Source organism: Ricinus communis, chromosome 3 (assembly GCF_019578655.1).
Source record: "Ricinus communis isolate WT05 ecotype wild-type chromosome 3, ASM1957865v1, whole genome shotgun sequence".
In the NCBI taxonomy this organism is placed as follows: domain Eukaryota; kingdom Viridiplantae; phylum Streptophyta; class Magnoliopsida; order Malpighiales; family Euphorbiaceae; genus Ricinus; species Ricinus communis.
This window is the reverse complement of record NC_063258.1, coordinates 5,189,782-5,261,870: the sequence shown is the minus strand read 5'-3', so window position 1 is coordinate 5,261,870 and position 72,089 is coordinate 5,189,782. Positions and strand designations below refer to the sequence as shown.

The 72,089-nt window shown below is 30.5% G+C and overlaps 6 protein-coding genes and 1 non-coding gene across 8 annotated transcripts; 3 read left to right on the top strand and 4 right to left on the bottom strand.

Annotated features, from left to right (window-relative positions):
- Window positions 1–1,395: 1,395 nt before the first annotated feature.
- On the bottom strand, window positions 1,396–1,499 carry LOC125369648. Its single transcript, XR_007215325.1, has one exon. It is a non-coding gene; the product is annotated as a small nucleolar RNA R71 (small nucleolar RNA).
- A 9,831-nt stretch (window positions 1,500–11,330) lies between these two features.
- Window positions 11,331–13,114, bottom strand: LOC8261778 (alkane hydroxylase MAH1). Its single transcript, XM_002534209.4, has one exon. It carries the CDS (start codon window positions 13,000–13,002, stop codon window positions 11,479–11,481), a length of 1,524 nt encoding a protein of 507 aa, XP_002534255.3. The 5' UTR covers window positions 13,003–13,114; the 3' UTR covers window positions 11,331–11,478.
- A 14,830-nt stretch (window positions 13,115–27,944) lies between these two features.
- LOC107262423 (NF-X1-type zinc finger protein NFXL1) lies at window positions 27,945–32,300 on the top strand. 2 transcript variants are annotated; one of them, XM_015728160.3, is made up of 2 exons: window positions 27,945–28,301; window positions 28,642–32,300. In XM_015728160.3, exon 2 carries the CDS (start codon window positions 28,689–28,691, stop codon window positions 32,001–32,003), a length of 3,315 nt encoding a protein of 1,104 aa, XP_015583646.2. In that variant the 5' UTR covers window positions 27,945–28,301; window positions 28,642–28,688; the 3' UTR covers window positions 32,004–32,300. The 2 variants fall into 2 exon arrangements, with proteins under 2 accessions (XP_015583646.2, XP_048228174.1); XM_048372217.1 differs by having other exon boundaries at window positions 27,946–28,301; window positions 28,593–32,300.
- Window positions 32,301–32,448: 148 nt separating this feature from the next.
- Window positions 32,449–38,503, top strand: LOC8284767 (potassium transporter 10). Its single transcript, XM_015728162.3, has 11 exons — window positions 32,449–33,030; window positions 33,134–33,267; window positions 34,135–34,360; window positions 34,450–34,692; window positions 34,812–34,859; window positions 34,969–35,019; window positions 35,922–36,182; window positions 36,289–36,341; window positions 36,432–36,552; window positions 36,638–36,892; window positions 37,271–38,503. Exons 2-11 carry the CDS (start codon window positions 33,223–33,225, stop codon window positions 38,323–38,325), a joined length of 2,358 nt encoding a protein of 785 aa, XP_015583648.1. The 5' UTR covers window positions 32,449–33,030; window positions 33,134–33,222; the 3' UTR covers window positions 38,326–38,503.
- Window positions 38,504–43,793: 5,290 nt separating this feature from the next.
- LOC8284765 (homeobox protein knotted-1-like 12) lies at window positions 43,794–48,398 on the top strand. The gene is made up of 4 exons (XM_002533804.4): window positions 43,794–44,204; window positions 44,852–44,959; window positions 47,209–47,359; window positions 47,706–48,398. Exons 1-4 carry the CDS (start codon window positions 44,088–44,090, stop codon window positions 47,726–47,728), a joined length of 399 nt encoding a protein of 132 aa, XP_002533850.2. The 5' UTR covers window positions 43,794–44,087; the 3' UTR covers window positions 47,729–48,398.
- Window positions 48,399–50,019: 1,621 nt separating this feature from the next.
- LOC125369512 (uncharacterized mitochondrial protein AtMg00820-like) lies at window positions 50,020–50,679 on the bottom strand. Its single transcript, XM_048372280.1, has 2 exons — window positions 50,415–50,679; window positions 50,020–50,117 (listed from the first exon to the last, which is right to left on the bottom strand). The coding sequence occupies exons 1-2, from the start codon at window positions 50,677–50,679 to the stop codon at window positions 50,020–50,022; spliced, it is 363 nt and encodes a 120-aa protein (XP_048228237.1).
- Window positions 50,680–59,335: 8,656 nt separating this feature from the next.
- Window positions 59,336–67,978, bottom strand: LOC8284766 (dihydropyrimidine dehydrogenase (NADP(+)), chloroplastic). Its single transcript, XM_002533805.4, has 7 exons — window positions 67,413–67,978; window positions 66,094–66,357; window positions 65,829–65,999; window positions 61,757–61,869; window positions 61,486–61,672; window positions 59,835–59,944; window positions 59,336–59,728 (listed from the first exon to the last, which is right to left on the bottom strand). Exons 1-7 carry the CDS (start codon window positions 67,698–67,700, stop codon window positions 59,572–59,574), a joined length of 1,290 nt encoding a protein of 429 aa, XP_002533851.1. The 5' UTR covers window positions 67,701–67,978; the 3' UTR covers window positions 59,336–59,571.
- Window positions 67,979–72,089: the final 4,111 nt, after the last annotated feature.

Genomic DNA, 72,089 nt, shown 5'->3' with positions numbered 1-72,089 from the left:
TATAACTGTGGTTAACAATTAAAGTTGATAGTTTAAGATTGCTTTTACTTCATCCAATCTAAACTAGCCATTCAGATACATGTGAGATTAATGAGAGTGTGTGAAAGATAATGTGTCAGACTAGATGATAGATGGGTACCTTTACGATATCAAATGGATATCTGATCCAAAACAGATTTCTCAGAAATGTATTATCAAAGAAATAAATTATTTAGCTTTCTAACTTATTTTGAGAAAATCAAAGTTCATCTTTCCATGATAGAAATCAAAGATAGGTTTGGAATTTTATGATGTGCAAAACTACTTATGTCCTTAAAAAAGCTATATGATCCATTTAACAAGATATCTAAAACATGTATATTCCTAAATGGAGATTACTTGTTGTTCTTTAGTGTATCATTGTTTCTCCTTAGCTATGATATATGTCTGATGGAGCTCTTCTATTCTGCCAATGATTTGATTTGATTAATATGCACTATCAAATATCTATATGCAGTATAAAAATGTAAATATATATATATGGTTTTGTTATCATCAAAATCTAGATCACTAGCTTCTTGGGGCTAATACAATTATTTAGCTTTTATTTTTAAATTATCTTTAAACTCATTTTAATTATTTTAATTTAATTAGTATAAAGCTATAATAAACTTTTGTATTAAGTACAACAGATCCTAATGGGACGATAAGAACTTATCCATATATTGCTTCTATGATGATTGTACACTCACATGATTTATCATAATAAATTATTAGCCTCGTTGCCAAGGTTTTATCTTAGTATTTTCATCAATTAAAATTATAATTTATATTCCTTGATTCTGTCCTTTTATTTATTGAATTATTTTTAATTTTCTTTGTGTAGGTACTTTTTTTCTAGTGCACTCAAAGTGATAAAGCAAAATCATTATTGGAATTCGATCCTGAACTTGAGAGGACTGTAAAGAAAATAAGAAAAGAGCAAGAAAGATGGCTGATAATAATGGAAAGAATATGGGGAATAATGCCAATTATGATCCCTTAGAAATTTTGCAAATTCAAGGATAGCAAGCCAACCCACCTATACATTTGGCTCTAAGGTAATATTATACGTCCTCTCATAAATAAAAACAACTTTGAGATCAAACCGACAATAATTCAAATACTTCAACAAAAGCAATTTGATAGGAGACTTGTTGAAGATCCAATCATACACATCAATATTTCTTAGAAAAGTATAAGATTATAAAAATCAGTGGCGCAAGAAATGATACCATAAGAGTTAGAGTATTCCCTTTCACTCTCACAAGCATTGATAAGTCTTGATTAACATTTAGTGTTACTAATACATTCACCATATAGGATGAGTTATCTCAAGCTTTCCATATAAGATATTTTCCTCCTGGTAAAACAATAAAGATTAGACACTAAACTGATAGCTTTTACCAAAAAGATGATGAATCATTTTATGAAGCTTGGGAAAGGCTCAAGAAGCTGCAAAGGTGTCCTCATCGTGGTTTTATTGATTGGATGTTGGTCCGAACTTTTTACAATGGAGTATTACAAATAGTAAGGATTACATTAGATGTAGTTGCAAGAGGTGATTTGCTAACCAAGACCATTAATGATGCCTTACAATTGATTGAGATGATGGCATCTAATAACCATCAACAAAACAATGAGAGAGAAAAATGAAGAAAGGTTGTAGGGTTCATGATATAAATGAGATTGATATGTTGAATACTAAACTTGATACATTGACGAAAAGGACGGATAAGATGAAAGTTATATTGCTTCTACCAAAGTTGTAAGTAGTGAACTTTATGAAGGAAGTTATTCCTATATAAAGTGTCAATTAGGATGAGCTACAATTCAAGAGCAAGTAAAGTATATGGACAACTTTCAAAGGCCAATCAATTCACAATGTAACCTATACTCTAACATTTACAATCTGGCATGGAAAGACCACCCAAATTTTTCTTGGAATGATCAAAGTAACAATGCAAAGCCAACTTTTTCACTAGGCTTTTGAGATAGACAATAAGGCTTTGTACCTTAACAAAGACCTAAAGAGAATTAGCAATCTTTAAAAGACATAGTTGCTAATCTTGCTAAGACCACTCAAGATGTCATGATGGAAACCAGAACTCAATTTGATAAATAACAAACTTCATTAAGCATCTAGAGATGAAAGTAGGACATTGGCAAGCATGATAGGTGTTAGACAACCCGGAGCTTTTCCAAGTAATGCGGAGGTTAATTCAATAGAGCAATGAAAGGTGGTTATTTTGATGAATGGGACAATGATTGATGCTGGAATAGGTGATCATTTGCCACTTAAGAAAGATGACAATCAAGTGATGGTTGAAAATCGACAACCAATACTAAATGTAGAAATAGAAAGTTGCACTTAAGAAAAGCGAGAGAAACCCAACACCAACAATGAATCCTCACGTGCTACTAGCACCATCACAAGAGAAGCCATCCTCCAAGGATACTTTTGGCCGGCCATATATAAGAATGCAAATAAGCTCATACAGACTTTCATAAAATGTCAAGAGCATCAGAATATCAACTTGATGCACTGTAGTGTCCAATCATTAGTCTATGGCTTTTTGTAGATAGGAGCATGGACATCCTCTGGCATTTCTCGCCTGCAGCAGATCTGAAGCTCCTACTTGTAGCCATTAACTACTTCATAAAATTGGTTGAGGCAGAAGCTGTAGCGACCATTATAGAAAATTATAGAAAAGAGAACAACTAACTTTTTCTAGAGAGAAATCATGTATAGATACGACATTCCTCATACTGTTGTGACTAATAATATAAAGCAATTTGATAACAAAGAGTTTAAAGGGTTTTGTACTTATATGAAAATCAACCTTAGGTTTACCTTTGTAGTTCATCCTCAGTCCAATGGACTAACAGAGGTCACAAACCGAACAATTCTTTAAAAGCTGAAAAGGAGGCTAGATAAAGAAAAGACAGATAGGTTGATGAGCTTCATAGTATTTTTTGGTCAATACAAAACAATACCAAGGATAGAAACTAGTGAGATACCTTTTAAGTTGGCTTATAGCATAAAAGTAATAAAACCAGTTGAAATGGGAATGCCATGAAAAGAAAAATGATGATTACATGAGATTATTTCTAGATTTGCTTGAAGAGTCAAGAGCAGAAGCCAATATAAGGAATGAAGTTTAAAAATAAAAAATGCCCAAGTACTATATTCAGAAAGTTTGACCTAGGTCATTCTTAAAAGGCAAACTAGTAATGAGAAAAGCTAACATTTGCAAAGGAGGAGCTAGTGTTGGTAAGCTACAGCCTAATTGAAAAGGCCGTTACAAGGTCGTCAAAGTACTCAAAAGGAGTTGCATATAGAATAGCCGACATGGCAGGCAGAGAGCTTCCTTGGTCATGAAATATCCAAGTACTTAAAGAAGTACTATCAATAGACACCCGAGAAATACCTAGTCAGAGGCATATTAAAGTGTAAATTTTTTACTTTCTTATTTCATTGTTTACTTTTTCGTTAATAAGGTATCTTCTATAGATCACATTATTATCAATGCATTATCTTAAAGATGCAAATGTAGGGGCAGTGAGCTCATCTTAAAGCATTTAGCACATTGTTAGTGAATTATCTTAAAGACGTCAACCTAGGTGCACCGAGCTCATCATAGAGCACTTAGCACACTATTAATGCATTGAATTAAAGACGCCAATCTAAGCGCACCGAGTACATCTTAGAGCACTTAGCACTTTATCAGTGCATTGTCTTAAAGACATCGATATAGGCACACAGAGCTCATCTAAGAGCACTTAGCACACTGTCAATGCATAATCTTAAAAATAATAATTTATGCACACCAAGCCCAGTTTTATCAGCTTACCGAGTTACTACAATTGAATGAAAAGAAAGGTATACTTTAAGTTTTACCGAGTAATTATACTTAGCAAAATGTTATATAAAAGATGGTAAGGAGCGTACGAGCTTCAATACTTGAACAAATAACTAAAACAGAAAATTAGACAAGGAAGATCAGATCATATGAAAGAAGATTTATAAATTTTAAGCTCAAGACTCATTGTTAACTATGTCTTGAGCTTCAATGAGGTCATTCTATATATTTAGATCATCTCTTGAAGAAGGACTTATATTAGCAACCTCATCACCGACCACCGCCGCTTGCTCCCCACCCTTAGCCTATTGAGCAGCTTTCTTCTGAGCTTTATTGTTAATCTTCTCGATATCCAACTCTTCAAGAAAGCTCATATTAACGTCAGAAAACTTATTCTTAACAGAGTCCTTCATCGCCTCCTTATAACTATTAAGAAGAAAAGATAGCTCAAAATAAAAACCTTCTTTCTCGGCCTCCACGGTCTTGATAGTAGAGGACTTATCAGCAAGCTTCGAGGAGAAAGAAGCATACTCTAGCTCTAAATCAACAACTCTCTAGTCAGATGTCCTCTTCTTTGATAAGGCTTGGTTGAGCTAGGTAGCTACATTCTGGGCCTGAAGTTGAGCTGCCTAAAGATTGCCCTCTAGTTTTTTCTATTTGGCAAAGAAGTCTTCAACTTGCTTCTAGAGCACAAACTCAGCAGTTTCAGCATGCGTTCGATCATGCAAAGTTTGCTCACTTAGCCTCCTTTTATAATTTTTGTGGGCATTGCATAGAGTTACAGCCTACCAAAAAAAGAAGCGATCAATGAAAAAAAATGATAATGATAATGAAAAAAGAAGAAAAGGTAGAAGATTAATATACCTAAAGGATGAAGGACATCTGTTGTGCATGAAGGTCGCCTGGGTGAATGTTCTCTAGCTCTCTTATGTCGACTGGTAAGTTGATCAGATCGATAAGCTCCTTAGCTAAAGGAGGTGTTTGTACGGTATCTGCCATCCTATACTTCTTTTTAAGGTATAGCCAAGGATCGGGGCACTTGGTGGAAGAATGAGCGAACTTAACCTCGATACAATCATCCTCATCAATAAGATAAGACGTTTCCGTATACTTGAAGAATAAGGGACATCTATTGTGCATGAAGGTCGCCTGGGTGAATATTCTCTAGCTCTCTTATGTCGATTGGGAAGTTGATCAGACCGACAAGTTCCTTAGCTAAAGGAGGTGTTTGTACGATATCTGCCATCTTATACTTCTTTTCAAGGTATGGCCAAGGATCGGGGCACTTAGTGAAAGGACAAGCGAACTTAACATCGATAAAATCATCCTTGTCAATAAGATAAGGATGTTTCCCTATAGATGAAAATGGAGGCGAAGTGGGCGTACTGACCTCTTGATCAGCATGTGATGACGTGATTATCAGTTAACTAGGATTATCGTTTGAAGTGCCATCCTCGGCAGCGGACTTTAGAGGAGCAGAGGATGAGGCAGCTACCTTATTGCTTTCGATGAGTTTCGCTCTCTTCAACATCAAGTCAATAACTGCAAAAAAACATATACATATTAAAAACATTCAAATGAATGATTGGGCTACCAGACGAGGAAACCTGAGTAGGTATACTGACGAGCTAGCACTAAGCGCAGCTCCTTGTTTGGGAGTTTGCAACTCATCCAAAAATTGAAAAATTAAAGGAGATATAGGAAGAGGAAACCATTTTTTCATCACACTCATTAGAGTTCGCCTATTCAAATTATCCTCTTTTGAGGTGAGTTTGGTCTATTTTTTAATAGGGGGGACATGCCATCTCCTCAGGAGGTTAGAGAATTCAAAAGACTGGGTGACAAGAAAAAACTATTTGCGCTAGTTATGAACGGAGAAAATGAATCAATCAAAGATCTTACATCTAAACTGAGCTCTAAGGTAAATAAAAGAATACTCGAAGGTCCGAGCAATAAGGTAAAAATGAGAAAAGAAATAAAGAGAAAGTACGACCTTAAAGTTCTTACACTGTTGTCTAAATGCCACTAATATATGTATAGAATTGGAATGAAGCTGACCAATTTTATTAATGGATCTAAGGAGAGCCAAAAACCCGCTTTAAGATGATCTTTAAAAAGGACAATATGTCTAGCATCAAGGGTACACCTAGGAAGTCTTTTAGGCATTCTTTCAAGGTATAAATCGTAGGGCTTTTGTACCTAGTTTGAACAAGGGAAAGGTGACTCTGGTTCATTTTTTATGGATAGAGGTAATGGTCATTTTGGTTATCAGCCTCATTATCTACTGCTTCAGGATGAGAAGCAAGTTCCTCCTCATTTACAAGCTCAACTGGGGGGCTTTGAGAAAAAGACATGGATGAATACATGGTAAAATAAAGAAAAATTAGAAGAATAAAAGTAAGGGATACTTACTATTGAATTTTACAAGAAAAAAAAAAAGGAGAAAAACTTGATGATACTCAGATGGAGAGAGAAACAATAGGAGAAGAAAAAACAAGAACATAATGACAGAAATGGCAAAAAGTGTTTGATAGAGGAAAAGACAAAATTTATAGGAAATTACAGATACCAAAAATGTCTTCCAAGATTAGAGAAGGAACATTTTAGAGACTAGGGATAGAATGACAATCAAATAAAGCATGAGATTGACTGAGTTCACATCCAACTATAACTAGGAGTCTTAGAGACAATGTCATGTTTGGACTCTACTTGAAGAGTCTGACCCGACCTAGGACTTTGTTATACAAATAAGAAGACTAGTTCTAGTATAATTAGGATGTCCTACATCCACAAGTCCTACTCCTTATAGGACAGGGAGATCTTCATCTCTATATAAGGAACCACGATATAATATACCAGACTCAATATACTTTAAGCTACCCTTATACAAATTAGTAACTTTATCATCAAAGTGAGTGGTCGAACAACCTCATCTGACACTTTCTAACCATTATTGTAGGTACTCTAGAGATCAAGTTAGCCCATAAGACTGTGTTGATAGCTCACATCTTTGACCAAGTTATCAATACTTATTTTTACCTATAGAAAATTGTCTTTTATATTTTGAAAATTGAGAAAGAAAATAAGACTATCTGAAGTGGAACAAAGCCTTTGTGGATATATGTTTTAGGTTGTTTTTATAATCCTATTGATTCTTGATGATTATGTTATAGGCAGTTTGAGTTGTAAAATTTGAAATAGACAGTGTAAATGCTTGTAAAAATTTTGAGGTTTACTGTACATATTATTTATTTGATTTTTAATTTCTTCTCAAAACATATTGAATTGTGTTTTATCCTCTTTCTTGACAAGCAAATTACTACCTATTTTTTAGACTAATGGTTGCGATATATATTGTTGCTAATATTTATTTTTCTTGGTTGTTAAGGGTTTTGATAGACCAAGTTAACAAAATTTAGGGCCTTTTCTTTAAATTTTATTTTTAAGAAAAAACCATGGTATATAATAAATAGAGTAAAGTTCAAAAAACTACCATATATGGTTTAGCTCTTTTATACTTGAAGGATATAGGTATTTTTTATATTAAATAAGTAACATGTAGTTTAATATTTTAGTATTTTTTAGGTACATTTATTAAAACATATACTTTGTTATTTTAATCAAACTTAAGGAATTATTTTTTAAAAATAAAATTTTAATATATGTATGATTCTATGATTCATTGTCAGATGCTACATTGCTTATAAAATAATAATTTAGTAATGGTTTATATCAAATATATTCAAAACTATGTAAAAATATAATAAAAATATAAATATGTATCTAAAAAATGGTAAAAAAATAAAACACGTGATACTCCTTTGATATAGAAAATTTATCCGTCCCTCAAATAAAAAAGCGTCGAACAACAGAGTAATTTTTTAAACTTTATCCTAATAAATACACATATTTATTTTTTAAAATATAATTATTCGTTGTATAAATAGTTATATAATAATTAATTTAGTAAATTACAGTATTATTTTAGTCACTTTCACTTCTATTTTATAAATATTTAATTAATTATTTCAAACATTATTTATATAATAATTAATTATTTTTATATTTTATTCTTTTATATAAAGTGGTCATGCCACTAGATTATCTCCTAATATACATCTACTTTTATATATAAAATTTAATAAGTTTATGCAATCAATGCAGGCGACTGAATTGCAATAAATTACAAACACAGGGACAGAGATCATAAAAATTCAAGACCGACATTTTAATATGGGCACCTACTTCTCCATCGTTAATTCAAGAACTATAACTATGTATACATGACCTTCCTCTCTCATTTCCTGCGGTAGCTAGGCGCACTAAATTTATGGGGAGTAATGTATTAATATTTCTTAATTATCTATTTACACATATGACATCTTTCAACTTCATCTAAATATTTCTTAATTATCATGGATATGTAAAGAATTGCTATTGTTAAAAGAATTGACACGTAAAGATTCAATAATTTTTATAGTGATTAACTATTATTATTATATTATTTATATATGATAATTTGAGTTTAGACTTAACGACTTATAACGTTATTATTTGATTGTAAAATTAATATTATCATATTAGTGACTTATTAAACTGCAATTTCACAGTTAAATAACAAAGTTAGAAATTGTTAAACTCTAAATTCATATTTCAAATATGGGCTCCATAATAAAGATAGCTAATTGAAATAAAAATGGTGAATTCTTATAAAGTAAGACATTTTAACAAAAAATTAATTTATTTTGTTATGATTTAAAACAACATACTATTTTATTTGAGAAAAAAATATATCTTAAAAATTATATCTTTAAATAATACATATATATATATAGAAAAAGAATAAATTTATTATGGATTTAAGTACATGCAATAATATTGACTTGAATCGTTTAACACGTGTGGTTTATATCTAAATTTATAATATTTTTTGTTTTAAGACCGACGCATATAGTAAATGTACTTTTTCTTTTATTTTCATTTTTAGTCTTTTGCACAACAAAATAGTCATATCCCGAACTAGTTAATTATATTTCACAATATAATTTTATATTTGATATTTGATAAATTAATAATTTTATTAAGTATTAAATTTTAAAATTAATTGTATTTTCATTAAATATTAAATATTTTATTATTTAAAAATTAGTAATTTTATTAGTAGTTGATTCTTATAGTAATAATAATTTTAGTATAATAAATATTAATAGAAAATAAAGAATTAAAAATTTATTGTGTAAAATTTTCAATGCAATTTTTATTTATAAAGTTTAACATTTTTTAGTAGTTATTTTAATGACTTCAAAGATAGTTCTTTTTTTTTTTATTGTAAAATATCATATTTATTTTTATATGACATTGAATTTTTATTGTCATACATATTTATTAGGTTCATTAGACATAAATTGTAGGTTCATTAGATATAAATTGTAAGTCCATTAGTAGTACAATGTAAGTTCATTGAAGATTTACAGTTTAATATAGTTATAAAGAATAAGATAAATAAATATTGCTTATAGGTTCAACAAATATAAAATATAGATTCTTTAGCTCTGAACTATAAATTTATCGGTTAAAATATGAATATATTTTTCAAATTATTAGTTTTTAAATTATAATCTATGAATATCATGTGTACATGTGATGAACTTATAGTTTATAGATTATGAACCTTCTGTTTTTAACCTATGAGTCTGTATATTTCTATAAATAATCTTTTTTTATTTAATAATATTAATATTTTTATTTAATAATATTAATATTTCTAGGATATTATATATGAACTTCAAGTATACTTCTAATGAATTTATAATTTATAATTTATGAACTCGTTGTTAACTTAAGAACCTGTAGTTTTATGATTTAAAATTTTTAATATAATTTTTATCTAGAAATTCTAAAATTTCTTAGTAGGTTTTTTTAGTGACTTCAAAGATAGTTCTCTTTTTTATATATATATAAAATATCATATTTATTTTTTATACGACATTGAATTTTTACTGTTACACAATATTCATTAGGTTCATTGGTAGTACAATGTAGGTTCATTAAAATTTACTATTAAATATAGTTATAAACAATAAGATTATTAAGTATTACTTATAAATTCATCAAATTTAAGATGTCGATTCATTAGTTTTGAACTATAAATTCATTAGTTAAGATATGAATTTGTTTTTCAAATTATGAATATCTAAACTATAATCTATAAATTTGAATTGTATATGTGATGAATTTATAGTTTATAAATTATAAACATTTTGTTTTTAACTTATGAATCTGTATATTTTTATAAATCCCTATAATACTATATATAAACTTCAAATATATTTATAATGAACTTATAATTTATACTTTATGAACTTGTTGTTAATTTACAAACCTATAGTTTTTATGATTAATATTTACAGTTTTTACTAATGAACTTAATTTATTTTTATTATTATTAAATTTAAAATCAAAATATGTATGTTTCATTATAAAAATATTAGCATATTATTAAAAAATGAATATAGTGTTGTAATAAAAATATATAATAAAAATAAAAATATAATAAGAAATTATTACCAATAATATAGTAAAAGAATAAAAAGATGGAATATAGTATATAGAGATGGTCTTTAAAGTTTAAATTAAAAAAAAAAATCTCACACATATGTTATACGCTTAGTATATAAAGAATTATAGTGGATAATACAAAAATCCGATGAAAAGGGTCATAAATTAAAATCAAGGAAATAATAAAAAATTAAAAAAAATATATCATACATTAAATTGGTGAAATTTAAAAGCAAAACTGTATATTTACCTGAATTTTTTTGTAAGAGAAATTTTATAATATTTAGTATATTGGTAGAGGATATAGATATAGATACATATAGTTTCTTAACCCCTCAAAAACAATATATATATATATATATATAATTTATAAAAATACAATATATTATATTTAAAAATTCTAAACCTACACTTTTAATATCCAACAGCAATTTGAAACACACGTTTCATATTCTATCTTGAAGTACCTTATCAGCGCAATACACAGAGTTGCAGTATTTATGGGCTATGGCCACTTGATGAAACTTATTTGGTTGATGATCTATAATAGAGCCTGGTCCCTCCCTCTCCCATTCCTTTATAATAATAATAATAATAATAAATAGCAGAAATATTCATATTTTTAAATTTTTTTTATTTTTTATTAAAGTATCAATTATATAATTTTAAATTTTTTCAAATTTATAGTCTTAATTATTATTTTATTTTAGCGGGTTGTTTTTGAAAAGATAATTATAAAATAAATAAAAATAACTGAAATAATTAAAAAAATTTAAAGATAACTTAAATTTAAAAAAAATATATCATTTGTTGATTTTTAATATAGTTTTAAATTAAAAAGGATGAATTTAAAAGATATGGAAAGGAATATTATACATGCAGGAAACAAGGTTATGCAAGGAAATAATATTTTATGTAAAATATATGTAAAGATGCACAAAGCTTAGACACAGTAAGACTTATTGGTTGAGCTGCTAGAAATGCAACAAGATTATTCTATTGCAAACAGCAAACAACAGGAAATGAGAGAATGTAGTAACTAATTTGAAGTCCACCTTCTGCTAATCCTAGCCATTAATCCATGCTTAATATGAAGGATAATAGAAGCACAATTGGGAGCCACGGGATGTTCTTTCACCACCTCAACATTGTAATTCTGGAGCAAAATAGCTGCAACTATCTTCATTACAAGCAGAGCAATATCCTTCCCCAGGCAAGTCCTTGGCCCTGCATTAAAGGCCATGAACTTATGTGGAGGGTGCTGTACTAATCTCCCATCTGCCTTGGAGATCCATCTTTCTGGCTTGAACTCTAGGCAGTCTTCTCCCCATATAGATTTCATTCTACCCATCAGATATGTTGAAACTAAGATTTTCATCCTTGGATCAACATGGTGCCCACTTGGAAGGATGTCTGGTTGCAGAGGTTCCTTATGCTCAAACATAACTGGTGGATAGAGCCTTAATGTTTCACATAATGCCCCATGCAAATACAGCAACTTGTTCAGCTTTTCCAAGTCAAAGAGCTGTGGCCCTTCATGCACTTTGTTTTCTGGTAATAAGGAGTTCAGCTCTTCTCTAATCTTGGCCTCCGCTTGTGGATTCTCTGACAAGAGCCAAAAGAACCAAGCCAGGGAATTTTCTCGTCCGGCCACTAGAAAACTGAATATGGTGTCTCTCAGAAACTCGTCGTCCGATTTCGATCCCCTGAATAGTTGTTGCCCGACATTATACTTGATGTACGATCCCATCAGATCAAACTCATCTTCTGCCACCTCTTCTTCCATGAGTTGCTGCCTTCTCCTTGCTATATATTTAGCTGCTGCACGATCCATCGTTTCCCAAGCTATTTTCATTTTCTTCTCTACCCCAAGCCCTAGCCATCTTTGCAACTTCCAAAACATTTTTGGCCTAACATGCCTATAAAATATAACTTCTTCCGCATTATCCAGGGCAACAGCAACCTCATCGTCAGATAATTCGATAGAGAGGGATTCTCGGTCGAATCCTGTAACCAATTTCGTTGTAATGTCCAACGAGAACCTGTGAAACAAATCCTGGATGTCCACTGTTAGACCTTGCTTGGAGACATGCTCAAGGACTGGGATCAACCCTTTTTGCACCTTAGCTCTTAAGACCTTGTTCAGAAACTGGCGAAACCGTTCATGATTGATCAATGCAACAGCAGCTTTTCTCTGAGTCCTCCATAACTCAGAATCAGTATTGAAAATCCCATCTCCAAATATATCAAACATTTCTTTGTATTCAGAACCTTTAGGGTAATTGGTGAAGTTGACGCTCATCATGTGCTTTACATTGGCTGGATCAACAGTGCCGACAATGTCCATGTTAATAAACCATGGACCCTTAAAGTGGAAAGTGCCACCACTTTTTTCTACTAAGCCCAGGGTCCAGTCATGAAGCCGATAGACATTGGCCAACAGAGAAGGAAGCATACCCACCACAGGCCAGTTACTTTGGATCTCAGTGCGGTTGCTCAACCAGCAGCCAATTGCAAAACAAACGAAGGCTAACACAATCTCATAGATGCCTATCAAGGCCATTGCAGCTACTGGGTTTGGTTGCACAATCTTATAGATTAAATCCAACCAATTGAAAACCAAAGTAAGATTTGCAAGTCACTGGCTGAAGTTCAAGTATGCCATGCCAAATAAGGCGTTAGAATCCTTTATTTAAAGACCTAACCGATAGATGATTCATAAAAATAGATAAATATAACCACGTGGCATACTTTTCAACCAATCATTTATTATTAAGAAAATTCTTACTTATTCTAAATGTGCCCACCAACCAACAGGATAGATTAATAAGCTATTAATTTTAAGTAATTGAGAATATGTGAATTATTTTATACAATTCTTACTTACATCACGTATATATATTAGGGCAATAAATAGATAAATGACATATGTATACATTTATATAAATAATTTATAAATTTAATATTAGATATTGATATATAATTTTTATATTTAATAAATATAAGTTATTTATGTATTAATTTGATGTATAAATAGAAATATATACTTAAACAAAAAAAATATTTTAATATTAAAATAAAGAACACTTAAATATATACATCTAGTCGGTAAAAATTATCGTTATCATTGAACATGTTGAGCTTATTAAGTGTGACACAGTGGTGAAGACGTTGCTTCCCTGAGATTTTCTCGTGGAAAGGTCGATCTCATTATTAAATATACATGTGTATGCCACCTAACTAATAGATAATACCACTTAAGTTGGCAGTCTGGTGGCGACGCCTTTCATCAAGTGGCCTAAGGATCTGGTTTTGGATTCTGAGAGGGACAGTTTCTCGAGGGATTTTTTCAATAGCATCTAGATTTTCGCTTTGGTTAAATCTCTCTATTTGGCCCTAAGGTAAGTGTTGCACTGACAGGCTCAGGCTCTCTTCAAATTAGCTATGATTTTATGAACATTTAGTAAGTGGGAATTGCTAGTATTAGTTGTCCCTTCTTCCCATGTTCAACCAAGAAAAGAATATTAGATGATTTTGCCACTAAAAAAGTTTTTTTTTTTTTTTTTTTATGGGTATCTGCTCAAATTCTATCTAGCCAAATTTAGTAATAATCGAGTTGATTGAATAATTGGTACGGGTAATTCATATTCTAAAATATTGGACATGAGTAGGGTACGGATACTAAGTCGGAAGCAAGATATTAATAATTTCATAATTAAATTTGTTAATTTTAATTATCTAATATGTTGTATTTAATTGCAAACACTATTTAACTATTTAATGTTTATTTATTTTTTATTTTTTTATTTTTTTTATTATTTTTAATATAGTCTATTTGAATATATTATATACTATTTTAGTTAAATAAAATTATAAATTAAAAATCGACGTTTTAATTACTTAGGTTTTTCTTATATTTATTGAAATGTTGATAAATAAATTATCAATAAATTAATAATTTTGACTAAATAATAAAATTTCTTGAACCCGACACAGTTAATATATTAAATGAATAGCCCGACTTAATGCATAAAATATTAAATTTTATTTGGCATGTACGTATATAACCTCTATTATTTATGTATATAAATGATAACTTTTGAATTCTATTGATCATGTTTTTTATTATTTATACCTTATAAATAAATCTTGATAAATATATATATATATATATATATAAATAATTAAAACACAAATTTTTAAGTTAATAAATAGTCATTTATTGATAAATTAATAAAATATTTAGTGATATATAAATAATTTCTATAAGAAAATAATTAGTCATAATAATATTATCTTGTAAAAATTTTATTATATTTTAATAACTATTTAGACGATGGATTATCCATATGTTATCGAAATTTTATTACCTAAATAGATACAGTTAAAATATATGGTAGACATACATCCTTTTAGGTATGGATGAGAGTATTAATATTACGCTACCCATATTCTATTCATTGTTATCTCTATGTACCAGGGCATCGTCTCCACTTGGTAAGATTGAGTTTTTTTCTAAATTATGATAAAATTAATTATAAAAATTAATATTATACTAAAACAATTATATATTAAGTAATCTTTTATATTATAGGCAAATAAAATTCAAAAGTTAACATAATTGTTAATATTTTCTTTTAATTCAATTAGTCATACTCTAGAGAAATTAAAAAATGATATGTTTTTTTATAAATAACAAAATAAATTATTTATTAAAACTAATATATTTGACAAAATCAGAATTTCATGATAATTTAATAACCAATAATGTTACATTTTTATAATAAAATCAATATTTATCTTGAATTCATAGTAAATAAACGTGCAAAATAATATAACACATTATCAACTTTTAATATAACCCATAACAAATTATCAACTTTCACTGTTAGAAAATCATATGCATTGGCCATCATCTTCCTCTCTCTATAAATAAATAAATAAATAAAAATGACTCTCTCTATAAAGCAAACTCTAGAAACTCTTTGTTTTTTTTAGCCAGCAAATTCCTTTCGTGTTTTCTTTCTTTGTTTATTTATATATATATATATATTTAGATCTTATGTATTTAATCTTCTTTTTTCTTTTTGTTTTTGGAATATTTTGCTTTAGAACAGGTGGGTTGTTTGGCATGAATATAATTATATAAGGGGATGAGCTGAATCAAGGTCGCTCGGCAAAACTCGCCTGTCAGAATTCTTGTTCAAGCTTCAAGGGCGGTTTTTTTCTGTTTTTAAAGAAACATTTGCAGGAATGGTTATATTTAATGTAACTTAATAATAAGAAAATTAAATTACTTTGCAAAATACACACTTCCTTAAGAAAATTATTTCTAGCAATGCTTTATTTTCGTAAAACAAATGGAGTCTTAATTTGAAAGGATTTATAAAAGCTTTATTATTATATCAAAATGAAAAAAAAAATTAGTGATCAAAATAAATAAATGTGTAAAATTAACTAGTTCGTATCTAACTATTACAACCCTTCTTACAACTAAAAATTAAAAAAAAAAAAACTTAAAAACTAAGTATCGCCAAAATACATTAAAATCTAAAATTCATGGCAAAAAGGTACATAGTCGATTGGCTTAGGGCATAGAGCCAATAAGCTCTCGGGCTTCAACTGGTCAAGTATGTGATTTTCCTTCGATTTCTCACGCTTAGAAGCCAATCTCACATATAGAGTAGATAGAAAATCAATTTAAAACGTGTAGAATAAAATAAGAAGCATAAAATAATATAAAATTTATTCAAAAAATCTAAAAGTAATACAAATCCTAAAATTATAACAGATAATGGAAAAATATAATATTTTAAGACAATATCTAAATTTTGAATCATGTAATCCTAAATATCTAACCCAATTACATAGAAATACAAATCAATCATGTTTTCCAAATTATTTAACTAATTAAATTCAAAATCTAATAAAAAAGATATTATCAACTCCAAAACCCTACATGTTTATATTATCATATTCAAAACCTAACACGCTAAAAACATGTTTATTTCTAATAAACTCTAATATAATAATGTAAAATACATAAAACAAAAAATATCCTAATCATGTTTCTAGAATCACAGTACAAAAAGAACTAGTAAAAAAAGAAAATGATGTTGATGATGTAGATGTTGTGGAACCTTCAAGTTGTCACTATAAATTATTATTTTGTGAGTTTTTAGAGATAATGAAATAGTTGAATCAGATATTGATTGAGAATTTAGTTCTGCTAGGCTTGGAAATTCTTCTATCATTCTACAAAAGAAATTTCCTAATATTAGTTCTTATTTAATATGTTTTCTTTTTTATTTCTTAAAACTCTCACCGCTTTTTTTAAACATTTATTAAAATCTAGGTTGCCAGTCTCTCTATTTAAAAAATATTGCTAATAATTAAAAAGCTATCGATTATTTTTTTCTTTTATCAAATTATTTTAAAAATTTGTGAATACTTTTTATATGTCTTTTTCAGTTTTTTTAATATTATTTGTATCCAACTATATCTTGAATTCTCTACAATTTCACGATCATTGATTACTATCTTAAAATAAAAATTAATTACGATAGGGCACATTTAAAAATTTAACCAACTACTAGAGTAAATAAGTCATTTGAGATATTAACAATTAAATACTTCAAATTTTAATGAAATTAAAAGTTATTCTGTAATTAATTATATCACTAATTAATCATTAGACTGGTTTAGTGTGAGGATTGAAGTTTCAAATTTAAGATTTTTCCTCTTTAAATGTGGTAATTTTTATTTCCCACTTTATAAGAAGAATTTCTTTTTCCCATTTAATACAATAATATATTAATATGTTAACTATATCAACTATTAAGAAATAATCTTACTAATTCATTTTTAAAAAGTGAAGTTGGATTTTTAAATACTTTCAAATTTCAAAAGGTCATAATAATTAATCCATAACTAAAATGAATTGGTTTATTAATATTTGATATTAAATTACATAGAATTAGGAGTGCAAAAAGGTTGAACCAAATTGCAGATTATTACTAAAAAATATTTGAGATTATTAGATTTTTTGGACATTACATCTTTCGGGGATTACCCCAATTGAAAGATCTTTCTCTCTCTATATATATATATATATTAAAGTTTTAATTTTTTTTAACATGTATTATACAATTTTTATTTTGATATGTGTACTTATTTTTTATATATGAGATTTAAGTTTAGATACAATTTTATAGTTATTTTTATTAATTTATTAATTCGTAAATTGCATTTCTAATTAAACACTGACTTTACTAAAAAATAATATATTAATTATATTTAAATAATTTATATATTTCATTAATTTTTAAAACCCACAAAATAAAATTATTCTATAACCCATATTCACAATGGAACTCATTTGAAATTTTATATGAAAATGTAATGAATAAATAAATTATATAAAATTACATAAAAGTACTAAAACAAATACATATTAAATATATCTTTTATCTATTTAGTTAACTGGCTAGCTTTTCGTAGGCAAAACTAACACCACAACTAAGATTTAAGAATTTAAGAAAATTTGAAAACTTAAATAAATTAAATTGTATTTATTGATTCGATTAATTAAAAATACAGTATAATTTGATCGATTTCAAGTCAGATATTAATTGAATCATTTTTTCCAAGCCTTACATAAAACCACTAAAAAACAATCATTTTTTCCTTACTATTTTTCTTGCAAGTTGTAAGGTTATTATTATTATTGGTTTTTTAATTTCTTTTTTTTTTTTGCAGTGGGATGTTAATGAAGGGCGGATAATCCTTTTAGAATGGTCCACTAGGACGGAGATGAACCCATGTTTTGATCACTATGATACTAGCGGTCCTCAAATATGAATGCCGTTATTGTTCACGCAACCTGTTGTTCACTGACGCAGCCTAAAGGCAAGGTTGGAAAAAAGGAATGGGCTTCACGTTTAGGTGTGTTCATGTCCTCTCGCCCCGTCCCTTGTCATCATCAGTAAGGGCGCACACCAAGTGGGACTCGGCATTTTCAGCTCTTTCATGGCAGTTCGACTGCGGATCCTGCTAGAGGTAAATTACCTCAATCGAATGCAATAAATATAGTTTAATTATAAAATATTTAAAATTCTTATTTTTTTCATTTTAATGATTATGTAAGTAATAAAAAAAATTAAATTTATTTTAAATTTTTAACTAAGTTTACACAATTTTACTAAATTAATTAACGAACTAAAAATTGAATTTTGAAATTAAAAAAAAAGCTGTAAACATGCAATTAATAAACTATTGATGTGAAAATGAGATGTAAATATGCAATTAATGACCTAAAAATTTTGAAAATAAACTGTGAAATATGTAATTAATGAGCTATAGATTTAAAAATGAGTTTAAAGAATTAAGCTGAAAACTAAATTATCGTAAATTAATGTGCCAAATATGAGTTTAGAAATTGAAAGCAATAATTATAATGATCAAAGGGTAATTAGAAAGCTTCATAAAATGATTACATAAAATAAAGGACCTACGAAAACGTAACTGATTATTAAGGAATAACGAAAGCTTGATTGTATTGAAAAATTAAAGACAGAATATTGTTATATAGATGATATTAATTTACGGATAAAGTTTATAGACTCTGTGTCTATTTTTTCTTTTATATATATGATTGGTTAAATGGAGTTTGCTCACCAGGAGGTCTTTGTCTGTTTATAGACATCCATACCTTGAAGAATAAGTTGTACACATCTCCATTCCTTGAATTGATCCTCAATTAACTCCACACATCTCCATTCCATACTTCACTTCTTTACTTTTCTTAATTTTTTTTCCACATTAAATAAACGTGTTTTTTTTTTCTTCCAAGATAAACTTAATTTTCACACTTCATCCTCTCCACCTATATTCTTTCTTTCTCACTTTACAAGAACGTGTTCCAACTTTTCAGAAGACTTTGTAACAATCTTTTCACCTCCTTTCATCCTTATTTATCACATATAAATAATACTCATGGATTATTAACTAACTCCTGGTCAGTGGACCGATGAATTATTAATGGATTAAGAATCTGGTAATGGATAAAAAATTCACAGGCTTCAGTATTTCAAAAAAATAAATGGTTTACTATGCTTGAACTAGTGCCAAATTTAGATATAAACAAATATATATATATGAAAGCAACGTCCACAATTTATTCTCTCTCTCTTAATTTGAGTTAATCTATATTTTTTTTGAGTAAATATAAAAAATTATCATGTGGTTTCATTCATTGATAAAATTGACATGTGGTTTATTTTATGCCAAAAGACTATCTTATGGTTTACTCTGCAAATAAATTACTGCTAAACATGCTAACTCGTTTATTAGTTTTGATGTGGTTTTATATTTTTATAATTTCATATACTATGGTTTTTCTTTGTGACATTTTCATACGCTATGATTTATTTTATTAGTTGACTCTATTAATAGCTAACAATCAAGCCTTACAAGGTTCTCATACTAAGACATCTTACTCAATCTAAGATATCTCCTCTCTAACTGACTCATATAAATTATTAGGCTTTTCTCAATTTCTCATTTGTTTTCTTAAGTGCAAATGGGACAGATTTTTCAAAGAAAAATTGTGTTGCTCAACAAACCACAATCTTTAACAGAAGGTGCTTGGAAACCTTACAAAAGATTTTCTCTTGAAAATAATAAATATAAAATAACATAATTCTTATATGGATCAAATGCAAATTAATATAAGAAAATTAATTTTTAAGATAATAATTGCAAACACTTAAGAGCGAATTGCAAATACTTAAGAGTGAAAGAAGAAAATGAAGAGTGATAAAATTTTCGGTTCGGAGAGTTTTTAGATAGTAAAAATGCTATTCTTCCTTGTTCATTTCATAAGTGAAGCTCTTATTTATAAAGGAATAAGAGACTAGTTGTTAGAGACATTTCTTAAATTGTTTTAGCTATATGCAAAAATAAATCTTTTTAAAATTTACAAAGTTTTACAGCTGCTGATTTAGACATCTGATATATTTTTCAGTTTTTTATCAAATAACTAATGTTGATAATGTAATACTACTTTTACTTCATTCAATATAAACTAGTCATTTGGAAATATGTGAGGAATATGTAAGTGTGCGAAAAATGATATGTTAGACTAGATAATAAGTAAATACCTTAAAAGTATCTAATGGATGTCTAATTAGAAAAAGATATCTCAAAATTGTGACTTGGAAAGAATGAGAATTTATGCGCTCTAAATCATTTTGAGAAAATTAAGATATAGCTTTTCATAATTTAGAATCAGAAAAAAAAAAAGCTTGAAATTTTATTAACATATTTGATCCATTTAACAAGTTATCTAAAAGGCACGTACTCCTAGATAGAGGTTATTGACTCATAGACTTTCTATTCTTGATGAGTGTGATGCCTTGAGTGAGGTAAATGTGAGCTTTGACCATTTTCCTTTACGACTCATTTTATCACATTCTTTTTTGTACTTGAATTATTGGATGTTTGTATGAACAATATTGGAATATCCAATATTTTGTTATCATCAAAGCTTCTTGGGGCTAACAACATATATTATTGGTATCACAAATACTATCTTTTCTAACCAAAAAGCTCTTATTAGTATCAATGATTATTATAATTAAACAATAATTCTCAATTCTTAAAAACAGTATATTAGTCATATAAAGAAAGATAAAGTTTAAAAATTTATCTTGTAATTTAGTTTTTTATAGTTGAGGGACAAATATTTTTTTATATCAAATGAGTAATTTGTATTTTATTTTCTTAGCATTTTTTAAGTACATTCAATAATTTTTCTATTTTTTAGATTGTAAATATTAAGAAAAATATAAATTTTAAATAAAATAAATATTTTTAAATATTTAGCATTCGACTAGATATTTTGTAATCATAATAAATTATTAAAATATATATTTTTATTTTAATCAAATTTAAAAAATTTAATCGAAAGATCTTTTTGAAAATAAATTAAAAAATAGAGTTTTTATTTTAAAATCTTGAAACAAATGGATAGAATTATTAACAAGTGTAAAGTTCAGAATTTAATTTGTAATTAGGCCAAATTTTAATATATTGATGAATTCTATGATACATTGTTAGGCAAATCATAATTTAGTGAGGATTCAAGTTAAATATATACAAAACTATATAAAAATAGTAAGAATATAAATACATATCTAAAAAATACATAATTTTTTTTGATATAAAATATATTTTCGTCCCTTAAGTAGAAAAATACCAAACCATAAAATAATTTTTTAATTTTTATTATAAATATAATTAATATATTGATTAAGAAATTAACAAATGCTATCATATTATACATGAGATATTCAATTATATTTTTTATTGAATTGTTACTATACACATTCAATTTAGTTTTAGTCAAAATTTATATATATATAAATATTTCTTAAATTAAAAATTTAATATATCTTAAACTTTTATAAATAATATTTTAAAATTAAAATTTATTTCACATATAGTATTGTGTTTAATTTTTTTTCTTTAAATAAGTTTTAAATTTTTATAAATAATATTTCGAAGTTAAAATTTATTTTTACATGAGTAGCGTTATCATAAGTAATTTGGTGCTTAATATATAATTATATCAATTATTCTCTTTGAATAAACTGTGTGCTTAATTGTTTGTTTATGTACATAAATAATATATTATCTTAAATTAATATATATGATTTTGCGTTTCTCTCCTAATAGAATAGAACGTTAATTAAAGTTCAATAATTGCATCCAGTTTCTGTATAAATAAATAAACAAACAAAAGTATTTTTCCTTTTTAATTTTAATTTTTTTTGAAACTGTCTTTTTTAATTTTAATTAATTGATATGTTTTGTAAAAAAGATATTTAGTTTTCTTTTTTTGAAAAGAAAAGATATTAGTTTTCTATGCACTGTTCTTTTAATTTATAGATTCATATTTGAAGATTAATATATTAAAATAAAATCTGAAGATTAATTAATTGATAGGTACACATACTTGCAATAATATTTTTGTCACTATAATATATTAAACATAAATAATTAGGAGTTATAGTTTTATTAGCAGAGTCTTATTATTGTTTTGAATTCCTTAATTATGTTCAAAATCTTATTTTTGTTTTTAATTAGAAACTCAAACTTTGTTTTTGAATAGAAAGCACATAAAATTTGAAGGGATTATCAGTTACAGTCTTATTAGAACTCTTTATTTTTCAAATTCTGTAAAATATAATTTTTCCTAATTAATTCATAATTAGTGAATGAAGAATGATTAAGGGTGTGTTTGATAAAAAAAAATGATTAAGAATGTGATTGGCATTTTTTCTAACCTCAATCTTTATTTTACTTTATGTTTTAAACCTTTAAAATTATTTTTGCAAAAAGTAGGTTAATTGATTTTTCCTTTTCAAAAACATGTCTGAAAATAGTATTTTATCAAAAGATTCTAATCAACCTCCAACAACAATTCCAAATCTTAATGAATTGATTTTTTAATTTTTTTTTATAAATTTCTTAATATATGTTTAGAAGAATCTCCTTAAAATAGATATCTATGCTTTCAATTTATTTTTGAATATATTTTTCGGTAATAGTTTTTAAAATTTTATACTGAGAAAAATGATGCGGCAAGTCAATTCTGTTTGTTAAAATAAAAATTAATAAGTAATTAAAAAATTTATTGCATTTGCATGTACAATATATGAAATAATGCACATATTATGAGATTTTTTTAGTAAGTATAATTGATCATATCATTCTTTTTACCATGAAATTTAAAAAATTATCATTGAAAAGTATTCATCTAATACAAGTCATGAACAAACTAAGAAAAAAGGAGAAAAAAAAATTGAAATAGTAGAAGATCAACGACATGAAGAGCCAATTCCAGAAATGGTGCAGCCTAATTCCATTGATAAATCTTGTTATTGCTTTATTATGTAGCCAAATAGGAAATTTGGTACTCTAAATTAGACCAAATTAGAATAAAGATATTACTAATATCTCTTTATTTTTCTTACCGTTCTTTTGATGGCATTTAGAGCTTTATTGATTAATTATTACTTTCTAATAAATTTATGTACTGACTGTCTTGAGTTTATTTTTTTAAAGAAGTTTTAGATTGTTGGGTGTTAAAAATGCAGGTTTAGAATTTCTTTTAATTTAATGAATTAATTTTTTAATTTTTTTATAAATTTATTAATACATGTTTAGAATAATTTTTTTAAAATAAATATCTATACTTTCAATTTATTTTTAAAAATATTTTTCGGTAACGGTTTTTAAAATTTTATACTAACGAAAATAATGTGGCAAGTCAATTCTGTTTATTAACATAAAAATTAATAAGTAAATAAAAAGTTCATTGTATTTACATGTAAAATATATGAAATGATGCATATATGTGAGATTTTTAATAGTTATATTATTAATTTTAGAATATAATATTTTGCTGATTCATAATTATTATTCTTTTAGTAAGCACAAACGACTTTTCACATCATTTTTTTAACCATGAGATTTCAAAAATTATCATTGAAAGGTATTTTTAAAAATAAATTAAAAAATGAGTACTTATTTTAAAATTTTAAAATAATTTGATAAAATTATTAAAAATTGTAAAACTTAGAATTTAGTTTATAATTAAATAGTATGATAGATACTTGGGAAATAGGTAAATTGATCAGTGGACTCTCATCCTCTCTTTTTTTCTATCTAATTGGTTTTTTAACTTTTGTTCAAATTGGAGAAGTACATGGGAGGTGGTATGACATAAACAAACTACATTATCATTGAACTTATTCAATTTGGCTACAATTATTTTTGAACTTATTCAATTTCACTATAATTAAGAATTGATCAAAATTATGAATAATTTTAGAACTCAAACTAATTTTAATAGAATTAGAAAAAATTGACTAAAATTACTAAAAGTCATATAATTTTAAAAATTTTAACTATTAAGTCAATCTATAGATATATTCCTTGAGTGAGCATCCATCATATTATTTGAATTCATATATATAAAATAAATTTTTTCAATATAAATTATCGACTCTCCAATATTAATTAATTAGATTTAGATAGTATGATAAATTTAGATGAGATGCTAATTAACTATTCAATATAACGTAGTTGGTTGATTCAAATAGTATGCAAACAGTACAAACAATAATGGTTAGGAATCCGTTTAAATATTATATTATCTCTCAACGATTGATATCTAAACTTTGTCAATTGATAGGTCCATATTATATATAGTTATTTAAGATATATTTTCTATGTATAATATGATAAAAATATGTGTTTATACCTCATTTAAGTTTAATTGTTTAATCCCAAATAATATTATCCAAAAGGGAATTATGGAGCAAAATATTAAAAAAGAAGCTTAATATACCGAGACGCGTTGGCTGGTTATTTATTAGGCTAGCTGCAATTTACATGTCATTCAAGAGCAATTTAGTTTTTTTGTTATTTAAAGAATTCTGTTAGTTATTTATTTATGGATAATAATTAAGAGTTGTAATAGAATAGTTTTTAGATAGACTTATTCTCGATAGGGGAGTCTCTATCTGTATCTCTGCAAATTTACATCTAGTATTAGTTTTTAGGTATACCTCTTTATCTGCATCTTCCACCACTGTTGTTTTTGTAGTTTTCTCTCTATAGTTTTTTGCCATAAACACCTTAGTTTTTTTAGTAATTATTCAAAATTAAAGAAGTTTTTGAGGATAGAAGAGTGAAGACCACTCAATTTCTTGCTTTGAAGATATTCTTGATCTAGAGGGAGTTTTTACTTTGTTATTATTTTATTTTATGTTTAATTATTTAATTACCATGATTATAGAATTAAAGACATTAGGTTAAATTTTTTATTCGCATTAAGTTAAGCTTTTCTACTTTGTCATTTTTATATTTAATGAATAATTCTTATTCAATATATTTTATTAGTTTCAACTATTATTATTATTTAACTATCATTTTAATTCAATGATCACAATTGTTATGAAAATTTTTAGATTGTTGCATTAGAAAAATCATTCTTGCTTCATCCTATGTTGATCTAATGAACTTTAGTTATATTATTAGCTTGAGTAATTAAGAAAAAAAGAAAGAACACCTCTTATCCATTAGATTTGTGCTTATTTTTGAAATAAGAGTCATACTAAGTAAATAGCAAGACTAAATACTATTTTCGTCATATATTTTCCTAAATCATAATATTTGCATAATTATTTTTATTGCTTTGTTTAATTATTCTATAAATATTATTTTCTCAAAATATTAGTTTAGCGTATTTAATTTTACTTTTAAGTATTGTGAGTTTGATAATAAGTTTGTTCCACGTTCTTTAAGAGAGCGATCTCAAGGTGTTTACTGCTTTTACTATTAATATATATATATATATATATATATATATATATATATATACTCAGTTAGTCATTTAGCACCTTAATCTTCAATTTAGTCTAATAAATACGTAAATTATATTTTTATAATATCTTAAACACTTTAAAATTTTGATTTTACCTAATAGATGTTTGAATTCTATTTTTATAACTTCTTAAACGCTTTAAATCTTTATTTAACCTAATAAATGATTGAATTTTATTTTTTGATAATATTAAAAATCTAATACTCAATATATATGGATATGTTGGACAAAACCATATATTAAAAGATATTTAAATATCACAAAAAGATATAAATTTAGATGTCTATCAAAATGCATCGAAAGTTAAGATGTTAAAATGACTAAATTAGGGGTAAGCAAAATTCAGTGGAATCCGAATATTTGAAAATCTCTAAAGCCGTACTAAATGTTAGGAATTTTGAAATTTAATTTTCAAAACTGTACCATAACATAAAAATCTCCTTCTCGAATTGTGAATCATACTAATTTTTTGAGATAGTTCGATACAGAGATTCAAGTCTAATAGGACGTTTTTACACTATGTCTATATTATATATATCTGTTTGAATCAATTAATGAATATAATGTTCATTAACGATGAATATTTATTAACAAACTAATGAATATTATGCACATAAATGATGAATGCTTATGTCAATCATAAAAAAATAATTTTCAATATGCATCATAAAGATAATGTATCTAATATTTATAAAGAATCAATATTCTTTTCATATGAAAACAATATCTTATAGTGATATGAGGAGCATATATAAAGTTGTAACTACTGAATTAATAAAAATAAACTAATGAACATACAGTTTATAAATGATGAGCATCCTATTTCTAAAAACAATGAGTATCTAAAAATCGCCGGAATGCAAAATAGATATTGTTACAATAAATAATTAATATTGTGCCCATAAATGATGAATATTTATGCTCATCATAAAAAAAATATAATACTTTTAGTTATCAAATTACCAATTATATATTGTCAAATGATTAGTTTCATTTATTAATAATATAATGTTTTAGTATATAAAGACTTCCTAAAAATTATATTATATTAATTTTAATAAATAATTTACTTTATCATTTGTTGAAAGTATATCGATTTTTAATTTCTCAAAAGTGTGACTAATTAAAAAAATAAAAAAATATTAACAATTATATTTATTCTTAGATATTATCTACTTATAATATATTAAATTTTGAGATGTAAATTTTTTTGACATGTGTTAATATTTTGACAAATAAATTTTTTATTTTGACATGTATATTTACTTTTAGCACATAAAATATAAAGAAAATTAAGAAAGATATTAAAATATATAATTATTATTAAAAGATTATAAATAACCTTAAAATTTTTATTAAACTTTATCTATAAATTCAATATATATTATTATTTATAATTAAAATAATTATGACAGTCGGATAACACGCACGTAACAAAATTAATTTTCATAAATTATTCAATAAAATGATTTTTAATGTAATTTCAATTTCTATAGTTTATTTTATCATATAATTAAAAGAAAAAAAAAGCCTGAAGCAACAGGATAACAGTCTCAGCATGGATGCCCAACTTCTCGAATTTTAGTGCAAAGTGGTATGGAATGTAGGGCATAATTTGCCACCTAAATTGCTTAAGGCACATCCAGAAGGACAAAAAATAGAAGAAGAAAACCTAAAACTACTAGCTGCACTCTCCTTCATATTACCATAACATCCAGCTTCATCTAAAAGCTATTTTTGAAATTATAAAAAGGAAATAGAAAATTTCCTGTTAAAATATCAGAAAATATGATTTTTTAATTTTTTTTCAAATTCATAATTTTATTTGATTTTTATTTTTATTCAACAATTAAAAAATAGAGAATAACCAAAAATTAAAAAAAATTAAGAATAACTAACAACAACGTAAATTTAGAAAAGAAAAGTAAAAAAAGAAAAGACGATGATTCTTAATATTTTAATAGAGTAAAAATAAAAAAACATATTATACATTTAATAAAAAGCAAAAAAATATTGATATTTTTGTTATTCTTTTTAATTAAAATGTAAAAGCAAGAACAAGCCCAACCCATTCTTTCAAGTGGCCCGCCCATTAGAGAAGGCGGTGGAGTGCGCACCACGCTCACACGTGCTGCAGATATTACACACACGGTCAGCGATTTGTGCATTACTAAAAAACAAAAGAAAAAAAGAAAAAGAAAGAAACTTTGAGCCAACGGCAAGTCGGCTAGCCTCTCTCTCTCTCTCTTATATATATTGCTCCATATATATACCTCTACAAGTCAAGAAACTCCAAACAAAAAGGGAAAAAGAAAGAGCTAAATAAAGAGACAAGCTCTCAAAGGGGAGCAACTGCGCTTTACTTGGATCAGCAAGCAAAGGGATTTGATCCTTGATAATATTTTCAGGTGCTTTTACGTTTTCATTTCTGTTTTAATATTGTTCTTTTTCTTTTTCTTGATCCTTTTCTTTTTAATTCAATGAATTAGAGATCGCAATCAATTTGAAATGAAGTTATTTTATTTGGTTTTTTTTTTTTTTTGATTGCTCTTAGATGTATTTTGATTGCAAATCAAAATTCACAATTAGTTTGAAGCAGGTGTTCTATTTCAGAAACGAGGAGTTTCAATTTTTTGTTGTTTATTGCTTCTGTTGCTCCTTTTCTAAATTATGCTGCCTTTTTTTTTTATTATATATAGGATCAGATTGGGAGATTTTGTTGTAAATTATTGTGGTTGCTTGGCTCAGTGGTGGTGGAGGAGGATACGAGTTGTGAAAGAGTTTCTTATCAGAGTATGAGCTTTCCTCAATCAAGAAATGATCGAAGGGATAGGAGTAGAGGTTCCAATCAAATTTCCCATCAAACATGGGTCCCAAGAGGATCAACATCAACAGTGGTTATGAATCCACCTACTTCAACCTTCAATTCTAACCCTAATAATGGGATTGGCAGTGATTGCTCTAATGATACTAAGTTTGCACCGCCTAATTTTAGGCATGGTACCAGCAATACTAATAATGCCTTTAGAGGTCGGAACCCGGTGCCCAATAATTACAGGAGGGATAGGGAGAGGGAGAGGAGCCAGACTCAACAGGTTAAGGAGCTGAAACAGAAAGACCCCAATTTGCCGCAGCTCGTGCAAGAAATTCAGGACAAACTTGTGAAGGGTATTGTTGAGTGTATGATTTGCTATGATATGGTGCGGAGGTCTGCTTCCATTTGGTCATGCTCAAGTTGTTATTCTATTTTTCATTTGAATTGCATCAAGAAGTGGGCTCGTGCTCCTACTTCTATTGACTTGTCAGCTGAGAAGAATCAAGGTTTTAATTGGCGATGCCCGGGTTGTCAGTCTGTGCAGCTCACATCATCAAAGGAAATTCGGTATGCTTGCTTTTGTAGGAAGAGGATTGACCCACCTTCAGATTTGTATCTGACCCCACATTCTTGTGGTGAACCATGTGGTAAGCCACTTGAGAGGGGGATTCCAGGTCTGGGTGAGAGCAATGAGGATCTTTGTCCTCATGTTTGCGTCTTGCAATGTCATCCAGGTCCATGCCCTCCTTGTAAGGCATTTGCTCCACCACGGGTGTGTCCATGTGGGAAGAAAGTAATCACAACAAGATGCTCTGATCGAAGGTCTGTTCTTACTTGTGGCCAACGTTGTGATAAGCTTCTACAATGTTCGCGTCATCGATGTGAGAAGATATGCCATATGGGTCCTTGTGATCCTTGTCAGGTTCTAGTTAATGCATCATGTTTTTGCAAGAAAAGTGTGGAGGTTGTCTTGTGCGGAGAAATGGCTATAAAAGGTGAAGTGAAAGCTGAAGATGGTGTTTTCTCTTGTAACTCAATATGTGGAAAAAAGCTGGGTTGTGGAAATCACTTGTGTGGTGAGACTTGCCATCCAGGTTCTTGTGGGGATTGTTACCTGACGCCAGACAGGGTGACATCATGCTATTGTGGGAAAACAAGTTTGGAGGTGGAAAGAAAGTGTTGTTTGGACCCAATCCCAAACTGTACACAAACTTGTGGTAAACTTCTTCCATGTAAGATACACCATTGTAAGGAGGTTTGCCATGCTGGGGATTGCTCACCTTGTCTAGTTCTTGTCACCCAAAGATGTCGGTGTGGATCAACCTCTAGAACCGTGGAATGCTTCAAAACAAGAGTAGAGAGTGAAAAATTTACATGTGATAAACCTTGTGGCCGGAAAAAAAACTGTGGGAGGCACCGGTGTAGTGAAAGGTGCTGTCCACTTTCCAACCCAAACAGTCTTCTCTCTGGTGATTGGGATCCACACTTTTGTCAGATGGCTTGTGGGAAGAAGCTGAGGTGTGGACAACATTCTTGTGAATCGCTATGTCATAGTGGACATTGTCCAGCGTGCCTTGAGACAATCTTTACCGACTTGAGCTGTGCATGTGGGAGAACTTCAATTCCTCCTCCATTGCCATGTGGTACACCTCCACCTTCATGTCAGCTCCCATGCTCAGTTCCTCAGCCTTGTGGTCATTCAGCTTCTCATAGCTGCCACTTTGGAGACTGCCCACCTTGTTCAGTCCCTATAGCAAAGGAGTGTGTGGGTGGGCATGTGGTTCTGGGGAACATACCTTGTGGCTCAAAGGATATCAGATGCAATAAACTTTGTGGTAAGACTAGGCAGTGTGGCTTACATGCATGTGGCAGAACTTGTCATCCACCGCCTTGTGATGCTTCATGTGGAAGTGAAGCAGGTTCAAGAGCATCATGTGGGCAGACGTGCGGTGCTCCTAGAAGAGATTGCAGACATACTTGCACTGCAGTTTGTCATCCTTCTGTATCTTGTCCTGATGTCAGATGCGAGTTCTCTGTCAAGATTACTTGCTCTTGTACCAGGATAACAGCACTAGTTCCTTGTGATGCTGGAGGAAGCAGCAGTGGTTTTAATGCTGATTCTGTATTTGAAGCATCCATTGTTCAAAAGTTGCCAGTACCACTTCAACCAGTGGAATCTATGGGCAAGAAAATTCCACTTGGGCAGAGGAAGCTCATGTGTGATGATGAATGTGCCAAGTTGGAGCGCAAAAGGGTACTTGCTGATGCTTTTGATATCACCCAAAACTTGGAAGCCCTTCATTTTGGTGAAAATTCTGCTGTAACGGAGCTAATTGCTGACGTGTACAGGCGTGATCCAAAGTGGGTGCTTGCAGTAGAGGAGAGATTCAAATACTTGGTTCTTGGGAAAAACAGAGGATCCTTAAGTGCTCTTAAGGTTCATGTTTTCTGCCCTATGCTGAAGGATAGGAGAGATGCAGTTAGGCTGATAGCCGAACGGTGGAAGCTTACAATTTATTCTGCTGGCCGAGAACCAAAGCGTTTCATTGTAGTATATGTCACTCCAAAATCCAAAGCGCCATCCCGTGTGATTGGAATAAAGGGTACTACAACTTTACTAGCCCCCCATCCACCCACCTTTGATCCTCTTGTAGACATGGATCCCAGGCTTGTTGTGTCTTTTCTAGATTTGCCAAGGGAGGCAGATATAAGTTCTTTGGTTCTGAGGTTTGGTGGGGAATGTGAACTACTATGGTTCAATGACAAGAATGCACTTGCTGTATTTAATGACCCTGCTCGTGCAGCAACTGCTATGAGGAGGTTGGATCATGGATCAGCGTATCATGGGGCAGCTGTAGTTTACCAAAATGGCAGTTCATCAGTTACTTCCGCTGCTACTAATCCTTGGGGAGGAGCAGGGGGTGCTCAAGAAGGAGCAGCATCTTTGAAGTCATGGAAAAATGCTGTAGTTCCAGAAGATTCATGGGGCAGTGAAGAGTGGTCTCATGGATCTGTGAATGTTCAGGCTTCTGCATGGAAAGGGAAAGAAACTCCAATTGCAGCTTCAATTAACCGGTGGACTCTCTTAGACTCGGAATCTTCTGTAAGTTCATCTGCTGCATCTATCAAAACTGAGGATCCTGAAACACGAGGGGGAAGCTGTTCTAGTTCAGGATTAGAATCAAACGCAAGCATTTCCTATTCATCTGGGGAGCTTGGAGGGGTTTCAAGTCGAGCAGAGTTGCCTGAAGTGGTGGATGATTGGGAGAAAGCGTATGATGATGAGAATATATAAATCGGTTATAGCATGATATTGGAATATGGCAAAGCAGGAGTGGCATGCACCTGTTTTGACTCTTAATTTTTGAACCATTTTTCCATTTTCTTGTTGGTTGTTGATATAGTTACATCACCCATTTAATTAGGGTGTTTCACTGGGTTTATTTGCACCCTTCCTGTCTTTCTTTGTTCTTGCAAGGGCAGCCATTTAAACTCTGGTGAAGCTTGTGCCTCTGCTGTATGGAAGAATGTTAAAGGTGTAAAGTTGAACCTCTTGTTAGGATCAATCACACTGAACAACTTCTTTTTTTTTTTTTTTTTTTTCGCTCAATGAACAAATGTTTTAAATTAATTCATTTTTCTGTTTTTATGAATTCTTAGAACAGAATGTCTAAATATCAGTTGGGGCACATGCATTTTGGATAACAAGTGTGCATGAAGGATTTTGTGAACAAATTGATGCGTCTTTGGCTTTACCTATGTTATCCATATTAGTTCTATATACTGGCGGAGAATTATATGGACTGTTGCGTGTCGAGTGAAATCTCTGATAAAAATACTACTACATTTCATGGAAAGGCGCATGGAAAGCTTTCTTTTTCTAAAAATTTTCAGATTTTTTTTAGCAGTTTCTAAAACTTAAAATTAAATGGGAAAAAGGTTTTACTTTTTCAAGAAGTACTTTTACCTGCCACAATGCCAAACGAGGCCTGCAATAAATATTAGAAAAGATCAGGTTCATGTTTTGCTTCATGTTCACTTGTCTTCGCAAATGATCAGGTTCATTGGAAACAGAAAGTCAAAATGGTTGATTAGTGAGGTCCCATGTGCGGCCATTCTTTTTCTTTATTCTTTTTCTTGAACAGAGAAGGCATGTGATATATCTATATCAACGAGGATATATTGATTCAAGGCAGTCCCCATCAGTCCGGCTTTCCCTCACTTCAACCAATAATTAATTAAACAAAGTGCACCACTAACCCAACAGCAACTGCCAAGAAAACAGCTCCTGCAATGCAAACAATTTAACAGCACTCATATTAGTAAGCTCTGCTGCTTTCTGTACTTGGTTTACAACGTCTTGTTTCTCATTTTTGCATTGGTTTCATCGCTCAACTCTTCTTTGTTTCTTGCTTTTGCCTGTAGTACTCATTACATCGTTATCAGCATCATCATATCTTCCTCTTCTTTCTCCTTATCAAACACCCTCTCTCTATCTCTCTCTCTCTTTTTATATGGGTTCTCCAGGTGGTCCTCGTACATATTCTGGTGGACTTGAGGTAATTTCCTTCTGTTTGCAGGAAAATTTGTGTTGTGTTTTATATATCCTGAAAAGTAAAAAATTGATTGATGGTGCACTTTGATTTAGTGGCTGCTGATTAGGGATGCTTGCTTCTAATGATTTTTAACCCTTTCTTGAAATGATGGGTTGCTCGTCAATTGGTTACTGATTCTGGCTTCAATAACAAGAGGAAAAATGGGGAAGAAAAAATCCATGTAACTAAGACCGACTAGATTGAAATTGAGGCTAGTTTACTTGAATATGATTAACTAAATTGTCCTTTGGGATTCTGATCTTTTTGGCATATTGCATATAAGTGATGAGAGTGGTTAGAAGTCCTGAGAATCGATGGCTAAATTTTTTTTTTTTTCAATTATTGATTTTCAGCACCTTCTCTAAGGGTTACTATAAGATTGTGTATACATAAGTAATGAGGTTGTTGTAATCTAATTTTATTTATAAACCTTATTGTATTAGAATGAGGGATCTATGATCTGATCCCTCGTAACAGGAATCTAGTTAGGGAGTGGTTGGTTTTGTGGAGGGGGTTGAAGGAATAGGGTGGCATCATGCTTCTTCCATTCTAACTTTTTGCTTGCACTATCCTTCACAGTTGATTTAGTTTCAATCTTCCTCAGTGTTAGATGTGTGCCATAATCTAAATGCATAGTGGTGTTTGATTCCATAGTTAACTTAGCTACCTTTATTTAATTTTTTTTTTTTTGCTCTAACTTGTACCTATCACTGAGACTGTGCAATCATTATCATCATAAAATATTGTGCATCAATTTTAACTAAAGCAGTATTACTGAAGAACTTTGTTCCATGTTTTGACCATGTGTACTTTTGACATGACAAAGAACAGAAGGAAACATGGAGGCACACGCTCACTCTATCATTCCAAAGCCTTGGAGTGGTTTATGGTCGGTTGAGTACTGCTCCTTTATATGTGTTTGGAACAATTCCAGCAGAAGAATTCCTATCAGATGAAACTGCATATGAATACTTCTCCTTCATTTTCTGGACTCTGACCATAATTTCTTTACTTAAATATGCACTCATAGTACTGAGGGCCAATGATAGTGGGGAGGGTAATGATCATTAATTGCTTCTAACATCGAAGTATAAATTTTTTAGTAAGAATGTAATACGATGATATTTACTCAATGATTTCTTGCAGGTGGAACTTTCGCATTGTACTCATTATTATGCAGACATGCAAAAGTGGGTCTGCTTCCAGATGATAGAAGCACCCATGAGGTTATATGTCATGAAGGGGGTAGCCCTCAAAGAACCAAGGTTGAATCAAGGGCTCGAAGGGCTATTAAAAAACGTAAAAGCAGTCATTATTTAATGCTATTCTCTGCACTATTTGGTGCTTGTATGATAATTGGGGATGCTGTGCTGACCCCCTCTATTTCTGGTATGTCATTATTGATCAAGTTCCATTCACTTTGGTTATTGATAAATTGATTAACAATTTAAATCATCATTTTCTTTTGTCTTTCTCTACTGCTGTAATGTTGTTGATGCTTTTACCAGTATTATCAGCCTCATCAGGTCTTCAACGATCATTGTCAAAAATCAAGTGTAAGAGCAAGCTATAAGAATGAATATATAAAGAGGAAAAATTCTTTCTGTACAACAGCCTTCATGAAATCACCTCTTGATTTGCTTTGTATTCTATGTTTTTCTCCAGATTCATCATCAGAAAAGAGACAACAGTCCATATCAGATGCATTAGAAAGATGTAAGTCAAAAGTAGATTCCTTGGATCTTTTACAAAATCTACCTTTTTCTTTTTTGTTTGTTTTTCGTTCTTTCTTAAATCTCAATCAGTAACTTATTTCTTTTTTTAAACGGCAGTATCTGATTTTTTGAGTTCTTTTTTTTTTCCCTCTGTAGCCTGTATGTACTTGTGGAAATCGATTAGGTTTGACCTTTGTACCAACACAATATGATGCTTGTTTCTGCTAAGACTTTCATTGAATACTCGAATTAGAAATAGTGATGAAACAAACAGGCAGACCATAAAACGTAAGCCCTGTACGTTTTCCCTCCAAATGTTGCCTCCTGTGGACTTATGTAGAAGTTGTTTCCATTTTGGGGGTAGCACATTTTCTAAAGAAATTAATTCAGTGGTGATGTGGCTTGAGCCTGTCGTTTGGTTGTTCTTTTTCTCATTAAACCCTTAAACTATGGAACTAATAATTTAAAATACATTACTAATGCAAAATGAATCACATGCAATCTTTGTGCTTGATGAGCTCCTAACGCTTAAGAGAGGTGTTCAGATTGGTTGACTGAAGATTTGGGTACTCTACTTTTAGGCGACTGTGTATTCTTACTTGGTTCATTTTAATGATGTGATTATTCCTTTCTGTTCATAAAATATTTCTTTCTCTGGAAATAATGATTCCGGATGTGAGGCAAAAAAAATTATAACATGCAAGACATGCGCTTGATAGATCTTTATATGTTTGAGAGAATGTGGTTTCTTTGATTATGGAATATGAGATTGTGAATGAGAGAATGAATGTTTTTGACAATGAATTCTATGGTCTAGGCAACTTGCTAAATCACATATAAATGCATACTTGTTCATGCATATTCTCGGGTTTGTAGATGACATTGGAGTTTTTCTTAATCCAGATGTACCTGTTCCTTTTGCCTGTGCTGTTTTGGTGTGCCTTTTCATGCTGCAGAAACATGGAACCCATAAGATTGGGTGCATGTTTGGTCCAGTTGTTTCTTTATGGCTCTTATTCATCAGTGGGGTGGGGATATATAACATATTCCAAGTGAACCCTAAAATAATTGGTGCAATCTCCCCAGCATATATGTACAAGTTTGTGAAAAATATCAATAAAAGGAGTTGGAGGTCGCTAGGCAGCATTCTTCTTTGTGTTGCAGGTTCGCTGACATGGGCTAAAGTGCTCGTTGTACTTCAATTTCTCCATGTCGAAACTTTTTAACATATTACCAAGTTCTTTTAAACCACTCGTTTTATTTCCCACAGGATCAGAGGCAATGTTTGCAGATCTTGGTCATTTCTCAAAGAAATCTATTCAGGTAATGAAATTGTTATATATCGCTTTTTTTTTTTTTCATATTTAATTCATACTATTGTGATTCATGATCGACTCGGTGTCTTTGCTGCAGATAACGTTTACCTGCTTGATTTATCCACTTCTAGTTTTATGCTATGCTGGTCAAGCTGCATTTATCTCCAAAAATGTGAACACTTCTAAAGATTTCAACCATCTTAGTAAATCTATTCCTAGTAAGTTGTTTCATTGATTTCTAATTTCATTTGATGGCTTCTTTTCCTGGAATTTGATTCAAGACTAGTGAAATGGAAAATACAGATCATCTCGGTCACGTCTTCATAGTTTTGTCGCTGCTCGCTTCAGTTATTGGAAGCCAAGCAACAATAACAGCCAGCTTCTCCATCATAAACCAGTGCCTGGCACTTGGTTGTTTCCCTAGAGTAAAAGTTATACATACATCAGATAACCGCCATGGGCAGGTATATATACCTGATGTCAACTGGTTATTGATGGTCCTTTGCCTCACTGTAACTATTGGTTTCCGTGACTTGCATAAAATTGCAAGTGCAGCAGGTATCCATCCTTTCAAATTTTTATTCTTTTCTTCTCCTCAGCTTTTTGTTTGCGGTACTAATAGGTTTAGTTAGAAATTAATATTGTGGGAATCCTGCAGTACACTAATGGGATGACAGCCCAGGGAAGAAAATATTGCTAGATTGTTAGACTGATGCATGGGGCTGTAAGTCCTGATTGCATTATTTGCAGTTAACTTCATGTATATTGCGATACAAATCTATAAACTGTTCAATTAGAAGCATAAGATTTGATTTGATTAGGGTAAAAAGTAGGTAGTGAAAGAAACCTCTTTCTTCTTCTTTCCCCCGTTTTCAGTCTCTATCAACTAAGAATTATATATTGTACTGTTATATCTAGTGGTTAAATGTCTTACAGGTCTGGCAATTGTTTCTGGGATGGTAGTTACTACTTGTCTGATGTCTCTTGTGATTGCTTTGCAATGGGAGAAGCCTCTGTACATGTCAGGATGTTTTCTATTGTTTTTCGGTTTTGTGGAGGCTGTGTATTTATCAGCATGTCTGTTGAGTTTTCACAAAGGAGGCTGGTATCTAGTTGTCCTTTCTGCAGTGACATTCACAATCATGCTTGCATGGCATTACGGGACAAAGAAGAAATATGAATTTGATTTACAAAACAAGGTGCCCACAGAATGGCTCACAGATTTTAGCCCAGGGCTTGGAGTTTCTAGAGTTCCTGGAATAGGTTTAATTTATACCGATATAGTGTCGGGAATTCCAGCTTTCTTCTCACATTTCATCACAAACCTTCCTGCATTTCATCAAGTGCTGATTTTTGTATCTTTCAAGTCCCTATCAGTGCCTCATGTGCCCCCAAGTGAGAGATATCTTGTAGGCAGGGTTGGTGCCAAAGACTACAGAATCTACAGATGTATTGTCAGATATGGATACTGCGACAGTGTCAGGGATACAGATGATTTTGAGCAGCAGATAATTTGCTGTATCGGAGATTTCATTTCTTTAGAAGAAAATGATCAGGAGTCCCTGAATTCCCCTGAAGGAAGAATGATGATTGTCGGGAAGCCATCACCAGAGGGAAAAGCTTTGATTCCTTTACATGGAAGTTGCTCAACTTTGGGGCATCCAAACATGGAGAATGACCAAACTCATGTAGTAAGTCCAGGCAGAAACCCTGTCACTAGAAAAAAGGTGCGGTTTATGTTACCTGCGAATAGTCCTAAAATGCTGAAACCTGTCAGGGAGGAACTCCAGGAACTGGTAAATGCAAGGGAGAGTGGCACTGCATATTTCTTGGGCCAGTCCCATTTAGCATTGCGCGGCAGCTCAGACTTTATCAAGAGATTCTTGATAATGGCCTATGTTTTTCTTGATAAAAACTGTAGAGAGCCTCCTGTGGCACTGAACATACCCCATGCTGCTCTTGTGGAGGTTGGCATGGTCTATACTATATAATCTGTAATAATGAAGCCATATCATACAGAAGATTACTGCACAACTTTGATCTTCTCATCTGCTAATAGAGATAAATTTTCATAATTTCATGATAAAAATATGGTGTGGCAATTCAAATGTGCTTGCTAGAAAATACAAATTTGGAAGTTAATAAAAGAATCTGTTCTAAATTTAATAATATAGATTTTAAAGGTCTTAGATATGTTTTTTTTTACATTTGTTGCATCTAATTGTATCAAGCTTTTTGTTGATTCACAATTTGTTTTTTTATTTCCAGTCAATCTAAAACACTATCTTTCTCGTTGTAAAATTGCAAAAATTATCATCAAAAAGTGTTTTAAAAATAAAATAGAAGTATGAATATTTATTTTTAAATTTTTAAAAAATTAGATAAAATTATTAGAAAAAATAAAATTTAAAATTTAATTAATATTTACACCCAACACAAAAGGGAACTGGCAAATGCAAGGAAAAAAATAGCTCATAGAAAACATAAATCTATGTCAAAGTAAAAGGTTATTTAACATAGTGCAAAAATCTCTACGAAGAAAAGAAATTGAATTAATAAATTAGAAGTCCAACATAGGCTAAAGCAATTAGCAAATGCAGATTCAACCTGGTTGTACTTCATTTTGTATGACAACAACCTCTTACTGATGTAATACACATCATGTTCTACATTAGCCTGTGCTAGAATTGCCCCTGGAACTTCGTTCTCTACTGCCGCATACAAAATTAAATTCCTACCCAATGAGGGCAGCCTCAGAACAAGTGAGTTAGCCAGATACCTTTTCATTTTTCTGAACGCCTCTTGACATCAATCATCCCATTCTATCCTCTGTCCCTTCTTCAAGAGCTTGAAAATTGGAGCACAAACCTGATGTGCTGTATTTTCCTAGAAACTCATGTACTTCTTTCTCTGTCATAGGTGTTGGCATCTCTATAGTCGCCCTCACTTTATCCGAATCCACTTCGATCCCCTTTGACTAACCAAGAATCCCAGTAGTTTTCTAGATGTTATGCCAAAGACACATTTCTTGGGATTGAGCCTGAGGTTATATTTTTCTACCCTTTTGAGAAACTTTTCCAAGGCCTTGAAATGTTCCTCCCGTATTTTTGGACTTGACCATCGTATCATCCACATATAATTCTACCTCATATGCATTATGTCATGAAACAGCGTGGTGGCCATTCTCAGATAACTTGCTCAAGTGTTCTTTAGTTCGAAAGGCATGAATTTGTGACAGTATACCCCTTATTCAGTGATGAATGTTGTTTTAATCTTGTCAATCATTGCTATCATGATCTGATTGTATCCGGAGAATCTATCCATGAAAGAATACATTATGTAAGCTGTTGCGGTGTTTACTAACACGTCAATATAAATGCTGTAGCGGGAAGTCATCCTTCGATGAGGCTTTTGTTCAAGTCTCTATAGTCCACACATGTCCCGAGTGGTTCGTCCTTCTTCAGCAGCAGGACTATATTGGCGATCCATGTTGGGTAATGCATAATTTCTAGGAACTTGGCTTCCATCTACTTTTTTACTTCTTTCTTAATCAAGTGCGCCCATTTCGGCCTCAACCTCTTTATTTTTTAATTAACCGGTTTCTTAGTCGGGTCTGTCAGAATGAAGTGTTCAACTATGTCTTTGGTGTACTCCTAGCATGTCTTCATAGGCCCAAACAAAGACTTTTTTTTTCTTTAGAATTTTCTCAAATCTCTCCCTTTTCTCGAGAGTCACATCAATTGTAATGGATATGTTTTTAGGGGACTCAACTGTTCGTAAGTTAAACGAATTACTTTTTATGGAATATATGTCAATATGCTCATGAGATGATCATTAACATGCATATTACCATTATGCAACACATCACACAAGTAAACAAAATCAAAGTCCCTTGCAATAATCTTACAAGAAAATACATCATTTTCCTTAAACAGTTCAACAACAAATGCATCCTTAATATAATACATCAGTAATTCCCTTGATGAAGGAGACAAAGGTCAACTAGAGCCTCATTTACAGTTGCGGGTCCTGAGCACTCTCCTTTCCTTTGGCTTTGATGACGTCGAAAGGTAAAAGCATTGCAATAATTGAAATATCCATAAAATTATGAAAAACGACAATGTTATATGTCGTATGGCTGGGCTTCTACGTAATTTCAATTCTAAAACTCAGACTTTACATGATTTCTGACTTAAACTGAAAAAACCATTATAGACATTGGCGGCTTGGTTGGAGCTGGAGATGTGGAAATAATTGTAATTGACTAAAAAAGCAAAATTACCTTCAAATCAATTACAATTTTACTGATCATTCAATAAAAAAATTTAATAATATATTATATAGATTATAATTTTCAAATCAATTCATGCGATAAAAGTTTTATTATATTATTATATAAATTATGGTTTTCAAATCAAATATAGTTCGAAACTTATAGACTAAAGCTGAAAGATCACAGGTAAAAAATCTAATAATTACAGATGAAAACTTTTATTAAGTTCAATAAGTATATTTTTATTAGAAACTAAATAAATAATTTTTTTATGTTAGAAAGAAGTATTAAAAAGAAATTATCTCATATCTATAATTAGCTTAGTTGGCTAAGTTGTTACACATTTAATAAAAACATAATGAATATGTTCCATTATGCAACAAGTAAAAAGGAATATAAAAGGACTTATTAGTGAATATTGTGTAATTTATATTTTGCAAATTAAACAAAACATATAAATAGCAAATTGTCTGTTTTTTCCTGTTTTATTTAAAGGTAAAAGCCTAGCTAGAGAGTAAATTACATGGTGCACAAATTTGGCAAATAAGCCCCTACAGCACCTTGCATCAACAAGCTATGAGTGCCATCAGGAGCCCCTACAGCACCTTGCATCAACAAGCTATGAATGTCATCAGGAGCCCCTACAGCATCTTGCAGGCTTAATACATCTGCACCCCTGAATTTTACTCAATTAAATTATTTTTTATTCTTTTATAGAAACCAATTTAGTCACTTTAAATATACTTTTAAATATATTTATATTTTTGTTGGATATATAACCTATTTATTCTTGCTTAAATATACAAGTGACTCATCACTATCTTTCACCTCTTTTGAACTTTTTCTTTTCTTTTCTTTACATCTTTTTTTTTATTTAACAATAACCAGAAAGAAAATTGAAGGACCCTAAAATAGTATAAAAAGATTACATTTAGATCTTATTTAAATTAATTAAGAAAATCAAAATTTAAATATATACTTTTTAATATCAAAAATTAGCTAAATAGCTTCTGCTAAAGAATAAGGAGTAAAATGATCAATCATGTCAAGTTGAAGGGCCAATAATGTATTAGGGCATCAGCATGTTATGAATAGTATAGGATTAGAGCCCCTACAGCAATCTTGCATCAACAAACTATGAATGCTATCAGGAGGATTAGCTAAACCATGACCACCAGAAGGATTACTGAAGCCCAAATTCCCAAGTGGTCAGCCAAAAGGATTTTCTTTTTTCCTTTTGTCAGAATCTGGTGATATGGACATTAATGGCATTAACTTCAGAAAATTGAATCTATAAATTAACAGTGAGTGTTTTTGTTTTAAGTGACAAAATAAAGTTGTAAAATTTTAATAGAAAACAAAATACACATATTTAAAAAGAAAAGAACCCATAAATAAGAATAGTTTATTTAATTTTATATTTAATTTTATTAATTTTACAATTTTAATTTATCTCAATTTACTCACTCAACTTTTATTGTTATGTTTTAATTAAGTTAATAAGTGAAGAAACTGATACAAATATCTCATATATTTATATATAATAAAATAAAATAATAATTGATATGACAATGCTGTTAATAATCTAAACTTTCACATGAAAGTATATTGATAGTAAAAAAAAAATTATTAATATTTACGAGAAAATTCATTTAAAGACTAAAATATTTACACTGTTAAAAAAATCAATAAATAATCATTTCATTCAAAATCTCGAGCCATTAGGTGAGATTTGAATAATAGTTTTATATTTCTAATACATATAGTTGAAAATAGTCGTTGAATAAGCTTTATTTTCAGTTAATTTTAAATAATTTTGTACCCAGAACAAATTGCATAGCTGGGGAATTATTGATAATCATTTGTATAGTTTATATGGTTAGAAAAGGGAAACTATTGAACATCTGTTGTTTAAGTGTGCAGTTAGTATCTCTAGAAAATCTTTTTACAAGCCTGTGATTACTAGCATGTTTTGTAGGAAATATAAAAATAAAGTGTTTAGTTCCCAAACTTAGAATAAATGCCCTTAATGTAATTGTCTATTATGTGTAGAAAGCTAGAAATTGTATTATCTTCTAGCAATGTCAGCATGTTTTGCAGGTGGGTGAGTATGTTCATAGAACTATTTTGTTGAACTTCCATATATAACAGTATTGGTACTGAATTATTTGCAATTGTCAAAAGTAATGATAAAAATTTGATATGAGTTAGATTCTTGTATAGGTCTACTATATAGATTTTGAGGGTTGTGTTTTCAATATAAGCCCGGGATTCTGTCGAAATAATAATACGATTGGTCACTTAATTTTTATATTTAATTTTATTTTAATTATAAAATTTTAATTTATTTTATTTTAATTATTTAATTACACGGTAAAAATAGTTAATTTAAAAAGAAAATTTTTATTGATAAAAGTCAAGTACCAAGTTCAGTGATTATTTATATTAATCTCTCCATAAAATACTGACTGATATAGTATTTTGGTAAATTTTTGTTGTGATAAAAAATATATTCCTTTTTCTGACATTTATAAAAAGAATAATTGAATGAAGCATACTCACTGCATAATTATATACTGAAAAGCTTGGTTAATATAATGTGATCAAAAAAGAAAAAATGAGTACAAGCTTCCAATATTTTGAAGTGACATTTCATTTTTGTACTTGTTCATTAATATTTTAGAATATTTAAATTTTAAAAATTGACTAAGATGAAATCATACTTTTTCTTCATGAAATGGAAAGAAAAGAAACAAAAAGAGAAAAACTTTTGTTTTGTATTCCTTAGATATCTAAGTTTGATTTGAGTTTAATTTGGAAAAGCAGCCAAAGGTGGCGCCACAGAAACAGTAGATGTTGAACTGTCAATGTCCTGAGGCAAATCATTCTCTCCTCATGTATGAACTGTGAACAAACTATTATACAGAAAACAAAAAAGAACACCCATTACCCTAAAACAGTAACGAATTTGGATTTTCTGGTAGAAAGAAAGTGGAAGAATGAGCAGTCGGTAGTAGGGAAAAGATAAAAGACAAAAGAAACACTGCCTACACATAGAGAAAATGTACTAACAAAGCTACCCACTATTCGAGAAACCCTCTTGAAGTGTAACTTTCATTGATTGTAAAAAGACACAAAAGAGATGAAGGAAAAAAGGCCAACCCTTCACTGAGTATATCTCTGACTAATAATAATAATAATTATACCCATTATATTATTTTGCATGCATGTGTCAAATATATATGTATAGATAATAAAAATAGAAAAAAGAAAGTGAAAATTGGAGCAGCTAATAGCAGCAGTACTAGTCCTTTGTGCTACCACACAATTTGGAATAGTGATCTTTCTTATATATGAGCAAAAATGGTAAAACATTATCTGCTAATTGGTAGATTATAGTAAAAACTAGCTAACTCTCTCTCTCTCTCCCTCTCTCTCTAGCTGGCTTGCTAGGACTACTGATCCTTGGAGAAAATTAATATGGAGAGTAGTAATGAGAAGAAAGGAGTAGAAGATGAAGCAGATGCCCTTAAGAAGAGAATCTCTAGCCATCCTTTGTATGGTCTGTTAGTTCAGAATCACATGGACTGTTTGAAGGTTTCTTTCTTTCTGGCAATCTCTCTTACTTAATTGTGTGCAACATTTTCTTTTTGTATTATATATGTGTTTTTTGTCAAGAATGAGCCTGTAATACACTTAGAATCACCACAATTACTACTTCATTAAGGTGTCTATTGCTTGTACATAACATTTCCCACCCTAAATCAACTAGAATTTGATCATCCTTTTTCCTTTTTCTTTTTCTTTTCCTCACTAAAATTGTCAACATTCCAACTGTTAGCTCTATATTAAGAATGAAATGCTGTAAGATGTGGGCGGATAATGCAGTCATTGGTTTTACAATGCACATCACAGTACTAAAAAACCTTCGAACTAAAAATGACAAGGGATGTCCACAGCCCTGGATGCATAATTTGACTATATATCTTCAATAAGAAGTCTTTAGCCCCTGCGACTCAGCTTCGAACCTCGCTTTGCCCAGCGAAGGTTGAAACACACTGCATACTAGATCTGTAAACAACTTTAAGTCTGCATATTACTAATTAAATATTCATTATAGATTTGTAGAAAGCAAAGAGAGAAATTTTATAGAAAACAGAACATCTTTTAGTACCATATATATGAATGATTTTACACATACATTCCCTTCTTCTTTTTCTTTTTTTTATTTTTTTTTATTTCAGGTTGGCAGCATTGGTGATGTAGAGCAAACTGATAACATGAAGCAGAAGCTATCTGCTAAAAAGCCCATCTCAAGCTCTCTCAGTCAGCCAGAGTTAGATCAATTCATGGTAAAGTAAACTCAAAATCAATTCTCTTTCCCACATACACATGCATAAATATGGACACCCACACACAGATAAGAGAGTCAGACAGAGAGAGTAAGTAGCTAGGGTTTCATGAACTTTATGTGGGTGTCCTAGAAATAGCCTCGTAGTTAGTGACGTTCTTAAGTTAACATCAATTAAAAAATTTAGTGCTAAAGAATAAAAAAGGAAAAAAAAAAAAAGTAAGCCCAGTCAGTCTATTCGAACACAGCTACAACATGGTATATGATACATACCATTTACTTTAATCATATCTCTTTTGTCTGAAAATGACAACATATGGTTTTTCTCTTCTCTTCTTTTCTTTTCTTTTCTTTTCTTCCCCCCCAGGAGACAGATACGAGATTTTCCATCTTACACATATGCTCATGGCCTAATTTTTGGCAACTGCCACCATCCATTGTATCCTGTTTCTTCTTTTTTCTTAACTGATTTCAACTGAGTTGGCAACCCACTGTTCTAAAGATAAATGCAAATTAATATTCATCTATAAACAAAATTAATTGTATAATGATATGTTGCAAATATTTATTAAATATTGTATTTACATTGACTAATTCATTTATTACCATTGTTCGCAATTGGTTTTATATGCGAAAAATGACGTGGTAGAATGAATTTATTTAAAATTTTTTTACTTAATTATTTAAAATTAATAAATATGTGTCACTTATTTATTTATTTAATATATAAAAAAATTCTATGAGTAGGTATTAATCGGAACTCAGTTGCAACAAGATTAGGAAAGTGCATTAAGTAGATGTGCACATTTTTGCCTAAAATAAATTGTTTGACTACAATATACTTATTGTAAGGAAAGAAAGAACAAAGCTAGAATTGTCATATAAGGGCAGGAGGTTTTTCTCCTTTGTTTTAATTCTTTTTTAAAGAATATTTCATGGAGGTTTTCAAATTTCCTTTTTCTAATTTATAAAGATTTAAAGAATATAGAATATAAGATAAATACTTTTTATATTCGCTAAAAAAATAATAAACATATCTTATATTTCTTATAAAGATGATAATTTATGGATATTTAGCCTCACAACAATCTATAAATCCAAAATCTTTTTCAGAAATAAAGCCATTTTACCACTTGATGAGTTAGACTTGAAAATATAAGAAAATTGTCTATATTTAGCGTATGTCCACACTTGTACACTAAATTTATAGATAATTTACATATATTCAGTAGTTTTATATAATAAAGTATAAGTCAATCATTCAATATTAAAATGTAAAATATTTATATATACGTGTCATCTCAGTTATGAAATAATTGACACATATTTAATTATTTAAAATTAAAAATATGTCTTAATTATCTATCAATTTGATATATAGACGAAAAGTTACGGAATCAAACAACCAATTCCCTCTCATAAACGGTATTGATGGTATCCCCTATCAATTGCTGATAAAAAAAAAAAAAAAACAAGTATTTTTATTTATCTTATATTTCATTTTCTTGATTTTTGTGTTTGTCTTATCGAAGGGATTTTGCGTTTGATGGGATTTAATTTTAACTTCCTTTCCTAAATAATCTCATACTTTATTTTTATTTTTCTTTTGCGAACAATTGTAGTGTTTGTAAACATAAGTGATGAATCAATAAAAACTCTCTTGCAAAAACAATATTCTTTAAAAAAGATATGTAAATACAAAAACCCTTTGAAAAAAAAATGAATCATTTCTAAAAAAGAATAAGGAAATTAATTGGTGAAACTTTAAACTCTAATTTCTATATTTAGGCCTTGTTTGGTATAAACAGTCTACTTCTCGGAAAGTATATTTTTCGGGAAGTTTAAGAAAATTATTTTCTAGAAATTGAAAAGTAAAAATGTTTCGTATATAATTTAACTTTTTAAAAGAGAAAGAGGTTATTGCTTTGACATATATTTTAAAAGACAGTAATATTCATAACAAAATTAGTAATTAGCTTTTTATATTTAAGTAACAGTATATCAGTCAATTAAATTCTACTTAACTAGGGAAATTTTACGTACCTACCCCCTAAATAAGTTACTTTTTCTATATAAGGGAAGTTGAGTTGTCTACTTCCAAAGAAACTTCTTTGATCATGCAATCCAAACACAATTAAAATCTCTACTTTTGAAGAAGTGCTACTTTGCAAGGTGTTTATGTCTGTGTGTTTCTATACGTAGCAGAAACTGGTAGTTTGATAAAACTAAATTAAAATTGGATGGGCACAGGAAGCATATTGCTTAGCATTAAGCAAGTTGAAAGAAGCACTCGAGGAACCTCAACATGAAACAGTTGCTTTCATCAATAGCATGCATCTTCAACTTAGGGAGCTCACAACAAACTATCCTCAAACTTCTGACCCTTCTCCCACTTCATCAGGTGACTTGCTACACTTTAATTAAACACATATTTAGTATTGCTTAATTTATTTATTCAAATTGTTACTTTCACTTAGTTTGTATTCTTTTTATATCTAAAATCTCACATTTATTGCCAATCTAATTTAAAACATATGTTTTTGACTTGATATTTTATTAAATCTAAGAAATTATGTCAGTAACACATTATATTTTTTATTTTCTAATTTAACATAATTGAAACTGGAAAAAAAGTATTGCATTGCGGACCATACAGAGATATTAATGGGTAAAATTGCAAACATATTTTCAAATAGTTAGGTTTTAATTAGCACTAATATGGTTGGATCTGGAAATTGCTTTTGCAGGAGGAAAAGAGATGACTAATTAAGGAAGGAAGAATAGAAGAATGACCCATAAGTACTGCAAACTTCTTCTAATTGTGACAAATTAATTATTAATTTCTGGAGTAGCCATGCAATCAGTGGCTGATAAAACTGCTGTTTTGATGAGTGCATGTAAGAGAACATTAGTCATTATAAGTGTAATTAGGGTACTCTATTGATTTTCTTTTTCAGTTAAAAAGAAATATATATCGTGTTGAATCATTAACCTCTTGTATTTTCTTTTTATTAATCGACTCGGATTAAGATTCGAACTCGAAACTGTACGGTGCTTATATTGGATCACTGTTAGGGTTTCAGTTCTTTCTTACAAGTTAAATAGCAATGAAGGTAGATATTTCAGAGGAAGAAATAATTAAATTCTAATATTATTTCAATGAACTTTATATAAATCATTGCAAATCCATAAATCTCTTTGTTCTTGTGCTATGAAAATTCTCATATGCATCAAAGTAATCAAACTAAATGCAATTTCCTAATAAGTACATTAGAAACATGATCAGGGTGTTTCTATTGAATTGTATTTACTTGGGATAAAATAAAATAAAAAAATAAATAAAAACCAATAAAAAGAAATAAAAATTTTAAGCAATTTCTCACCAGTTTAACCTTTTATGTTAACACTGAGTGGCAATTTTTTGATGTGCCATACAATCAGCCTCATTCATAAACAAAAGAATCTTACTTTAAAATAATTATTTGATTAATTTTTATTTCTTAAAATATAATAATAAAACTTAAAATATTAAAAATTACATTATTATTATTTTTTAAGAAAATATATATAAAAAAAATACCATGTGATTTTCATAATTTTTTTACTTAAAATGTATGTATTTTTTTATACTATAAAATAAGCGTTTTACTCCGATAATAATTGTTAATCATTAAGATTGAAGCAATACATAAGGAATATTCAGAAGTTGAAAATCAGAGTTAATAATAAAAAAGAAGGATAATAGTTTTTCTTACGCAGTTGAAAAGGTTTTGTTGCAGGTGTAGAAAAATATGAACCTGATAGAGCAAAATCACAGCTAATAATTTGAGAAAATAAAGATAAAGAAAGACAAAATACACAATAGAACACACAGATATACGTGGAAAACCCCTAAACAAATTAGGGTAAAAACCACGGGCAATGATAGAAGAATTTTACTATAAGAAAAAATAATAGGAGTTACAAATTCTCTATTTATAAAGGAGAAAACATTAAAATTCTCTCTTTATAATAGGAGAAAAATAATTGCTTAACTCTCTAATATTTTTCTCTTATTTTGGGATACTTTAATAACAAGGTGAGGCCTCTATTATATAGGCTTGGAAAGTACCTCCACATTGTTAACTTAGCAATGTGGGAGAAAATGCTCCTCAAATATCAACAATCTCCTACTTGAAGATTTGATTGAGGATCAATCAGATCTTCACACCGTTCTTTCTTCCTTGCCTTTCCATGCTGCTTATACTTTTATCAGGCCACTAGAGGATTGACACCAAATAAATTTGTCAGTGTTAACTGCCTTCGTCAAAAAATCTGCTAGGTTGTCTTTAGTATGAATTTTCTGCATATCCACAGTGCCCTCTTCCACTTTTTCACGAACGAAGTGATACTGGACTCGTATGTGCTTTGACTTTGAATGAAAAGCCGGATTCCTTCGCGAGATGCAAGGCACTGACCGCTGCAGGAGGAATATGCTCTTGTTCGTGCCCGAGTTCCTCCATCATCATTTTCAACCATATCGCTTCCTTACTAGCTTGTGTAGGCCGCTACATATTCCTTACATTGTTGATGTCGCCACAACCGATGCGGCGTGTGAACACATACCCTGTAGTAGATTTGCTTTTATCAAGATCACCTGCATAATCTGAGTCAACATATCCTCTGATAATAAAGTCTGATCCTCCATAACATAATGCAACATCTGAGGTTCCCTTAACATATCTTAGAATCCTCTTTACAGCATTCCAATGCTCTCTACCAGGATTCTCCATGTACCGACTTACTACTCCCACTGCATGTGCAATGTCTGGTCGTGTACAAATCATCGCGAACATTAAACTCCCCACTACTGATGCATACGGTACTCGAGACATTTCCATCCTTCCTTCTTCAACGCTAGGACTCATCTTTGGAGGATAATTTGAAACTAACAGGAAGTGGGGTAGAAATTGACTTACAATCTTGCATATTGAAGCGTCGCAAGACCTTCTTCAAATAATTTTCCGAGAAAGCCAAATCTTCCTATTGTTTGTCGGTGAATTTGCATCCCTAGAATCTTGTTTACTTTGGTCCCAAGTCCTTCATTTCAAATTCTCTACCCAACTGTGCCTTTAGTTCTTCAATATGATCTTTGTTGGGGCCTGCTACCAACATGTCATCTACATACAACAATAAGATAATAAAATCACTTTTACCAAACCTCTTGAAATATGCACAAGGGTCTGCATTAAGTCTGTTGTATCCAAGGCTCATGATGAAGGAATCAAATCTCTTATACCAACACCTCGGCGCCTGCTTTAAACCGTATAGAGATTTGTTCAACCTACAAACCAAGTTCCGCTTTCCTTTTTCTTCAAAACCTTCTGGCTGGAGCATATAAATTTCTTCCTTAAGATCTCCATGGAGAAAAGTTGTTTTCACATCTAAACGCTCTAGATGTAAGTCAAATGTAGCACACATCGCCAAGACTACTCGGGCAGTTGTTAATCGAACCACAGGGGAAAATATTTCGTTGAAGTCAATCCCCTCCTTCTGAGCATATCCTTTCACCACCATTCTTGCACGAAACCGCTCCACTTGATCATCACTATTTCTTTTGATCTTAAAGACCCATTTGTTGCCAATGGCCTTTCTTCCTTGTGGTAGTGGCACAAGCTCCCAAGTCTTGTTCTTATGTAGAGCTTCCATCTCTTCTTGCATTCGCCATCCAACGAGATGCATCCGAATCGCTCATTGCTTCTTGGAGAGTTAATGGCTCTCCTTCCCTCGGTTAGAAGACAGTATGCGACATTGCCGCCTATATCATAATCTTTATGCCAGGTTGGTGTAAATTTTATACGTTTTCCCTTTCCAAGTTCTGACTCTTCAACTTGGTACCGGCTCTTCAAACTCGACTGGTTCTTCCTCTTCGTGCTCTGGTGCTACTTCGGAAGAATCTTCTTCGTAGACTTTCTTTCCACTGTATAGTTGTAGTCTCCGAATTTTCTTTTGAAGTGCTATCATCTTCTCCCTTCAATTTATCTTCTAGGAAGATTACATCCCTGCCGATTATAACCTTGTGGGCGTTGGGATCCCACAGCGATACCCTTCACACCATCGAAGATATCCCAAGAACAAACACTTCCTGGATTTTGGATCCGACTTTGTAGTTTCTTGGATATTATACATCACATACAGGACTTCCAAATATATGGAGGTTTGAATAATCAATCGGCTTCCCAGTCCACATCTCCATCGGTGTCTTTTGATCAATTCTTTGTAGATGGAGACCGGTTAATCACATAACAAAGTGTTAATCAATGCCTTATTTAGGCCTGCAGTCTCCCAACAATGCTCTAGTTCTTTCTAACGAGTTCGTTCATCCGCTCGCCACTCCATTTTGTTGAGGAGTGTATGCCGTAGTGAAACTGTCTCTTGATGCCTTCTTGCTTGCAAAAGCTATTAAATTCATGACTGTGTATTCTCCTCCATTATCCTGTCCTTAAACACTTGATCTTATTGCCTGAATCAAGTTCAACCCGCGCTTTGTAAGTTTTGAAAATTACAAATACATCTCCCTTGCTCTTGATTGGATACACCCAACATCTCCTTGAGTAATCATCGATGAAGGACACAAAGTACTTAGCTCCTCCTAGTGATGAAACCGGTGCTTGCCATACATCAGAGTGAACTAATTCTAGAACATCCTTGCTTCTAGAATTGGATGTATTGAATCACGCTTGCTTGTTATGCAATGCTCACAAAAGGGTAATGACACCTTTGTGAGACCAGGAAGTAGATTTTTCTCAGCAAGAATCTTCATGCCTTGTTCAGACATATGTCCAAGCTTCTGATGCCACACCATTGCAGATCTCTCGCTTGAACTACTTGAAGCAACAGATGCTTTTGCTTCATGCACAGCTCTCCCAAAACATATACAAATTAGCGGCGAATTTTTTCTCCTTTCATAATTACAAGCGCTCTCGGCTAATCTTCATGATTCCTTTCCCGAACTTTGATAATGCAATTAAGATCATCCAAATTTGTCCCGGAGATAATAAATTCCTCTTCGGACCTTCCACATGTCGCACTCCTTGAATAGTGCGACTGCATCATGCATCTTCAACTGATAGTTCCAATGCCTATAATCTTTAAGGCATTATCTTCACAACTATACACAGATCCTCCTAAGATAGGTTCATAATGATGGAACCACTCTCTTCGAGAGGTCATGTGATAAGTTGTTCCTGAGTCAAGAAGCCATACATCAGCAAATCTCTTCCTGCTTTCAGTTGATATTGCTGCTTCACAGCATAATACATTTCCATCATCCGAAGTGCATGCCACATTCCCTTGAGGATTGGAATTCTTTAAACTCCAACAATCCTTCTTCAGGTGACCTTTCTTACCACAATTGTAGCATTTATAATTCTTCTTACTCTTTGATTTTGATCTACCATGATTGTTGATCTCCCTCTCATCACCATCAAGGCTTCCACTTGTTGTGAACTTGCCTGCTTGTCTTCCTTGTTTCTTCGCCGATTTTCTTCTTCAAGAATAGCGGCTGCTATATCATCAAAGACTAGAATTTCGATAACAGCATTATTTGTCAAACTGATGATGAGTTGATCATACGAATCAGGTAGACTTTAGAGTAGAAGTTCTGCACGTTCTTGTGACTCTATTTTATAGCCCAACGATGTGAGTTGAGAAAATAGAGTATTTAAGACATTAAGATGCTCTGTCACTGAAGTAGATTCTGACATTCTTAAGGTGTAAAGTTTCCTCTTAAGGAAAATTTTGTTGTATAATGACTTGGCCTCGTACAGTCTAGTGAGGTGGTCCCAAATCTCCTTTGCCGTTTTCTTTTCTTCTATGCTGGACAAGATCCCATCTGCAAGTGCTAGATGAAGGTTTGCAATAGCATTCCCATCCATCTCGTTCCACTTATTATCATCTGTGAGTGTTGTCGGTCGTTCACTGATAGCCGCAAGACAATTGTCTTTTCTCAATACAGCCTTTATCTTTAATTTCCACAGTGAGAAATTACTCCCGTTGAACTTTTCAATCTCAAATTTTGCCGCCATTGCTTCTATCACAAATGGTGCGTTTTAGCTTGTAAAATGAACCGCAGTAATGAACACAACTCACTAGGTAAGTTCCCAGGAAAGACTGGAGGGTCACAAGCGGACCTCTTAAATACCAATCTCCTTAGACAGAACCTTTCCTAGATTGTAAGTATTCTTACTACTCCACACAAGCTCTTTTGCACCAAAGAAAACCTCAAACTCCTGTGAAAGATCAGGCTGAGCTGCAATCACAGAATTTTAAGGAATTTCTTACCAACTAGGTGCTCTGATACCAATTGTAGAAAAATATGAACCTGATAGAGCAAAATCACAGCTAATAATTTGAGAAAATAAAGATAAAGAAAGACAAAATACACAATAGAACACACAGATATACGTGGAAAACCCCTAAACAAATTAGGGTAAAAACCACGAGCAATGATAGAAGAATTTTACTATAAGAAAAAATAATAGGAGTTACAAATTCTCTATTTATAAAGGAGAAAACATTAAAATTCTCTCTTTATAATAGGAGAAAAATAATTGCTTAACTCTCTAATATTTTTCTCTTATTTTGGGATACTTTAATAACAAGGTGAGGCCTCTATTATATAGGCTTGGAAAGTACCTCCACATTGTTAACTTAGCAATGTGGGAGAAAATGCTCCTCAAATATCAACAGCAGGTACATGCCAAATGAGTTGGGTCCTTTTGAGTGAGTAGGGGTTTAGGGTTTACTGGTAAGGAGATAATTATATTATTGGTCACATAATTATCCACTTAGTTTTAATTTGATTACTTAATTTTAATTTGGGTTGCATAATAATCATTTTAGTTTGAGTTTTAATTTGTTTTATATTTCTATCACCATCAAATTGATGGTATCTGATATTTACCTTCCTATTCACACCATTTTTTTCATTTTTATTATATTTCTCACTTTGCTAAACACTCTCATTTGAAACTACTTTGTCTTTGGTGCTGTTACTTAGAATATTACTCTTAATTTCTATGTCAACGGACTTCTCAAAAAATGAATCAACTCCGTCTGACACATCATCGTCACTATCAATTAATAGGGCGATCCACTTTTTTGGAAAGTTAATTGCCATAGGTATTGGAAGAGATATTTTATTTTAGATAGCAGTCCTAAAGGCAAATCAATTTTAAATGAGGGTGCTGAGTAAAGTAAGGAACATAATAAAGATGAAGAAAATGGTGAGTAGGACGATAAAAATTAAATACCTTGAATTTGATATTGATGGGGTTAAGAAATAAATTGAAACCCAAACTAAAGTGAGCAGTATGCAACCCAAATTAAAGTTAAATGACTTTCATGAAATAAACTAAAATTAGATGACCAAATTGAAACTAAGTGCATAGTTAAGTGACCATTGGATAATTATCCCATCGGTTGTGTACAGGTTTGAGTTAAGTTTGTTAATAGGTAATAGGTTTTTGTATCATTTTAAATTGGTTTTGGTTGTAAATTTATATTTTTTATTAGATTCATTCTTCATACAAACTCTCGCATTCTGCATTTCACATTTAATGAATTGCTTTTGTAGTTTATACATATTGTATATATGTTGATGGTCATGTCAGTTTCTATAAGTGAAAATATCGATATATGTGTTGTATATATCGGTAGTGGATTGTTAGATGCTTATTTATTGAAGTTAAATATGCAAGGATGTCTAAGTTTGTTGATTTGGTTATACATCATAGGGTAGATGGAATAAGAAGGATGAGGATAACCAAAAATATGAGGGAGGTGACATTTACTATGTTAATGATCTTGATATTGATTACCTATCTTATCATGAACTTTGTGGTTACAATAAAGATATAGGATACAGAGAAGGAATTCAAATGTTGTTCAAGATGTTAGGGTTGAATGGTACACTTAGGTTTGAAATATTGGATGATAGGATTGCCAGCCATAAACTGAAGTGTAAGAAGTCTGTTACAAGTACCACTCTTTATTTTATTGAAAATCATAGCCTAATAGGAGCAATTTAATTATAAATGGGTGACCTTATAGTGAGGGTGTTGGTGTGTGTGGAAGAGGGCTAGGGTAAGTGTGAAGTATACTAATGAAGGAGTTGTAGGTGTTGGTATAAACATAGAGGGTACTAATAAGTGTGTTGCAGGTGCTGGTATGACTATAGAGAGTACTAATGAGTGTGTATTATGTGCTAGTATAAGTATAAAGGCTACTAATATGGGTGTTACAGGTGTTAGGTTAGGTGTATAGGGTAATGAGAGTGTTCCAAATGAGGGTAATAATGGAAGATCTGCCAGCAAGAACAATAGTATGGTTGGTGATGCTGTAATAAGCGAAGCATCTGCCAGAGATATTGCTGGCAGAAATGAGGATGTAGTTGGGAATGTTGTAGCAAGTGAAGCATTTGTTGATATGTCGCTAGCAAATTCAAGGTCGTATCCAGTATATGTATATGAGGTTTACCCCAATGAAGCTTGAATATTAAAATAGTATTAGACCACTTATTAGCTTTGACAGTTGCCATTTTAAGACTTTAATGTGTGGGCAAGTGTTAGCAGCTATTGCTAAAAATGGAAATGAGAATATATTTCCTTTAATAATAGCTTGTTTGGATGTTGAGGATAAAATTTCCTAGGTGTAATTTCTTAAACTGTTATATGATGATTTTACTAGACTTGAGGAAACAGGGTGGGTTCTTATGTATGATACGCAGAACGTGTGTTATCTAGTTAATAATTCTAGTTCTAGTTAAAAATTATATATTTTTTGCATTAGGGACTTAGTTGTTAACAAGAACTACTTAAAGCATATACTGAGACTGGATTAGTTCTGGAGCACAGACATTATGTGAAATAATTGTATGAGAAATTCAAAAAGAATATTTAAGACACTTAAACACAAGAAAAGGTTGTGGTTTACAGCAAGTAATAGCCCACTTAGATATGGGAGTTTCATTTGGAAGAAATGAAGCTAGATGAAAATGCATACATTTGGGTGATGCAATATGATCCACATACCTAGGCGAGAAGTCATTTTTCAATAGCTACCAAATAGGAATGCTAAAGTATTTACAGATGCAGATTTGGTAGGTTATATGACTGATAAAATATCCACTTCATAGTATTACATCTTTGAATGGGGAAACTTGGTTACTTGGCGAAGAAAGAAGCCAAGTGTTATTTCTAGAAATAGTGCAAAGGTTGAGTTTAGAGTAATGGCTCAAGGGATCTGTGAGGTATTATGGATATACAAGAATCTCAAAGAACTCGAAGATTGTGGAACTTCCTCTGAAGTTGTGTTGTGATGGAAAGGTCATAATAATTATTGCACATAATCATGTCCCATATGATAGGACGAAGCACATTGAGATTTATCAACATTTCATCTAGGAAAAACTTGAAACTGGGACTATTTATTTGTTATTTATGCCTTTTTGTAATACCCGTATGATGGTGATAATAAGAGTTGTGATGATGATAATAAAACTAAAAGTCATATAGTTTAATGGATATGATTAAAGTATCGAGTTTTTTTTATTTAATTTGATTTTTATTTTTTTTATTTTTTTCAAATTGGGGTGAGTTAAAATAGAATTTTAATGTTAGATAAAAATACATAAATTTATTTAATTATATCTAATTAGTTTGATTTTCAAATAATTAATTAAGTGAGTTATATAAAAGATAAATTACTTATTGTAAATGTTGTAAATTACTTATTGTAAATTTGAGGTAAAACAGATTAAACATTTGTTGCACCCAAAGTTGTCAGAAATTAGTATGAGACATTTATGAGTGTGCACAATTTTTTATTATACTTCTAATTATTAATACTATTGTAGTTATTATTGTTATTATTATTATTATTACCGTTACTAATATTACTGGTAAGGATAGCAAGTGGTTTAATTTTATGATTTCATCCTCTGATGGTTTAACTAGCTTGATTTATATTTGTATTTTCTTTTAATTATTTAGCTTGGTGTATAACTCCTTGTCTATTCCACTTATGTTATTTGTTTATCCTTTCAATGAGTTTTATTCACCCTTCTTATTTTTCTCCACCAGTATTATGCAGAATGTTAAGAGTCATATCAGATTAGAAGTCAAGCAGTTAAAGCTTCGAGTTGCTATACTCCACGGTCCGAAAAAGTGAAGATAGAAGATTAGATAGTTAGATCCAGTTTGGACGAGGCCATTATAGTTTTAGTCAACAAATAACTGATATTTTGACTAAGGGACTTACAAGACCTAACTTTGAACATTTGATATGCAAGTTGGACATGATTGACATATATGCACCAATTTAAGGGAAAGCATAGGAAAGTTAGGAGATATAATCCCATAAAATCAAGGAATTAGAATTTGAGTTTTAGGATACTTCTTATTTAGTTGTTTCCTTTTATCTTTCTATTACTATTTCATATCCTTAATTCTAGAAGCTAAGCATTATGCATTTTCTATATAAACCGATGTCGTTCATATTATAAAAAATAAGAAAAATGAGAGTTTTTCTTCTCTACTTTTACATATTCTCTCTCAAGTTCTTACTATAAGCTTTATTATCTCTACTTTGATGTTAGGGAGATTTAAGAGAAGCAAGGCATCCAACCTTGCCAACTTGAGGACTGGGCTACAAGTGAGTTGATGAGGAAGATGAAGCTTGATCTTAGTGCCAAACTTTCTTATTTTTCTTTTTATTTTCCATTTCATGTTTTTGACATTTTTAGTATATTAGTTTGCACTTAACTAATTACTAAGATATTTTCTTTTGTGTTTGCTTGTACTTCTTATCTTTATAATTAATGAAATTTTACTTCTTTGTCTTAATTATTTATCCCTTACTCTCTTTTTCATGTTATTAATACTTTTTAATCTTGATAAAGGAGGAGAAAAGAGCAAGAATTGATAAATTTTAACATATCACTTTAAGGGGGAAACAACAAAAGGACTTAGATTAATCTTATCCGTATATTAAGGGCGGCTATAAAAGCTTCCTTAGAAAGGATGAAATCACAACCATCATAGAGGAATCGCAACTTCGACATGCATACTTGTTAGGAAGACCGCAGACGGTTACTTTGCACGGATCAATGTCAGAATGACACCTGGATTATAGTTTTTGCAACTTAAAAGAATTACAACTGCTATTAGAGCTTTGTGACTGCGATTCACCTATAGCTAGCACTATTAGGGTTTAGCAATCACAATAGGCCTTGACAGTGCATTTTAACGCGCTATCAAGGGCTAGAAGTAAAGATTTGACCGAGTATTATAATATAACATCTCTTTGGTAGTTTGGGGCTATAAATACTTCCTCTAAAAAATATTTATGGTTGATCAACAATCTCATTCTAGACCAAATTATTGCACTTTAATGTTTCACTCTTTTGTATTAATTTTTTTGTATTGTAAACCTTGCGTGGTTGTTGTAAGAGCTTTAATTGTTGTTATAAGGTTTGAGTAACCTAAACACTTAGGATTTAATTTGAGAGTTAACCTATATGTAAAACTCTTATAAGATTGTACGTAACCATAAAAATACAGAGATTAGATATAAGCCAAAACACAAAGTTAGAAGTAAACTTGTAAAATTCTAATGTAAATTGAGATAATGTTAGTGAAATAATCAATTGGAGATTGAAAAATGAACGTAGAATTTGTTAACATCTAAATCACTATAATTTTTGTGTTTTTTTTTTCTCTCTTCAACTATTCTTTTAAGATTTTAATTACTAATACATATAACACTCAAATGCTTAATTGCCAATATATATAATATTAGTAAATTTGACGGATAATATTACTCAGTGCTAATAAAAAGTAATATAAAAGAAAGTGTTAAAATTTAAAATTTAAAAATTATATGTGAAGTTTAGAATTTCTTTTAATAATTAAGTTAATTTTTAAAATAAAACTTTTTAAAAAATTAAAAAAGAAAAACCATGGGACCCGTGGAGACGGAAATAGGGAAAATTTTCGCTCCGTTGCGGAACGAGACGAGAGAATGGCTCCTCGCTCACGGCTGTTGCCATCCCCAAACTATAAATAAGAGTTTGTTTAAAATTATTGTTGGGTGTTAAAAAGCAGTACGTCTTTTATGATTTAATAGATTCATTTTTTAATTTATGAACCGTTTTCATAAATTTGTGTAGTGCCATCTGCAACCTAATACATGGGCTGCAACACATGAGAAGGCCAAGCTACAGATACAGCCACAGCCACAGCCAACTTAGAAGAACAGATGCCTGGGGCAAGAAAATAACTGTACAGAATTGGCAAGCAACACTATTGACCATTTTGGAAAGAGCAGTAAAGGAGAATTGGACACAAACAGTCTCATTCTCATAAAGATATGACATGTATAAACTCCAGGGACATTTAATTCCATTTTAATGTGGCAGTTTCAGATTTTTCTATACAATAAAAGGACAATCACCAAATAGCAACCTAATTATTACTGTAATAATCTCCTTGTTTCAGGTATCAAAAGAACATGAGGTAGCTATCCAACTTATTTCGGTCGTACAACAGAGAAAACTTACTATACTGTGGTAAATTAATTGGAAACCATGCTCTCTGACTCTTTTACAAAACCATCTCCTGTCCAGTCTTTATCAGACTGCAGACCCCTTTTGACAGCTTTCCTCTGTTCAATTGCTTCTTTTTGCCGGCGAACCAAATCTGTATGAGTTGTGAAATAATCGAGAGATACCCTGAGAACCCACCAAAAGAAAACAACAAATTAGAGAAATAATGCCTGAAACAACTCTCTAATGTTCTGTACAACAGTCACTTGGATCTCTTCAATAAAATGCATACCCTCTGAAGTCTTCAATAGAAGAGAAGTTGTGCATTTTCATAAAATCCTTCAGTTCATCATTGAGTTTCTTCACTAGGCCATATCCATGCATCATAACCCCGGTGCAGACCTACAATAGCATAATCAAAGATGTTAAATGCTTGCAATATTTTATTGAGATATGTATACAGAAGTTTCATAGTCTAAAATTTGTAAGAAAATGATAATTTCTTTAGAATTATTATAAGATATTCTCGCAAAGGTTAACTTCTAAACTTGAAGAAATCTGTAATATTTTACTTTCACGCAGGAAGATGATTGAAAAAGAGAGAAAACTGTCTTTCTATGAATCTCCATAGTGGCCGTGGGAGTTGCACTTTAACTACCAAACAGCTCACTCACATCTCATATTGTCAAAAATATTCAATAGCTTGATCTGGATACATAAAACCCATAAATGTGATGTAAGAGATTATGATATAGCACAGGTTTTTGTTTCTGTTTCGTAATTGGCATTGCAATAATAATCTGAATCCCCCATCAAATGAATCTTTATACCCAGATCAAAGCTCCTAAATCCAACACTTCCATATCATTAGACTAAAATAATTCCTTTGGTTCATGCACTTGATAACATAGTACACTCTCCCTCCACAATTACCAGTTCTAAATTTGTAGAACTCACAGTTTGGATAACCTCAATCCTACATCCTACATGATAACAAGGTTCTATACTGGGAAATGAAAAGTAATGCAATTTTGAGAACTGAATAATGATTTTACATCCTAGGTAATGGCTACTCTTACATCCTACCTGCTAGTCTATCTCTTTATCTCTCATGCTCAATGTGTCTATTTCCTATAGTATTTTAGGTTTAGAACATTGGAGAAAGACTAAGTTTCCAAATGGTGTCGTTTGAAAATATGAAAAGTTGGGCACTGGTGCCAACTAAGGAAATTCCAGATGTGATTAACCAGATTGCGACCACATGCTAAAATAGAAGCAATCTTGAAAGTTGATCTCAGACATTGGGAAAAAGAAAAAGGAAAGACTTGGCGCCATAGTAATTATGATGTACCTGCCTCACATATTGTCTGTAGCTATTTGATGTTAGGCTGAGCACATGTTTCTTGTAAATATTAATTCAATCACATTTTTTATAAACTCAAAAATCATAATGTGTGAGCGATCCCATTCGCTTATGAAGAATATTGATTTTCTCATCAGTACTTTAAAGAACTCATTTTGCTGTTTAGTTTATCCTCAAAAAAGTGATTTTTCCAAGTATTTGCAGTGAAAAAGAAAAAAGGTGTTAAAAGAATAAGCAACCATAATATTCTGCAAAAAGACCATAAGCAAGCAGATAACTTTCAAACCCAATAAATTTGAGCCCAGTTAGAACTGAAAATTATTGGTACGCAGGTACCATTCAACAAAGAAAAATAAACCGTTTTCCTACTCTAGAGGGGAATTTCAAACATGCAGAGCACCAAAGCATGATTAGTTCCTAGTTAGCAGAATTAATAATTACCAAAAGGATTCACAGTTCAAGACCTTAAATAAGCCGAATTCAAGAGACAACCAACATCTATCAGGTACGCATGGATGAAATAAGAAGTAGCCGTCATAGCATAAGGCAAAAAGGCAGAATAAGCATCATCAATGTGTACCTGAACTGTATTTGCTCCAAGAAGAATAAATTCGGCAGCATCACTGCCAGTTTCGACGCCTCCAATACCAGAAAGTGAGTACTGATCGATATTAAATTCAGATTTCATCATCTTGGCAATATTCATAACTTTCCCAAGTGCAATAGGATGGACTGCTTTAGAAGAATAACCACCAGGAGTTGAGTATCTGAGAACAAAATTAAAGCACGTGAGTTTTATGAGAGGAGAATAGTTAACTTGGAACTATTTTTGCTTTTAACAAATTGCATACCCCTCAACACAGGGCTCTGGCCGTAAGGTTTTCAAATTGATTCCCATTACACTCATGATTGTGTTAATGGCAGAAATCCCCTCACATCCTGATCTGAGTGCTGCCCTAGCTGGCTATACAACAGAGAAAAATGAGTCACTTAAGGCGAACAAATTCAACCCATATACACTGCATTTGAAGTAGGCAATGAGCATTCTTTTGATGCACACTCAAAAGATTTGTTACAATCAAGAAAAACTCTATATGGTAAAAAAGATTTGAAGTAAGCAATGAGCATTCTTTTAAGGTACGTACAAAATCTCATTCTCCATTTTCTAAATATTCAATGGCGCTCTTCAGGTATTTGTAAGAATTGTATTGCTAATCAGTAAATTGATCTAAAACATGAAGTATACAATCAGTATTAGTTTCTGCAATATTGGGTGAACTACATGAAAAGTCAATACAGATCTCTCCATTGACCTGAACGAGTGGGAACCTTTTAGGTTTTGAGTTAAAGTAATTATAAAATTGCATCCTTTTCTGACTGTTGTTAATGATCAATAGCACCAGCAGCCACAGCTGGCACTGAACCTTCCAGAAGACAAAAGGAGTTTGAGGAGCTGAATGAGCTGTCAGAAGCTGGGAACAGGAGTCAAGAAGCTGAGCCAAGCCACCAAGTCGGTTAATATTGGCAGGAAAACGGTTACACTCATGCTGAGCTGGATTCTATTGCAACAGAATTATTCTGGAGTAGCAAGTAGTTAGTTTGTTATTTAGAGTGTAAAGCAATTAATCTCTGTAAACCAGAATATAAATAGAGATCTCTAGAGTTGTCTTCATTCTTTTATGCAAGTATTCACAGTATATTTATGTTCACAGTTATCTGTTCTTAACTTCTTCTTCCTTAATTCTGCATTCTTCTATAATATTCTTTTGCTTCCATAAGATTTGTGAGATTGGATCAGAATGCTGAGACATAGAAACATCTCTCTACTTATTATCATAACATATACAAGAGTGCGAAGGGAGGACTTACGAGCAAATTTACTAAGACGTCCTTGTATATCATTCTATTTAAATTAATAGTCTTTTATTAATTGAGTTAACTAATACTTTATTCATTAAGAATATTAGAAGGATCAAAAACTCTTAGCTAAGTCCCAACTCTATTAGGATACTATTAATTAATTACGAAAATATAAAAAGAAATATCACTATTTAATAATTGAATCGAAAAAACAATCCATGAAACTGATCTGATCAAACTATTAATTACCAAAAAAATAATATAACTTTTCCTTTAAAAATGATCCAATGATCTTTGTAAAAGGAATCCAGTTATAGTTATATATATTCTTTTATTTACATGTGATTTTTCTTAGCTGAATATCGTTATTTTTTTTTTTATTTACAAATAAAAATCAGAAAAAGATGCTTTGGCTTACTATATGTTAGACTTTCTACATGTGAGTAGTAGCTATAACTTCTGCATGTGGTGGTTAACTTTGTTGTTTTCCAAAACCTTCTTTTTCTTTGAGAAACCTATATGAATTATTGATAACAATAATAAGTATAACAAGCCCGATGACAATAATTTATCTGTGATTCATGTGGGTGAAAAGTCAACGACTAACAAAATATGTAAAAGTGAGTATGGGAGGAAACAAATGTACCAAAAAAAACCTTTATTAGCTTTATAAGGATTAGTTAATTTAGTTTTCTTCAAAATATTTGGTAATTAGATACTTTTTTATTTATTAAAATATGTGTTCTTTAAATAAAAAGAATAATTTAATACAAAATAAAAAAGGAAACAATATCGAGATGAAACAAAACGCAAAGATTTTGTTCTTAAAAGGAATGTTTTGAGGAAAATTTATTTTTTTATTTTAATTGCTTAATACCAAACTTAAATTAGTTTATATTTCTCGGAATGGTTTTATTTTTATGTATACTATATATTTTTCTAATAAACAAATGACTAGTTTGTTTATTTAACCTTTTTGGAAAAAAATAATCGAATAAAATGAAAATGGTAAGAAATCCATAAAATTTGGGTTATTCATATTCAAAATTGTCTAGAGGACATAAGACAAGATAAATTATAAAATTTTAGTTTTGATTTGCTAAATCTTGTTTTTATTTAAATTATATTTTCATTTCTAGTAGATGATTGATTAGTCTGGATATATATTTACAAATACTATCTAATTAAAAAAAATAGTAGGATATCCGTAAAATGTGGCATACTCATACCCCATTCCATTTGTGAAGGAAAAATAACAAGATAAGTTTATTACCAAATTGTTTTTAGATATGACTATAATTAGTCTTAACTACTAACACATCATCTTATAATGTCAAGTAAAAAGTGAAAATAATTGAAAATTGGTAGAACACATACTTTTCTAAATTAGATTATGTATGAACATTGGATAAATCTATTTGTAACAAATATATTGTATAAGAAATATTATATTATGAAAAAAAAAAATTAACAATGAATAAAAAGTCAAGTGTTACATCAAATCATATAAGAAAAGATAGCCAAATAAAAAATTAAAGAGCAATAACATAATTAAAAAAACTAAAGAAATCGTTGCTTTCAAGTGATGAAATTCTATTGGATATAGTTTTATTTATGGGATTAATAATCTATTTGAATAAAGTCTAAAATTACATAAAAATTTAAGAGGTATTATAAATATTTAATATAATCTATATATTAACTTATTAAAGAAATTAGCATGAAAATCTTATATTTTAGTGTTTTTAGTTTTTTTTTTTTTTTAGTAAACAATAATAAGTCAAATTATTAAACATTCATGTACAAGGCACATGAGTAAAAAACTAGCCCAATTAAATGTCAAAAATCTTCCAATTTTTTACTCCTTGAAACTTGAGACATATTCCTGGCAAGACATACCAACAGCAAAGACCTTATATTTCATCAACCACAGCTTTGACATACCACTAGTGAGAGTAAATAGGGGCCAGAGAAGATCATCATAAAACAAACTTTTAATGATCGAAATACCAGAAAATCTCCTGACAGAGAAACAGCACATCAACTACCATAAAAGAAGTTTTGTTCCCTCCCGATGATTGCTTCCCCAGAATATAAAACCTAGGAAGAGAAGGAAGATAGGGAAGAATGTATTTCACATTGTTACGACTTCCAGAATCTTCCAATTGTTGGATGTTCCAGATTTAAGATATGATGTTTAACCAGCTGACAATGAATAATATGCAGTCCACAAAGCATAGTCCTAGTCTTAATCTGCTATTGAACCCAATAGAATAATTGTATACTCATGTGCTCCTACCAATAAAGTAAGATTTAATCAGTTATGCTTACAAGTAAAAGGATGGAAAGGAGGGACAATTATATTCACTTCATAGTTTTGATAATTACAGAAAGCTCTGATAATGTTAGTTTGAGAGCATTATCATAACATGCAAAGGAAGAAGACTCCGAAAAGAAATGAGTTGGTTAACTTGGGGCATGATTTGAGGAGAATGTGACCAAGAGATAGAAAGTATAAAAGGGTACCACAAAACATCTTGTCTGGCATTAGTTTTCGTTGAGTATGGTGAGATTTCCTTTAATTAGTACAAATAAAGAAGGTAGATTTGATTTGTCAGCAATAGTATTCTATAATGTTGTCAGCAATACTGTTCTATAATGTTATTAGCAATATATTGCTCTAATATTAGTGTGTCAAATGGAGGATATAACAGCCCACAACTGCTGTTTCCTTTGCACAGCCAAGGAAATCTATGTGTTATTCAATAGAAACCATTCAAATTGCACCTTAAAGCGTGTCTCGATTTGAAAAGATGAATGCATGCAACAGATATTTACTTGCTCAAATGGCAAGAAAGCATAGGTGCATAATACATCTATGAAATGACTAAGAAAGACAACTGCAAAAGCAAGAATAAGGATAATTCACTTGGATTTGTGCAAACTAATTTGTACTTTTTTATTATGCAGGTTGCTTGAAACATGTATATGCTGCCACATTACATATTTAAAATCCAGTCTAAACATGGAAGAACAGTTAAAAGAACAAAGGAAGAAAATGACCTCTGTTATGTCAGTGATGTTAGGAGTCATCTTTGCCCATACTGGGACAGTAGCCTTTGCATTTACCCATCCACAAATCTCTTCTAAAAGTCCACAGTCTTGGCCAACTGCAGCACCCATTTTACGTTCAGGCATACCATGAGGACATGAAAAATTGACTTCAATGGCATCCTAGGAAGCAAATTCAGGAATCTCAGTTTATAGGAAGTATCTAGTTTCATGGGATGCCAAAAATATAAAGAATCAGGAGATGGCTATAACTCACAATTCCAGTTTGCTCTACTCGATCAATAAGTTCTTCCCAAGCAGCTTTGTCATATTCCTCCATGATAGAAGCAATGAGGATCCGTTCTGGGTATTCTTCTTTCAATTGTTTAAATTCTTTCAGCATGGTTTCAAGAGGACGGTCACTTATGAGTTCTATATTCTCCCAACCAATTATCTGCCCTTTGGCTGAGCCATTAACACCTGCTCGGAGCCGTGCATATCTTGGGGTTACATTAATAACTTTTTCTGCATCTAGTGACACCTAGAAAATAAAGAACAAAAAGCAAATCATTAACATGGAAAGAAATGCAACAATATACTTGATATCATTATTAAATAAAAATGAAAAAATGCTCCAAAAACAGTAGAATCAAGATACAGACTACTCCAAGAGGAAGTAAGTTTTCTGGACACAATGGATTGTTGGCAAAAGCAACTAGTCACATGTGGAGGAAATTGATTGTGCAAAAAAGATCAAACTTTTGGCATCAAGTGAGAGAGAATTGTTCAAAAGGAGATATTCAGACGTCTCTGTTCTGGATGATGCTGCTGGTTACATGAAGAGGCACTAATTGGGTGCATAATGAGAACCTTGATCTCTTTCAGTTCAGAAGCCTAAGATTGAATTTATATCCATTTCATTAAATTGCATTGATATCGTAAAGATTTCACTTCATTTCTTTTCCTTTTGTTTAAACTGGATTTCATTTCAACTGGAATATAGTTATTCACCATATACAGGATCCCACTAAGCATCTATGCCTGAATGGTTAAGGCACCCAACTCATGGATTAAAATTTGATTACTTGTTGAACCAAATTCAGCCTGATCTTTAAGTAGATAGAGACAAACAGTTTATATGCTATTAGTTGTTTCGTTTACGCTACAACAACCATATTTGTTAAATTTCCTATCAACATCATTCATAAACCAGCTTTTGAAACATGTATTTGTCAAATTTACTATCAACGTCACCCAGAGATCAATTTTTGAAATATGTTTAATTAACGTGTAAAACAGAAAGTCAAAGATCAGTGATGTGCTTTTCCATTAAACAGCACAAGGCAAAATCCTCTTACAAATAAATAAATCTTCAACTTCAAATTGAACTCATCAACAAAATTTTACAAGTCTCTTGAAGATCTAACTCCTAATTCTTAAGAAATGTAATGAATACATGAATTTACTAGTACCTGGACAAAGAACATGCTATAAATTCAATTTAAAAAAAATTAAAAAAAAAATCCTAAAAATAAAATGTTAAAGGAAGAAGAGAGAGAGAGAGAGAGAGAGAGAGAGAGAGAGAGAGAGGCTTACAGTTTTAGCGATTACAGCACCCCATCCTTCATCAAAGGCACGCTTCATGACTGTATAGTTGGTGCCAGGTGGACCGGACCCAATAACAAACGGGTTGGGCATTTTTAATCCATTTACAGTGACACTCAAATCGGGTTCTACCTTAGTCTCAGAAGCATCAGACGCCACTCTCAACACTCCAACTCTGTTTTTAAGACGCTGAGTTGCCAAGAAACAAGGACGGCTCAAAGCAGCAAGCTCAGCAACCGAATTCTTGCCTCTGATCTGGGTCAAACTCAGAGAAGCCATTAATGGGTGATCAAGACAAATTACTTGTGTCTTTCTCTTAATTCTGAAACTGGGTAGAGAATGATGATAAGAAAGATGGGTAGTCAAGAAAAATGGTTTTCTTGATTGAATCTGAATTAAAATGTCATACTATGAGTAAGTAAGCAGAATAAGGATTCAGATGAATCGATTGAATATTCTATTCAGAATTATTGAATCGCATGTGGATTTTGTCTCTCGGCAAGATCACCAAAGAGACTGACGTGGATCAGACTTTTGCAGCTGATATGACTCACTGTCATCAAGACTAGGACTCCAGTTTTAAATGGTAAGCCGTTGTTTTTTTATTATTATTATTATTATAGAAAAGATATATATAAAGTGCGAATATATATAAGATTTAGCAAAATTTCTAGTATTTTATAATTTTTTAAATAATAATAAATAAATAATTTTATTTTTTAAAATTTTATTAATATAACAATATAAAAATTTATTTTAAAAATATTAATTAGTTAATTTTATCTCATATAAAACAATGACATAACATAATTGATATTACTAATTTTAAATTAGAGAAATTATTATATAATTAAAAGGTTTAGATTATTAATTAATATAATAAAAATAAAATATTATTTAATAAAAAATTAATTTATTAATTAATATTATTACTAAAATTATAATTAAATATCATTTTTTAAACTAAAAATATTATTTATTTAAAGTATGATTTAATAAAAATTATAAAATTATATATAAATCTGAATTTAAATATCAAAAATAAATATATATATATATATATATATATATATTAAAATAAAATTTCTTAAGTAATAATAATTACTAAAAAAATTATATCTCTAATTTATATTACAATTTACTTTTAATTTATATGCAGTTGAAAATATAAATTTTTTAATTAATATCATTAGTTATTATTTTTATATTTTAAATTATTTTTATTAAATTATAGCTTTCTAATATAGAATGTAAATATTAATTGCATATGATAATATCTATATTAATTAAATAAAGAATATATTTAATAATATTTATTAAATTAAAATAAACTAAAAAATATTCATTTTGAAATGAAAAGATAATATAAAATTATTTATTTATTCGAATTAAAAACTATAAAATATGTTTTGTGAGATACTGTTTATGAAATAGGCTTTGCGGCCAATTAATAAACAGACTACAAATTCAGGTATTTAATTTTTAGATGAATAATATCAGATCAATTAATTTCTCCATGCCTTTTATGTTTCTCCGTCCTCATGACTTGGCTCAATTGAACAGACAACTTAACTACATGCTCCATTGTAGACTAAGGTATTGCTTTTGTTGACATCCGAAAAACTTCACTATTTTCATTAAATTGATTATTTTTTATGATAGTTTATCTTAGGATTTTTATAATTTTTAAATATTTTTCTATTTTAGTTACTAGATAATTATTAGAAAATAAGATATTTTTTAAAAAAAATTATCTCTAATTGTTTAGTGATAATTAGGATATTATTTTTTTATTTGTAATATTTAAGAGAATTATTTAGTTTTATTTATGTTTAGCCATATAAGTAAACTTATGTGCTTATAATAGATATCTCTCGTATGAATAAACAATTCATATTTTTTTATATTTTTATCCTTCAGATTTCTATGGTTATTTGATCTCGGTGATCATATCCTGTAGCTTGGTGTTGCAATCCGATTTTTCAATAGAATATTGCTATTTGTTAATTTCTTATAAGTGAGTCGATCAAATACATTTTTATTAAAATCAAGGTTGATTTTTATTTTTCGGCTTTGTGATTATTTTTTTAAATAAACACTTTTGGATTGAGATTTAGCCAAAATCTATGAATTTTAAAATTTTCATTGTTTGGATTAAACATAAAAGCAATTGATTTTTGTTTAAAGTTAAGGATAGTTTTTAGGATAATATAAATTTCTTGGAGAGAATATTGGAATACAAAAATAAATAACAGTAAATTTTTTTTAAATAGTGAATTTTAGAATTTTTCACCTCCTAGGTGGGAAATTAAAACTATAAAAAATGAGAGATTTGGAGGATGAGGAATTCTTTAAAATCCATAGAAATGGAATTAAGCTAAATTCATGGGTTTTATAAAATCTCCCATCTAAAATTTCGCAACCTAAATAACCCTTGAGTGTTTTCTTTACTGGAAAACGATGTATGAATTCTAAAATTTTATAACTTCTTAGACATAGAAAAATTTATCAACTTAATTTGATTATGATTTGGAATAAGCTGGCTGAGATATCGACCTAACATCACCATCCATTTTCTCCAATATTTCTATCGATTGAGTGGCTTCATATTAAGGAATGGGTTGAGACTAAAAAATTGAATTTTGATTTTAGATCTTTTCTGTTTATATCCCTTCATAACTCAACTATGCGGTCATTCTGATCATAAGTAAAAAATCATTACAGGCCAAGTATCTTGATTTGTTTAAGGGGCATTTTATCTAACATTTTCTGTTATTAGACTTAGCTTCATCGGGTTTCTTAAAAATACTAAATAAATCATATTGTCACTTATTAAGATTATTATCCCGTCTGTATTAATTTCTCATATTTTAATAACAATGAATATCATGATTTAGCTACCTTTTGGTAAATTACTCAATCTATCAGTACTAAAATTTGATTATGTTAAATGATTTGGTATCTCTATTTAGCTTGTTGGTTTTCTTCAATCAAAAATTTAAGCACAAAAGTCATTTGATTGATCATACCATTGAATATATCATTCATTACTCTTAGTTGTGACAACATGAGTAACTGGTTGTATGTCAGCATTTGATAATGTTATTCTTGATATTAGGTTCGTACTTTTCTATAGTCTATTGGGTATTCCAATAGTTTGTTGTCGTCTTCTGTCGGCACTTGCTTGTTGATCAGCACTATCAATAGTCAGATTCCTAGCAACATTCGCATTTCATATCGATTGTACTTCGTTCTAATTCTAATGAAGATATAGTTAATCATTTTTGTTTTTAACATCTTGTTTCTACTGGCATGCAATGGTTACATTTTACGGGCCAAAAAAATATTCACGGTTAAATATTAACGAGTCTCTGTCAGAGAATCTTAAATGTTATTTTAAAATCAAGTTCTACAACTAATTACAAAAATCAAAACACAAAGGAAATAGAAGATAAGTTTTCTTGATTAAGAATGGATCTTGATCAATGGATAATTTACTCATACAGAATTGCCAATTATAAAGACTAAATTATTCTTAGAGAATTGAATGAATCAGATAATTGTAATGATATTAATTGCAAACTTATATCCTTAAAAAATACCTATATTCTACTAATTTATACTACTAAGGAATCCTAATTAAATAAGCCATAAGAATACAACTCCTATTAAAACTAACAAACTACATAAAAAAAAAGCACGAATCCTATTTAAACTAATTTTTCATACTTTATTAGAACTCTGTTGGAAAAGTCACACGTGTTTAGGACTGTTTCAATTCTTTTTAATAACAGTCCTATTATTTAGCATTGTTTTATTATTTCCAATTAGTTGTTACCACTTTAGTGGGCTGTTTTTTCTCATTTTTCAGTTGGAGTTGTTAAACTATTTAAGTCTCGTGTGATTCATCAATAAATCAACCAACTTTGTCTTCACTTTATATTGTTATGTTTCTAAATTCTACAATTGGTATCAGAGCCATAAACTGAAGCTTGATATGTGTGTTTAAGTGTGAAGTTAGGAACTGCAGTATCCTAACTCAAGAGTGAGAGCAAAAGAGGGAGAGTGAAACACTTGAGAGTAAACACTTAGGGAGTGATTGAGAGATGGCAGCAAAAGGAAGCAGCAGCTTTCTTCAACCCAGCATTTCCAAGTTCGATGGAGATTACGACCATTGGAGTATGCTAATGGAAAATTTCATGAGATCAAAAGAGTATTGGCATCTCATCGCCATTGGTTACACAGAGCCCAAACATGGAGAAGTTTTGACTACTGCACAAAAGAAAGACCTTAATGTCCTTAAGCTCAAGGATTTGAAGGTGAAAATTTATCTTTTTCCGTCCATTGATAAAACAATCTTAAAATCCACTCTTCAAAAGGATACTTCCAAACAAATATGGGAGTCAATGAAGCGAAAGTTTCAAGGAAATGCAAAGGTTCAACGTATACAGCTCCAAGCACTACGATTTTGAAGTTTTAGAAATGCAAGTTGGCGAACTTGTCTCAGATTATTTCTTACGGGTGACGATAGTCGCTAATAACATGCGAAACAATGGAGAGGATATGCCAGATGTCAAAGTCGTAGAGAAAATTCTACGTTCTTTAACAGAACAGTTCAACTATGTTGTTTGTTCTATTAAAGAATCAAAGAATATTGATGTTTTATCG

Bases quoted from the DNA above. Each gene is read 5' to 3' on its own strand.
- LOC8261778 (XM_002534209.4), bottom strand. From the start codon at position 13,002: ATGGCCTTGATAGGCATCTATGAGATTGTGTTAGCCTTCGTTTGTTTT.
- LOC107262423 (XM_015728160.3), top strand. From the start codon at position 28,689: ATGAGCTTTCCTCAATCAAGAAATGATCGAAGGGATAGGAGTAGAGGT.
- LOC8284767 (XM_015728162.3), top strand. From the start codon at position 33,223: ATGGGTTCTCCAGGTGGTCCTCGTACATATTCTGGTGGACTTGAG. The intron at 34,361-34,449 runs GTAATGATCATT...GATTTCTTGCAG, and splicing joins GGCCAATGATAGTGGGGAGG to GTGGAACTTTCGCATTGTAC. The intron at 36,553-36,637 runs GTAAGTTGTTTC...TGGAAAATACAG, and splicing joins TCTTAGTAAATCTATTCCTA to ATCATCTCGGTCACGTCTTC.
- LOC8284765 (XM_002533804.4), top strand. From the start codon at position 44,088: ATGGAGAGTAGTAATGAGAAGAAAGGAGTAGAAGATGAAGCAGATGCC. The intron at 44,205-44,851 runs GTTTCTTTCTTT...TTTTTATTTCAG, and splicing joins ATCACATGGACTGTTTGAAG to GTTGGCAGCATTGGTGATGT. The intron at 47,360-47,705 runs GTGACTTGCTAC...TTGCTTTTGCAG, and splicing joins CCCTTCTCCCACTTCATCAG to GAGGAAAAGAGATGACTAAT.
- LOC125369512 (XM_048372280.1), bottom strand. From the start codon at position 50,679: ATGCATCTCGTTGGATGGCGAATGCAAGAAGAGATGGAAGCTCTACAT. The intron at 50,118-50,414 runs GTGCTACATTTG...TGTTGTATGTAG, and splicing joins CCGAGTAGTCTTGGCGATGT to ATGACATGTTGGTAGCAGGC.
- LOC8284766 (XM_002533805.4), bottom strand. From the start codon at position 67,700: ATGGCTTCTCTGAGTTTGACCCAGATCAGAGGCAAGAATTCGGTTGCT. The intron at 66,000-66,093 runs GTGAGTTATAGC...TTTGCTTCCTAG, and splicing joins GAGTAGAGCAAACTGGAATT to GATGCCATTGAAGTCAATTT. The intron at 61,673-61,756 runs GTATGCAATTTG...TTTTGTTCTCAG, and splicing joins CCAGAGCCCTGTGTTGAGGG to ATACTCAACTCCTGGTGGTT.